General features: G+C 33.6%; 5 protein-coding genes across 5 annotated transcripts; 3 read left to right on the top strand and 2 right to left on the bottom strand.

Annotated features, from left to right (window-relative positions):
- Window positions 1-1105: 1105 nt before the first annotated feature.
- Window positions 1106-2516, top strand: LOC131646669 (RING-H2 finger protein ATL51-like). The gene has a single exon (XM_058916652.1). The coding sequence runs from the start codon at window positions 1198-1200 to the stop codon at window positions 1726-1728; it is 531 nt and encodes a 176-aa protein (XP_058772635.1). The 5' UTR covers window positions 1106-1197; the 3' UTR covers window positions 1729-2516.
- A 32863-nt stretch (window positions 2517-35379) lies between these two features.
- On the top strand, window positions 35380-36626 carry LOC131646667 (RING-H2 finger protein ATL52-like). Its single transcript, XM_058916651.1, has one exon. The coding sequence runs from the start codon at window positions 35465-35467 to the stop codon at window positions 35999-36001; it is 537 nt and encodes a 178-aa protein (XP_058772634.1). The 5' UTR covers window positions 35380-35464; the 3' UTR covers window positions 36002-36626.
- Window positions 36627-43411: 6785 nt separating this feature from the next.
- Window positions 43412-44084, top strand: LOC131646666 (E3 ubiquitin-protein ligase ATL59-like). The gene has a single exon (XM_058916650.1). It carries the CDS (start codon window positions 43520-43522, stop codon window positions 44021-44023), a length of 504 nt encoding a protein of 167 aa, XP_058772633.1. The 5' UTR covers window positions 43412-43519; the 3' UTR covers window positions 44024-44084.
- Window positions 44085-49884: 5800 nt separating this feature from the next.
- LOC131646665 (acyl-CoA-binding protein-like) lies at window positions 49885-51276 on the bottom strand. Its single transcript, XM_058916649.1, has 4 exons — window positions 51118-51276; window positions 50438-50555; window positions 50236-50298; window positions 49885-50105 (listed from the first exon to the last, which is right to left on the bottom strand). Exons 1-4 carry the CDS (start codon window positions 51127-51129, stop codon window positions 50026-50028), a joined length of 273 nt encoding a protein of 90 aa, XP_058772632.1. The 5' UTR covers window positions 51130-51276; the 3' UTR covers window positions 49885-50025.
- Window positions 51277-54880: 3604 nt separating this feature from the next.
- On the bottom strand, window positions 54881-57009 carry LOC131651855 (large ribosomal subunit protein eL13z). Its single transcript, XM_058921571.1, has 5 exons — window positions 56886-57009; window positions 56529-56644; window positions 56281-56414; window positions 55406-55564; window positions 54881-55273 (listed from the first exon to the last, which is right to left on the bottom strand). Exons 2-5 carry the CDS (start codon window positions 56635-56637, stop codon window positions 55052-55054), a joined length of 624 nt encoding a protein of 207 aa, XP_058777554.1. The 5' UTR covers window positions 56638-56644; window positions 56886-57009; the 3' UTR covers window positions 54881-55051.
- Between the last annotated feature and the right edge of the window lie 15080 nt (window positions 57010-72089).

Below are 72089 nucleotides of genomic sequence, written 5' to 3'. Positions count from 1 at the left end.
TTGTAATGTTTGGACTGTATGACCGTATTTGTAATGTTGTTTCTGCATTTCTCGTATTTGTAATGTTTGGAATGAATGACATCTGGTGTTTCATTATTTATTTAATTGTTAAAACAATTTTCAAAAAATCAAAAAAACAAAATATAATTTATTTATTTATGTTAAAACAATTTTATTAATAAATAACAAAAAAAATTAAAAAAAAATAGTATATATATATTTTAAATACTTTAAAATAAAAACAATTTTATTAATAAATAACAAAAAAAAATTAAAAAAAAAAATAGTATAGAAACAATTAAAAAAAAAAAAGGGAATGCACATAGGCGCCACCCTAGGTGCCTAGGTGGCTTGAAAGAGCAAAATGGACATTGAAGCCACCCTGGGTGGCGCATAGGTTCAAGGCAAATGGGCATTGGCGCCACCTGAGGTGGCTCCTATGTGGAGACCACCTCTGAAACTTGATCATATGCGTAATTTTGCCGAAAACATGGTTTTTGGTGTAAATTATTTATTAAACTTAGTTATTTGGATTTTTTTTTCTCACACTCATGGTTGTTAAATAATTATTCTTCGGAAGTGCTTTCAAGTACACCCTCATTAAGATTTAACATACGTAATGATATAAAAAAAAACATTATATTAAATTTTGTCGTCATCACTACCATCATCATCAACATTTGAAGATAAAGATCAAAATCAATATTACTCCATTAATTAAAAATTTCATTCTGTTACTTAAGTCAACTAAAAGAAACTTTTAATACAAGTAATTTAACTTACAACTTAATTGTATATTTCATTAGCATTTTCATAGAAGTAAAATATTCACAGAAGATGGAACCGTTATTTTTAAATACTCTATTAGAGAGAAGAATATTATCATCATCCTTATCCTTATTGCGTATTTGCTTCTTTTTTAATCCTCGTTTATTTTTTATTTCAAGTAATTAAGTCAATAATGTGATGAATTTCCAACCAATCGTAATCAATTAAGCAACAAGTAATCACATTTTTGTCTTTACTGTGAAAAATTAAAATCAAGAAAAACAAGTTGATAATTTTGTATTCACATTAACCGTCACTATATAGGTAGAATAATCAGTAGTTAATTAAGCCTTTGGCCGGCTTTGTCACTTCTTGTAAAGTTTAATTAACATCATAACCATTTCTTTGTTTCTAGCAATGCATTGATTTATGGAAAATGATAAGAGTGATTCTTCTTTTGGTCACAACAAGGTTATTTTCCAAATTATTATCTTAGTTTCAGCTGCATTTATTGTTTCTTCAGTGTACCATCTCATAGCCATTTGTTTGTGTCACCGACGACGAACCACAACAGATCAAAATCAACTACAACCACCAAATCAAGCTGCGATGCCTAGCCTCGCCGAAAGGACTTCCTCATCAGTACCTGTAGTACACCGAATTCCAACACACAAGTATCACAAAAGAGATAAAGTTGATGCTGTTTCGGACGATGAAGGCGGCACATGTGCCGTGTGTTTGGGAGATTTTGAGGAGGGTGAGGAGTTGAGGACCATGCCGGAGTGCTTGCATTCTTATCATGTAGATTGTATTGACATGTGGCTCCATTCGCATTCGAGTTGCCCTATTTGTCGTGCTGGTGCTGCTCCTTCGCAGGCAGTGAGATCAAATCATCACAGCATAGATATGAATATGGCTCCACTTGGTACTGTCATGCAAAGTGGATTGGCGCGATGGTGAGATTTTGATTATGGTGATTTTCAAGAGTCATACTGGCAAAGTACATATACACCACTAATTTAGCTTATCGCGATTCAGTTTTAATATATCCTTTGTATAAACTTTTCAGCAATCATAATATCACTTGTAAGTTATATATTTTGATCACCTTTTTAAAATTTACTATTTTCGAATCACATCTAATCCATTTAATTTCATAAGTATTGATTCGAATTAGACCAAACTCAATCCAACAACAAAACAAGAGCACATCACTACTCCAACACCATTAGCTTAAACACGTCTTAGAGACACATTTAAATATTTAAATTGAAGGTACCGATGTCGACATTAGTCTTTTATCTTGGTCTTCTTGTCCACGAAGATTGTTTTATTGAACTCACAGCAAAAATCCTGAATTTGAGTCACACACTTTTTATCACTTTCTTAAAAAAAAAACAATAGTCTTCCAATGCCATTCACCATGGGTATTGTCAAAAATGATTGTTTTACCAACAATGTGAAAAACATGGTTTGCAAGAGTACATGATTCATTTAGGCTTTGTTTGCGAATTTGGAGAGGAATGGAAGGAAGAACTTTGAAAAAATAGAAAAATTGAGTGAAAAGAATAGAAGAATTTTGATTGAAGAGTTTAGTTATTAGTCATAACACAAAATTTCTCTGATTTGGAGAACTAAAAATATTGTATTGGAGTAGGATTTTGAGGGCTTAGACAAAAGATTAAATTCTAAACCAAGTAACTTACTAATTTGGGCTTGGGTTTGGGTTACACAATTTGGAATATACTTTCAACATACTCCCTTATAATCCAAGTTACTAAGCATTAGCTAATCATAATCGATATGAACTGTTCCTAATTTCTTTCTCAAAGTTAGGAATCTGTCGATCTTCAATCCTTTGGTAAAAATGTCGGCCAACTGTGCTTCACTTGAGCAATGTCTCACTTCAAGTTCACTTTGATTTACCTTATCCCTTAAGAAGTGAAATCTAGCTTCAATGTGCTTACTCCTTCTATGCAGAACTGAATTCTTTGCGAGATTTATGGCTTACTTGTTGTGGATTTGTAGCACCAGGCGTTTGTTTACTTTAATCTCTATGTCTTCTAGCATAGATCTGATCAAAATCGTTTGACACACAACATAGGATCCTGCTAAATATTCATCCTTACATGATAATAATGCCACCACAAGTTGCTTTCTCGAGCACCTTGAGGTTGGGGCACCAAATACTTGAAAGTAATAACTAGTTTTTCTTCTTCGATCTTCCTTATCTCCACACTAATCAGTATCTGAATATTAAGTAATCATAGCTTCTTTGCTTATAGAGTCTCGCGGAAACAAAATTCCACAATTTATTGATCCTTTTAAGTATCTCAGGTTCTTCTTGCAGCTTTGATGTGTAACACCCTTGGTTCACTCACGTATCTACTCCTTAATCCAATTGATAAGTTTATATCAGTTCGACTATTGCACACATATCTCGGATATTTGACAATTTTTTTGAACAGAGTTACATCGAGTTTGTCCTCCTCTCCATGCTTCTCTAGTTTCAAATTTGGTTCGACAGGCGAAGATTCAGGATTCGAATCATCTATCGTGAATTTCTTAAGTATCTCTTTGACATACTTCCTTTGATGCAGCCTCATAGCTTCCTTGGTAATTTGAAATTCCATGCCTAGGAAATACGTCAAGTTTCCCAGATCCAACATTTCAAATTCCCTCATCGCCAGCTCTTTGAATTCTGACAAGTTCTCCAAGCTATTTCCAGTTACCAGCAATTCATTGATATATAATCAAATAATTGTTATATCTTGTGCCACAACCTGAACATAGACACCATACTCAGACTTGCATTTGGCGAATCTCAATTCGACTAAGTATGAGTCGATTTTCATGTGACATGCCTTATGTGTTTGTTTGAGACCATAAAGGGATTTGTGCAACTTGTAGACTTTCCTTGTATCCTCAAATATCACAAACCCATGAGGTTGTGTGACATAAACCTCTTCATCTAAATGACCATTAAAAATTTATGATTTCATTTCTAAGTGAAATATCGACCAACCTTTTTAGAAGTCTGGTCTGACCTGAAAGCTTATTTAAAAGCCTATTTCTGATTAATATTTTTAATTAATCCATATTACATAAGAAGCCTTATAGGTCGGCCTAAATATGCATATATAGACCGACCTATTTAGAATTTCTGTAATATATTTGCATATATAGGCCAACCTATTTAGCCTTTTTTCCCTAATATATATGCATATATATACCATCCTATTTAGACTATTTTTAATATATATGAAAATATAGGCCAGTCTATAAGGCTTCATAGGCTTTTTTAATAGCCTAAGCCTGACCTATTTAATTAAACAGGCTTTTAAAAAAGCCTAAGCCTGACCTTTTTATTAAATAGGTCTGGTCTGACCTGACCTTAAATAGGCTAGGCTATAGGCCTCTGTAGGTCGGCCTGGCTTATTCCCATCCCTACTCACAGTCTCCAATGTTGCAACGAGGGCATGTATTTCGTAGTAATCGAGACTTTCTCTTTGAAGAAATCCCCGAGCTACTAATCTTGCCTTATGTATTTCTATCTATCCATCAACATTGTGCTTCAACTTGAACACCCATTTCACTTCGATAACTTTGGTGTTGTTGAATGCAGTACAGGGCAAGCAACAACAAAAGATTTGGAAATATTGATCCGGGAATTATCGTCCTCAGAGATGGAGAGATGCCATTCAACAGTTTCTACGGTTTCGAGCTTGGGTTTGAATGAGCAAAAAGTAAACAAAGATATAGACAGGAAAAGAATAAACACATTCTTAGAAGAGAAAGAACTTATCAGGAATGTAAATATATTCACTCTTCACAAACATACACTTACCAACCCGTTATACTCAACCTACGATACTCATCTATGTCATCACGTATCTCTCACATAAGCGTCCATCTCTGGAGCACAAACGAGATCATCTCACAACTAAGGTTATCTCTAACGCAAAGTCACGAGAACATCCGTATTCTCGCGTCGGCGATCTCTCGCGCGCCGCTCAAACACGAAAGCATTAAGTATAGATACCCACAGTGAATGCTAGCTCTAAATCTATCTCTAGAGTTCAGAACCAACAGATTATCATCCTAGATAAGGATTCAAGCAGTTTATCTCTAAAGCAACTCAAATCCCCAGCATAGAGCAAAAATCCAGGATAACAATCAACATAGATTTGTAAAGAAAGTTAAATATAACTTTATAATCGGTAAATCGGTAAATATACATAAGATTCAAGTACATATACAAACAAACCCAACACAAAAGAAATACACAAAGAATAGAAGAGATAAACCAAACATCTCGCGGGTTGTCAGCTCCGGTTGATGAGAAATCCACCTCCGATCTTCCAAGTGCATGACCCGGTGTTGTTTTCTAAGCTAATCCTACTCTAAGAATGAAAATGATGGAGTTGGAACCAAAAACTCTCCAAAACCATCACCTAGAAATGTACAAATGAAGAGAATATAAACACAAATCTGCACAGGTCCGCTCAGCGGACCCCCTCCGCTCAGCGGCCTTCACTTATTCCCCAAAATATCTACAACAGTATACGTAGCTCCGCTGAGCGGGCTACCTCCGCTGAGCGGACCCAAAAATGCTTCAAATCTCTGCCAAGCTCCGCTTGAACTCCGCTGAGCGGACCTTCTGCTACAAAACTTCCTTATTCAGTTCCAAAATTGCGCAATCGGAGCCGTGCCTTCGACACTTTATTCCCCGAGGCTCCAATAAGCATGAATACCTATAAAAACAAAGAAAAAAACTATTAAACGGTATATAAAACATATGAAAACTAAATAATGTGAATATATACACAAAAGTGGGGATTTTATTACAAAAACGGAATGAATCGAATCAATAAGTGCCACAATTATATACTCAAAATAACAACATTTTGGCACTTATCAAACTCTCCCCAACTTGAAACTTTGTTTGTCCTCAAACAATGTCAAATAAATCAAAGAATAAAAAGTAATAAACCAAAGAATCGTGAATCAACAAGTTTTGAAAACCAAAAACAAATGTATGGCTCAACACAAAAACGTATAAACAAAGTAAATACTTACCACTATACTACAACGACAACATGTAAACGAAACAAATCCTAAGTGCAAAAAGCATACTAAACATTCTAAAGCAATACATGCTCACATCATGAATCACACCTAGCAAAAATTCATCAATGGATGACGAACACACAAAAATGAGGACTTTTAACACTCATCCAACAATCTTGCAAACAAAAGATTAAATTATGCATTCATCCAAAAATCACATTGAAGATATAAAAGCAAGAATCACAAGGACTTTTCAAGGTTGTAATGTGGCTTGGTTAACAAACAAGGGATATGTCCTAAGGCTAATCGAAACAAAAACTTGCCTAAACCTAAGGGAGTGATCAATCCACAAAGTTCCAAGCAATAAAATCTCGATTAAACTTCTTCCTTAACCACAAGTTTCTCAAACCAATCACAATTCTTATTAGCACAATTATTCGCTTCTCTTTTCTTTTTGTTTTTCAAAACTTTTTCTCTTTTTTATTTTCTTTCCTTTTCTTTTCTTTTCACATTTTTTTCTTTTCTTTTCAACCTCATAGCAACAACCAAATAAGTGCACAATCATTTTTCTCCCCAACTTGAATTCAACCACACCATCACATGAATACCCCCTACTTTCTAGGCAAGGTAAAAATTCATACCAAAAATCATGGTTGAGGGTTCAAGAAAACAAAGAATCAATCATCCATGCAAAAATGAGAACTAAACACTCAAAGATAAGCATTTAGCAAAAACAACATGGACATTGACAAAAAGGCTCAAAAGGGTTAACAAATGATCACACACTCACAAGGTGAATTGACTATTTGGTTTTTGTAGTTGTGCTCAAAATGAAACAAAATGCCTTGATCCTTTTCATGCTTTCATAAAATCAACATAAACAAAAGATTAAGCATAATAAAATCCAGTTAAAACAAAGATTGTGGCCTCCAGCATATGTGAATAATGGAAAGCTTCCTCACATTTATGGTTTGGGAACTAAAGTGATTCAATCAACAAGCATGTAATGCAAGAGAATGAATTGTATGGTAATTGTACAAATGAAAAGTTTCCTAAACATGTTATGCTATAGAAAGCGATAAATGAGTACCTTGAATGATACAACTTCAAAAACAATATCCTACCATACATCCGCAAGTTGAAACACTAAAGCTTTGGAAAATCACCTCAAAAATCTTCGAATCACCGAACAAAATTTGAGTACAAACAACCAACAAAAGAATTAGAAAAACAAAACTAATATATACTATTAATTAGCCTTGGTGAGAGTGGGAAAAAGGAGTGAACCAAGTGGAATAGGAACCCCACTGGTACAGAGCAGAAAAACAAAATTCTGCTATGCCCGCTCAGCGAGCTCTGCTCCGCTCAGCGGATGACAGAAAAACCAGAAAAATCAGAACTGCACCAGCTGTTCCAATCACTCACCACTTCACCTAAATACCTCATAAATAGAAATATAAACAATATTTACAACCGTTGGGGTGCCTCCCAACAAGCGCTTGTTTTACGTCGTTAGCTCGACGCCTTTATTGTTTAGGTGTTTGGAAAGTAGCTTCCTCCCGTCATGCCATGGTGACGTCTCACCGCACAAGCCTAAAGAAAGTGTCCTAACCAACCACTCAACAAACGTTACGGGTACAAATATATACAACAACTATACGAACATAAAAGAAAACGCAAGTATATAAGTATGTACACAAACCAACACATATGCACAAGTATGGAACACAAACAACTATTATCATACAAAAAGGGAAAATTGGTGGATATAAACAAGTAAACATATACAAGTGAAACTATAAAAATATATATGTTATATACAAAAGTATAAGTATATGTAATTATAAACAAGTAAGCTAAATTGGTGAACATAAACAAGTAAACATGTACAAGTGGAAATATACAAGTAAACATATACAATATATACGTTATATACAAAGCTCAAAACCACGAAAACTATTGCGATGCAATCACAACCATCCCCGGCAACGGCGCCATTTTGTTGAATGCAGTACAGGGCAAGCAACAACAAAAGATTTGGAAATATTGATCCGGGAATTATCGTCCTCAGAGATGGAGAGATGCCATTCAACAGTTTCTACGGTTTCGAGCTTGGGTTTGAATGAGCAAAAAGTAAACAAAGATATAGACAGGAAAAGAATAAACACATTCTTAGAAGAGAAAGAACTTATCAGGAATGTAAATATATTCACTCTTCACAAACATACACTTACCAACCCGTTATACTCAACCTACGATACTCATCTATGTCATCACGTATCTCTCACATAAGCGTCCATCTCTGGAGCACAAACGAGATCATCTCACAACTAAGGTTATCTCTAACGCAAAGTCACGAGAACATCCGTATTCTCGCGTCGGCGATCTCTCGCGCGCCGCTCAAACACGAAAGCATTAAGTATAGATACCCACAGTGAATGCTAGCTCTAAATCTATCTCTAGAGTTCAGAACCAACAGATTATCATCCTAGATAAGGATTCAAGCAGTTTATCTCTAAAGCAACTCAAATCCCCAGCATAGAGCAAAAATCCAGGATAACAATCAACATAGATTTGTAAAGAAAGTTAAATATAACTTTATAATCGGTAAATCGGTAAATATACATAAGATTCAAGTACATATACAAACAAACCCAACACAAAAGAAATACACAAAGAATAGAAGAGATAAACCAAACATCTCGCGGGTTGTCAGCTCCGGTTGATGAGAAATCCACCTCCGATCTTCCAAGTGCATGACCCGGTGTTGTTTTCTAAGCTAATCCTACTCTAAGAATGAAAATGATGGAGTTGGAACCAAAAACTCTCCAAAACCATCACCTAGAAATGTACAAATGAAGAGAATATAAACACAAATCTGCACAGGTCCGCTCAGCGGACCCCCTCCGCTCAGCGGCCTTCACTTATTCCCCAAAATATCTACAACAGTATACGTAGCTCCGCTGAGCGGGCTACCTCCGCTGAGCGGACCCAAAAATGCTTCAAATCTCTGCCAAGCTCCGCTTGAACTCCGCTGAGCGGACCTTCTGCTACAAAACTTCCTTATTCAGTTCCAAAATTGCGCAATCGGAGCCGTGCCTTCGACACTTTATTCCCCGAGGCTCCAATAAGCATGAATACCTATAAAAACAAAGAAAAAAACTATTAAACGGTATATAAAACATATGAAAACTAAATAATGTGAATATATACACAAAAGTGGGGATTTTATTACAAAAACGGAATGAATCGAATCAATAAGTGCCACAATTATATACTCAAAATAACAACATTTTGGCACTTATCAAACTCTCCCCAACTTGAAACTTTGTTTGTCCTCAAACAATGTCAAATAAATCAAAGAATAAAAAGTAATAAACCAAAGAATCGTGAATCAACAAGTTTTGAAAACCAAAAACAAATGTATGGCTCAACACAAAAACGTATAAACAAAGTAAATACTTACCACTATACTACAACGACAACATGTAAACGAAACAAATCCTAAGTGCAAAAAGCATACTAAACATTCTAAAGCAATACATGCTCACATCATGAATCACACCTAGCAAAAATTCATCAATGGATGACGAACACACAAAAATGAGGACTTTTAACACTCATCCAACAATCTTGCAAACAAAAGATTAAATTATGCATTCATCCAAAAATCACATTGAAGATATAAAAGCAAGAATCACAAGGACTTTTCAAGGTTGTAATGTGGCTTGGTTAACAAACAAGGGATATGTCCTAAGGCTAATCGAAACAAAAACTTGCCTAAACCTAAGGGAGTGATCAATCCACAAAGTTCCAAGCAATAAAATCTCGATTAAACTTCTTCCTTAACCACAAGTTTCTCAAACCAATCACAATTCTTATTAGCACAATTATTCGCTTCTCTTTTCTTTTTGTTTTTCAAAACTTTTTCTCTTTTTTATTTTCTTTCCTTTTCTTTTCTTTTCACATTTTTTTCTTTTCTTTTCAACCTCATAGCAACAACCAAATAAGTGCACAATCATTTTTCTCCCCAACTTGAATTCAACCACACCATCACATGAATACCCCCTACTTTCTAGGCAAGGTAAAAATTCATACCAAAAATCATGGTTGAGGGTTCAAGAAAACAAAGAATCAATCATCCATGCAAAAATGAGAACTAAACACTCAAAGATAAGCATTTAGCAAAAACAACATGGACATTGACAAAAAGGCTCAAAAGGGTTAACAAATGATCACACACTCACAAGGTGAATTGACTATTTGGTTTTTGTAGTTGTGCTCAAAATGAAACAAAATGCCTTGATCCTTTTCATGCTTTCATAAAATCAACATAAACAAAAGATTAAGCATAATAAAATCCAGTTAAAACAAAGATTGTGGCCTCCAGCATATGTGAATAATGGAAAGCTTCCTCACATTTATGGTTTGGGAACTAAAGTGATTCAATCAACAAGCATGTAATGCAAGAGAATGAATTGTATGGTAATTGTACAAATGAAAAGTTTCCTAAACATGTTATGCTATAGAAAGCGATAAATGAGTACCTTGAATGATACAACTTCAAAAACAATATCCTACCATACATCCGCAAGTTGAAACACTAAAGCTTTGGAAAATCACCTCAAAAATCTTCGAATCACCGAACAAAATTTGAGTACAAACAACCAACAAAAGAATTAGAAAAACAAAACTAATATATACTATTAATTAGCCTTGGTGAGAGTGGGAAAAAGGAGTGAACCAAGTGGAATAGGAACCCCACTGGTACAGAGCAGAAAAACAAAATTCTGCTATGCCCGCTCAGCGAGCTCTGCTCCGCTCAGCGGATGACAGAAAAACCAGAAAAATCAGAACTGCACCAGCTGTTCCAATCACTCACCACTTCACCTAAATACCTCATAAATAGAAATATAAACAATATTTACAACCGTTGGGGTGCCTCCCAACAAGCGCTTGTTTTACGTCGTTAGCTCGACGCCTTTATTGTTTAGGTGTTTGGAAAGTAGCTTCCTCCCGTCATGCCATGGTGACGTCTCACCGCACAAGCCTAAAGAAAGTGTCCTAACCAACCACTCAACAAACGTTACGGGTACAAATATATACAACAACTATACGAACATAAAAGAAAACGCAAGTATATAAGTATGTACACAAACCAACACATATGCACAAGTATGGAACACAAACAACTATTATCATACAAAAAGGGAAAATTGGTGGATATAAACAAGTAAACATATACAAGTGAAACTATAAAAATATATATGTTATATACAAATGTATAAGTATATGTAATTATAAACAAGTAAGCTAAATTGGTGAACATAAACAAGTAAACATGTACAAGTGGAAATATACAAGTAAACATATACAATATATACGTTATATACAAAGCTCAAAACCACGAAAACTATTGCGATGCAATCACAACCATCCCCGGCAACGGCGCCATTTTGTTGAATGCAGTACAGGGCAAGCAACAACAAAAGATTTGGAAATATTGATCCGGGAATTATCGTCCTCAGAGATGGAGAGATGCCATTCAACAGTTTCTACGGTTTCGAGCTTGGGTTTGAATGAGCAAAAAGTAAACAAAGATATAGACAGGAAAAGAATAAACACATTCTTAGAAGAGAAAGAACTTATCAGGAATGTAAATATATTCACTCTTCACAAACATACACTTACCAACCCGTTATACTCAACCTACGATACTCATCTATGTCATCACGTATCTCTCACATAAGCGTCCATCTCTGGAGCACAAACGAGATCATCTCACAACTAAGGTTATCTCTAACGCAAAGTCACGAGAACATCCGTATTCTCGCGTCGGCGATCTCTCGCGCGCCGCTCAAACACGAAAGCATTAAGTATAGATACCCACAGTGAATGCTAGCTCTAAATCTATCTCTAGAGTTCAGAACCAACAGATTATCATCCTAGATAAGGATTCAAGCAGTTTATCTCTAAAGCAACTCAAATCCCCAGCATAGAGCAAAAATCCAGGATAACAATCAACATAGATTTGTAAAGAAAGTTAAATATAACTTTATAATCGGTAAATCGGTAAATATACATAAGATTCAAGTACATATACAAACAAACCCAACACAAAAGAAATACACAAAGAATAGAAGAGATAAACCAAACATCTCGCGGGTTGTCAGCTCCGGTTGATGAGAAATCCACCTCCGATCTTCCAAGTGCATGACCCGGTGTTGTTTTCTAAGCTAATCCTACTCTAAGAATGAAAATGATGGAGTTGGAACCAAAAACTCTCCAAAACCATCACCTAGAAATGTACAAATGAAGAGAATATAAACACAAATCTGCACAGGTCCGCTCAGCGGACCCCCTCCGCTCAGCGGCCTTCACTTATTCCCCAAAATATCTACAACAGTATACGTAGCTCCGCTGAGCGGGCTACCTCCGCTGAGCGGACCCAAAAATGCTTCAAATCTCTGCCAAGCTCCGCTTGAACTCCGCTGAGCGGACCTTCTGCTACAAAACTTCCTTATTCAGTTCCAAAATTGCGCAATCGGAGCCGTGCCTTCGACACTTTATTCCCCGAGGCTCCAATAAGCATGAATACCTATAAAAACAAAGAAAAAAACTATTAAACGGTATATAAAACATATGAAAACTAAATAATGTGAATATATACACAAAAGTGGGGATTTTATTACAAAAACGGAATGAATCGAATCAATAAGTGCCACAATTATATACTCAAAATAACAACATTTTGGCACTTATCAAACTCTCCCCAACTTGAAACTTTGTTTGTCCTCAAACAATGTCAAATAAATCAAAGAATAAAAAGTAATAAACCAAAGAATCGTGAATCAACAAGTTTTGAAAACCAAAAACAAATGTATGGCTCAACACAAAAACGTATAAACAAAGTAAATACTTACCACTATACTACAACGACAACATGTAAACGAAACAAATCCTAAGTGCAAAAAGCATACTAAACATTCTAAAGCAATACATGCTCACATCATGAATCACACCTAGCAAAAATTCATCAATGGATGACGAACACACAAAAATGAGGACTTTTAACACTCATCCAACAATCTTGCAAACAAAAGATTAAATTATGCATTCATCCAAAAATCACATTGAAGATATAAAAGCAAGAATCACAAGGACTTTTCAAGGTTGTAATGTGGCTTGGTTAACAAACAAGGGATATGTCCTAAGGCTAATCGAAACAAAAACTTGCCTAAACCTAAGGGAGTGATCAATCCACAAAGTTCCAAGCAATAAAATCTCGATTAAACTTCTTCCTTAACCACAAGTTTCTCAAACCAATCACAATTCTTATTAGCACAATTATTCGCTTCTCTTTTCTTTTTGTTTTTCAAAACTTTTTCTCTTTTTTATTTTCTTTCCTTTTCTTTTCTTTTCACATTTTTTTCTTTTCTTTTCAACCTCATAGCAACAACCAAATAAGTGCACAATCATTTTTCTCCCCAACTTGAATTCAACCACACCATCACATGAATACCCCCTACTTTCTAGGCAAGGTAAAAATTCATACCAAAAATCATGGTTGAGGGTTCAAGAAAACAAAGAATCAATCATCCATGCAAAAATGAGAACTAAACACTCAAAGATAAGCATTTAGCAAAAACAACATGGACATTGACAAAAAGGCTCAAAAGGGTTAACAAATGATCACACACTCACAAGGTGAATTGACTATTTGGTTTTTGTAGTTGTGCTCAAAATGAAACAAAATGCCTTGATCCTTTTCATGCTTTCATAAAATCAACATAAACAAAAGATTAAGCATAATAAAATCCAGTTAAAACAAAGATTGTGGCCTCCAGCATATGTGAATAATGGAAAGCTTCCTCACATTTATGGTTTGGGAACTAAAGTGATTCAATCAACAAGCATGTAATGCAAGAGAATGAATTGTATGGTAATTGTACAAATGAAAAGTTTCCTAAACATGTTATGCTATAGAAAGCGATAAATGAGTACCTTGAATGATACAACTTCAAAAACAATATCCTACCATACATCCGCAAGTTGAAACACTAAAGCTTTGGAAAATCACCTCAAAAATCTTCGAATCACCGAACAAAATTTGAGTACAAACAACCAACAAAAGAATTAGAAAAACAAAACTAATATATACTATTAATTAGCCTTGGTGAGAGTGGGAAAAAGGAGTGAACCAAGTGGAATAGGAACCCCACTGGTACAGAGCAGAAAAACAAAATTCTGCTATGCCCGCTCAGCGAGCTCTGCTCCGCTCAGCGGATGACAGAAAAACCAGAAAAATCAGAACTGCACCAGCTGTTCCAATCACTCACCACTTCACCTAAATACCTCATAAATAGAAATATAAACAATATTTACAACCGTTGGGGTTGTTGAATGCAGTACAGGGCAAGCAACAACAAAAGATTTGGAAATATTGATCCGGGAATTATCGTCCTCAGAGATGGAGAGATGCCATTCAACAGTTTCTACGGTTTCGAGCTTGGGTTTGAATGAGCAAAAAGTAAACAAAGATATAGACAGGAAAAGAATAAACACATTCTTAGAAGAGAAAGAACTTATCAGGAATGTAAATATATTCACTCTTCACAAACATACACTTACCAACCCGTTATACTCAACCTACGATACTCATCTATGTCATCACGTATCTCTCACATAAGCGTCCATCTCTGGAGCACAAACGAGATCATCTCACAACTAAGGTTATCTCTAACGCGAAGTCGCGAGAACATTCGTATTCCCGCGCCGGCGATCTCTCGCGCGCCGCTCAAACACAAAAGCATTAAGAACAGATACCCACAGTGAATGCTAGCTCTAAATCTATCTCTAGAGTTCAGAACCAACAGATAATCATCCTAGATAAGGATTCAAGAAGTTTATCTCTAAAGCACCCTAAATCCCCAGCATAGACCAAAAATCCAGGATAACATCAACACAGATTCGTAAAGCAAGTTAAATATAACATTATAATCGGTAAATATACATAAGATTCAAGTAAATATACAAACAAAACCCAACCAAAGAGAAATACACAAAGAAGAAGAGAAATGAACCGAAGATCTCCCGGTTTGTCAGCTCCGTTCGACGCTCAATCCACCCCCGATCATCCTAATGCAACCTCCGAAGTTGTTTTCTAAGCCAATTCTACTCTAAGAATGGAAATGATGGTGTTGGGACTCAAAAATACCCAACCCATGACCTTAAAATGTGATTTTGGCCCCTTTTAACGAGCTGCTGTCTTAGCAGATCCGCTTAGCGGACCCCCTCCGCTCAGCGGACTCAAAAATGCATTCAGACGCTGAGTTGCTCCGCTGGAGCTCCGCTCAGCGGACCCCCCTCCGCTTAGCGGAGTCTGCTAAAAATCAGATTTTGTTTTTGCCATAACTCGAGAACCGTAACTCCGAATTGCGCCCGGTTCAAAGCGTTGGAAAGCTTATTCAATGCTCTATCCAATAATGAATGAATGGAAACCAAAATGATGATTTTGGTCATCCTTATTTTGAGTCTTTGGAAGTCCGCTTGACGGTGGCTAAGCGGGCTTTCACCAAAATTACGAAATCGAAGCTGTGCCTTTGACAGTTTATTCCTCAAGGCTCCAATAAGCATGAATACCTATAAAAACAAAGGAAAAACTATCAAATGGTATAAAAGTATATGAAAATACAACTATTCACAAAGTATACGTATTTATACATAAAACGGGGAATTATTCAAACGGTATTAACAAAAGTATCGATAAGTGCCACTATTTACATACTCAAAACATCGACATTTTGGCACTTATCAAACTCTCCCCAACCTGAAACTTTGTTTGTCCTCAAACAATGTCAAATAAATCAAAGAATCAAAAGTAATAAACCAAAGAATTGTGAATCAACAAGTTTTGAAAACCAAAAACAAATGTATGGCTTAATACAAAAACATATAAACAAAGTAAATACTTACCACTATACTACAACGACAACATGTAAACGAAACAAATCCTAAATGCAAAAAGCATACTAAACATTCTAAAGCAATACATGCTCACATCATGAATCACACCTAGCAAAAATTCATCAATGGATGACGAACACACAAAAATGAGGACTTTTAACACTCATCCAACAATCTTGCAAACAAAAGATTAAATTATGCATTCATCCAAAAATCACATTGAAGATATAAAAGCAAGAATCACAAGGACTTTTCAAGGTTGTAATGTGGCTTGGTTAACAAACAAGGGATATGTCCTAAGGCTAATCGAAACAAAAACTTGCCTAAACCTAAGGGAGTGATCAATCCACAAAGTTCCAAGCAATAAAATCTCGATTAAACTTCTTCCTTAACCACAAGTTTCTCAAACCAATCACAATACTTATTAGCACAATTATTCGCTTCTCTTTTCTTTTTGTTTTTCAAAACTTTTTCTCTTTTTTATTTTCTTTCCTTTTCTTTTCTTTTCACATTTTTTTCTTTTCTTTTCAACCTCATAGCAACAACCAAATAAGTGCACAATCATTTTTCTCCCCAACTTGAATTCAACCACACCATCACATGAATACCCCTACTTTCTAAGGTAAGGTAAAGATTCATACCAAAAATCATGGTTGAGGGTTCAAGAAAACAAAGAATCAATCATCCATGCAAAAATGAGAACTAAACACTCAAAGATAAGCATTTAGAAAAAACAACATGGACATTGACAAAAAAAAAAGCTCAAAAGGGTTAACAAATGATCACACACTCACAAGGTGAATTGACTATTTGGTTATGGTGGTTGTGCTCAAAATGAAACAAAATGCCTTGATCCTTTTCATGCTTTCATAAAATCAACATAAACAAAAGATTAAGCATAATAAAATCCAGTTAAAACAAAGATTGTGGCCTCCAGCATATGTAAACAATGGAAAGCTTCCTCACATTTATGGTTTGGGAACTAAAGTGATTCAATTGACAAGCAAGTAAGGCAAAAGAATGAATCGTATGGTAATTGTACAAATGAAAAGTTTCTTAAACATGTTATGCTATAGAAAGCGATAAATGAGTACCTTGAATGATACAACTTCAAAAACAATATCCTACCATACATCCGCAAGTTGAAACACTAAAGCTTTGGAAAATCACCTCAAAAATCTTCGAATCACCGAACAAAATTTGAGTACAAACAACCAACAAAAGAATTAGAAAAACAAAACTAATATATACTATTAATTAGCCTTGGTGAGAGTGGGAAAAAGGAGTGAACCAAGTGGAATAGGAACCCCACTGGTACAGAGCAGAAAAACAAAATTCTGCTATGCCCGCTCAGCGAGCTCTGCTCCGCTCAGCGGATGACAGAAAAACCAGAAAAATCAGAACTGCACCAGCTGTTCCAATCACTCACCACTTCACCTAAATACCTCATAAATAGAAATATAAACAATATTTACAACCGTTGGGGTGCCTCCCAACAAGCGCTTGTTTTACGTCGTTAGCTCGACGCCTTTATTGTTTAGGTGTTTGGAAAGTAGCTTCCTCCCGTCATGCCATGGTGACGTCTCACCGCACAAGCCTAAAGAAAGTGTCCTAACCAACCACTCAACAAACGTTACGGGTACAAATATATACAACAACTATACGAACATAAAAGAAAACGCAAGTATATAAGTATGTACACAAACCAACACATATGCACAAGTATGGAACACAAACAACTATTATCATACAAAAAGGGAAAATTGGTGGATATAAACAAGTAAACATATACAAGTGAAACTATAAAAATATATATGTTATATACAAAAGTATAAGTATATGTAATTATAAACAAGTAAGCTAAATTGGTGAACATAAACAAGTAAACATGTACAAGTGGAAATATACAAGTAAACATATACAATATATACGTTATATACAAAGCTCAAAACCACGAAAACTATTGCGATGCAATCACAACCATCCCCGGCAACGGCGCCATTTTGTTGAATGCAGTACAGGGCAAGCAACAACAAAAGATTTGGAAATATTGATCCGGGAATTATCGTCCTCAGAGATGGAGAGATGCCATTCAACAGTTTCTACGGTTTCGAGCTTGGGTTTGAATGAGCAAAAAGTAAACAAAGATATAGACAGGAAAAGAATAAACACATTCTTAGAAGAGAAAGAACTTATCAGGAATGTAAATATATTCACTCTTCACAAACATACACTTACCAACCCGTTATACTCAACCTACGATACTCATCTATGTCATCACGTATCTCTCACATAAGCGTCCATCTCTGGAGCACAAACGAGATCATCTCACAACTAAGGTTATCTCTAACGCGAAGTCGCGAGAACATTCGTATTCCCGCGCCGGCGATCTCTCGCGCGCCGCTCAAACACAAAAGCATTAAGAACAGATACCCACAGTGAATGCTAGCTCTAAATCTATCTCTAGAGTTCAGAACCAACAGATAATCATCCTAGATAAGGATTCAAGAAGTTTATCTCTAAAGCACCCTAAATCCCCAGCATAGACCAAAAATCCAGGATAACATCAACACAGATTCGTAAAGCAAGTTAAATATAACATTATAATCGGTAAATATACATAAGATTCAAGTAAATATACAAACAAAACCCAACCAAAGAGAAATACACAAAGAAGAAGAGAAATGAACCGAAGATCTCCCGGTTTGTCAGCTCCGTTCGACGCTCAATCCACCCCCGATCATCCTAATGCAACCTCCGAAGTTGTTTTCTAAGCCAATTCTACTCTAAGAATGGAAATGATGGTGTTGGGACTCAAAAATACCCAACCCATGACCTTAAAATGTGATTTTGGCCCCTTTTAACGAGCTGCTGTCTTAGCAGATCCGCTTAGCGGACCCCCTCCGCTCAGCGGACTCAAAAATGCATTCAGACGCTGAGTTGCTCCGCTGGAGCTCCGCTCAGCGGACCCCCCTCCGCTTAGCGGAGTCTGCTAAAAATCAGATTTTGTTTTTGCCATAACTCGAGAACCGTAACTCCGAATTGCGCCCGGTTCAAAGCGTTGGAAAGCTTATTCAATGCTCTATCCAATAATGAATGAATGGAAACCAAAATGATGATTTTGGTCATCCTTATTTTGAGTCTTTGGAAGTCCGCTTGACGGTGGCTAAGCGGGCTTTCACCAAAATTACGAAATCGAAGCTGTGCCTTTGACAGTTTATTCCTCAAGGCTCCAATCAGCATGAATACCTATAAAAACAAAGGAAAAACTATCAAATGGTATAAAAGTATATGAAAATACAACTATTCACAAAGTATACGTATTTATACATAAAACGGGGAATTATTCAAACGGTATTAACAAAAGTATCGATAAGTGCCACTATTTACATACTCAAAACATCGACATTTTGGCACTTATATCAAAATTAACTTAGAAAACAACTTCGGAGGTTGCATAAGGATGATTGGGGGTGGATTGAGCGTCGAACGGAGCTGACAAACCGGGAGATTTTCGGTTCATTTCTCTTCTTCTTTGTGTATTTCTCTTTGGTTGGGTTTGTTTGTATATTTACTTGAATCTTATGTATATTTACCGATTATAAATAGTTATATTTAACTTGCTTTACGAATCTGTGTTGATATTATTCTGGATTTTTGCTCTATGCTGGGGATTTGGGGTGCTTTAGAGATAAACTTCTTGAATCCTTATCTAGGATGATAATCTGTTGGTTCTGAACTCTAGAGATAGATTTAGAGCTAGCATTCACTGTGGGTATCTGTACTTAATGCTTTCGTGTTTGAGCGGCGTGCGAGAGATCGCCGACGCGAGAATACGGATGTTCTCGTGACTTCGCGTTAGAGATAACCTTAGTTGTGAGATGATCTCGTTTGTGCTCCAGAGATGGACGCTTATGTGAGAGATACGTGATAACATAGATGAGTATCGTAGGTTGAGTATAATGGGTTGGTAAGTGTATGTTTGTGAAGAGTGGGGTATATTTACATTCCTGATAAGTTATTTCTCTTCTAAGAATGTGTTTATTATTTTCCTGTCTATATCTTTGTTTACTTTTTGCTCATTCAAACCCAAGCTCGAAACCGTAGAAACTGTTGAATGGCATCTCTCCATCTCTGAGGACGATAAATCCCGGATCAATATTTCCAAATCTTTTTTGTTGCTTGCCCTATACTGATTCAACAAAATGGCGCCGTTGCCGGGGATGGTTGTGATTGCATCGCAATAGTTTATGTGGTTTTGAGCTTTGTATATATCGTATATATTGTATAGTTTCACTTGTATATATACTTACTTGTACATGTTTACTTGTTTATGTTCACCATATAGTTTTACTTGTATATGTTACATACAAGTATACTTTTGTTGGTGAATGTTGGTAAACATGTTGATCTTGGATTAGCTCTTTAATTACAAATCTTCACTTTTCAACTTGTGAATCCAACATTCACTAACTTTCCCTTTGTGTATGTTAATAGTTATATGTGTTTCATGTTTGTATATATGTGTTTGTTCATGTACATATTTGTATACTTGTGTTTTCCTTTATGTTCGTTTAATCATTGTATATATTTGTACCCGTAACGTTTGTTGAGTGGTTGGTTAGGACACTTTCTTTAGGCTTGTGCGGTGAGACGTCACCATGGCATGACGGGAGGAAGCTACTTTCCAAACACCTAAACAATAAAGGCGTCGAGCTAACGACGTAAAACAAGCGCTTGTTGGGAGGCACCCCAACGGTTGTAAATATTGTTTATATTTCTATTTATGAGGTATTTAGGTGAAGTGGTGAGTGATTAGAACAGCTGGTGCAGTTCTGATTTTTCTGGTTTTTCTGTCATCCGCTGAGCGGAGCAGAGCTCGCTGAGCGGGCATAGCAGAATTTTGTTTTTCTGCTCTGTATCAGTGGGATTCCTATTCCACTTGGTTCACTCCTTTTTCCCACTCTCACCAAGGCTAATTAATAGTATATATTAGTTTTGTTTTTCTAATTCTTTTGTTGGTTGTTTGTACTCAAATTTTGTTCGGTGACTCGAAGATTTTTTAGGTGATTTTCCAAAGCTTGAGTGTTTCAACTTGCGGATGTATGGTAGGATATTGTTTTTGAAGTGTATAATTCAAGGTACTCATTTATCGCTTTCTATAGCATAGCATGTTTATGAAACTTTTCATTTGTACAATTACCATACAATTCATTCTTTTGCATTACTTGCTTATTGATTGAAGCACTTTAGTTCCCAAACCATAAATGTGAGGAAGCTTTCCATTGTTCATATATGCTGGAGGCCACAATCTTTGTTTTAACTGGATTTTATTATGCATTCATCCAAAAATCACATTGAAGATACAAAAGCAAGAATCACAAGGACTTTTCAAGGTTGTAATGTGGCTTGGTTAACAAACAAGGGATAAGTCCTAAGGCTAATCGAAACAAAAACTTGCCTAAACCTAAGGGAGTGATCAATCCACCAAAGATTCAAACAACACAATTTCGATCAAACTTCTTCCATAATCACAAGTTTCTCAAACCAATCACTATACTTATTAGCACAATTATTCGCTTCTCTTTTCTTTTTGTTTTTCAAAACTTTTTCACTTTTTTTCTTTCTTTTTCTTTTCACATTTTTTTTTCTTTTTCTTTCTTTTCAACCTCATAGCAACAACCAAATAAGTACACAACCATTTCTCTCCCCAACTTGAATTCAACCACACCATCATATGAATACTCCCTACTTTCTAAGGCAAGGTAAAAATTCATACCAAAAATCATGGTTGAGGGTTCAAGAAAACAAAGAATCAATCATCCATGCAAAAATGAGAACTAAACACTCAAAGATAAGCATTTAGCAAATACAACATGGACATTGACAAAAAGGCTCAAAAGGGTTAACAAATGATCACACACTCACAAGGTGAATTGACTATTTGGTTATGGTGGTTGTGCTCAAAATGAAACAAAATGCCTTGATCCTTTTCATGCTTTCATAAAATCAACATAAACAAAATGTTGTTATTTTGAGTATATAATTGTGGCACTTATTGATTCGATTCATTCCGTTTTTGTAATAAAATCCCCACTTTTGTGTATATATTCACATTATTTAGTTTTCATATGTTTTATATACCGTTTAATAGTTTTTTTCTTTGTTTTTATAGGTATTCATGCTTATTGGAGCTTCGAGGAATAAAGTGTCGAAGGCACGGCTCCGATTGCGCAATTTTGGAACTGAATAAGGAAGTTTTGTAGCAGAAGGTCCGCTCAGCGGAGTTCAAGCGGAGCTTGGCAGAGATTTGAAGCATTTTTGGGTCCGCTCAGCGGAGGTAGCCCGCTCAGCGGAGCTACGTATACTGTTGTAGATATTTTGGGGAATAAGTGAAGGCCGCTGAGCGGAGGGGGTCCGCTGAGCGGACCTGTGCAGATTTGTGTTTATATTCTCTTCATTTGTACATTTATAGGTTATGGTTTTGGAGAGTTTTTGGTTCCAACTCCATCATTTTCATTCATTTTGTTGAATGCAGTATAGGGCAAGCAACAAACAAGATTTGGAAATATTGATCCGGGATTTATCGTCCTCAGAGATGGAGAGATGCCATTCAACAGTTTCTACGGTTTCGAGCTTGGGTTTGAATGAGCAAAAAGTAAACAAAGATATAGACAGGAAAATAATAAACACATTCTTAGAAGAGAAAGAACTTATCAGGAATGTAAATATATTCACTCTTCACAAACATACACTTACCAACCCGTTATACTCAACCTACGATACTCATCTATGTCATCACGTATCTCTCACATAAGCGTCCATCTCTGGAGCACAAACGAGATCATCTCACAACTAAGGTTATCTCTAACGCAAAGTCACGAGAACATCCGTATTCTCGCGTCGGCGATCTCTCGCGCGCCGCTCAAACACGAAAGCATTAAGTATAGATACCCACAGTGAATGCTAGCTCTAAATCTATCTCTAGAGTTCAGAACCAACAGATTATCATCCTAGATAAGGATTCAAGAAGTTTATCTCTAAAGCACCCCAAATCCCCAGCATAGAGCAAAAATCCAGGATAACATCAACACAGATTCGTAAAGCAAGTTAAATATAACATTATAATCGGTAAATATACATAAGATTCAAGTAAATATACAAACAAACCCAACCAAAGAGAAATACACAAAGAAGAAGAGAAATGAACCGAAAATCTCCCGGTTTGTCAGCTCCGTTCGACGCTCAATCCACCCCCGATCATCCTTATGCAACCTCCGAAGTTGTTTTCTAAGCAATTTTGATCTAAGAATGAAGTTGATGGTGTTGGGACTCAAAAATACCCAACCCATCAACTTCATTCTTAGATCAAAATTGCTTAGAAAACAACTTCGGAGGTTGCATAAGGATGATCGGGGGTGGATTGAGCGTCGAACGGAGCTGACAAACCGGGAGATTTTCGGTTCATTTCTCTTCTTCTTTGTGTATTTCTCTTTGGTTGGGTTTGTTTGTATATTTACTTGAATCTTATGTATATTTACCGATTATAATGTTATATTTAACTTGCTTTACGAATCTGTGTTGATGTTATCCTGGATTTTTGCTCTATGCTGGGGATTTGGGGTGCTTTAGAGATAAACTTCTTGAATCCTTATCTAGGATGATAATCTGTTGGTTCTGAACTCTAGAGATAGATTTAGAGCTAGCATTCATTGTGGGTATCTATACTTAATGCTTTCGTGTTTGAGCGGCGCGCGAGAGATCGCCGACGCGAGAATACGGATGTTCTCGTGACTTTGCGTTAGAGATAACCTTAGTTGTGAGATGATCTCGTTTGTGCTCCAGAGATGGACGCTTATGTGAGAGATACGTGATGACATAGATGAGTATCGTAGGTTGAGTATAACGGGTTGGTAAGTGTATGTTTGTGAAGAGTGAATATATTTACATTCCTGATAAGTTCTTTCTCTTCTAAGAATGTGTTTATTATTTTCCTGTCTATATCTTTGTTTACTTTTTGCTCATTCAAACCCAAGCTCGAAACCGTAGAAACTGTTGAATGGCATCTCTCCATCTCTGAGGACGATAAATCCCGGATCAATATTTCCAAATCTTGTTTGTTGCTTGCCCTATACTGCATTCAACAAAATGGCGCCGTTGCCGGGGATGGTTGTGATTGCATCGCAATAGTTTTCGTGGTTTTGAGCTTTGTATATAACGTATATATTGTATATGTTTACTTGTATATTTCCACTTGTACATGTTTACTTGTTTATGTTCACCAATTTAGCTTACTTGTTTATAATTACATATACTTATACTTTTGTATATAACATATATATTTTTATAGTTTCACTTGTATATGTTTACTTGTTTATATCCACCAATTTTCCCTTTTTGTATGATAATAGTTGTTTGTGTTCCATACTTGTGCATATGTGTTGGTTTGTGTACATACTTATATACTTGCGTTTTCTTTTATGTTCGTATAGTTGTTGTATATATTTGTACCCGTAACGTTTGTTGAGTGGTTGGTTAGGACACTTTCTTTAGGCTTGTGCGGTGAGACGTCACCATGGCATGACGGGAGGAAGCTACTTTCCAAACACCTAAACAATAAAGGCGTCGAGCTAACGACGTAAAACAAGCGCTTGTTGGGAGGCACCCCAACGGTTGTAAATATTGTTTATATTTCTATTTATGAGGTATTTAGGTGAAGTGGTGAGTGATTGGAACAGCTGGTGCAGTTCTGATTTTTCTGGTTTTTCTGTCATCGACTAAATCTCCCGGTTTGAGTTGCTTTAGAGATAAACTGCTTGAATCCTTATCTAGGATGATAATCTGTTGGTTCTGAACTCTAGAGATAGATTTAGAGCTAGCATTCACTGTGGGTATCTATACTTAATGCTTTCGTGTTTGAGCGGCGCGCGAGAGATCGCCGACGCGAGAATACGGATGTTCTCGTGACTTTGCGTTAGAGATAACCTTAGTTGTGAGATGATCTCGTTTGTGCTCCAGAGATGGACGCTTATGTGAGAGATACGTGATGACATAGATGAGTATCGTAGGTTGAGTATAACGGGTTGGTAAGTGTATGTTTGTGAAGAGTGAATATATTTACATTCCTGATAAGTTCTTTCTCTTCTAAGAATGTGTTTATTCTTTTCCTGTCTATATCTTTGTTTACTTTTTGCTCATTCAAACCCAAGCTCGAAACCGTAGAAACTGTTGAATGGCATCTCTCCATCTCTGAGGACGATAATTCCCGGATCAATATTTCCAAATCTTTTGTTGTTGCTTGCCCTGTACTGCATTCAACAAAATGGCGCCGTTGCCGGGGATGGTTGTGATTGCATCGCAATAGTTTATGTGGTTTTGAGCTTTGTATATATCGTATATATTGTATAGTTTCACTTGTATATATACTTACTTGTACATGTTTACTTGTTTATGTTCACCATATAGTTTTACTTGTATATGTTACATACAAGTATACTTTTGTTGGTGAATGTTGGTAAACATGTTGATCTTGGATTAGCTCTTTAATTACAAATCTTCACTTTTCAACTTGTGAATCCAACATTCACTAACTTTCCCTTTGTGTATGTTAATAGTTATATGTGTTTCATGTTTGTATATATGTGTTTGTTCATGTACATATTTGTATACTTGTGTTTTCCTTTATGTTCGTTTAATCATTGTATATATTTGTACCCGTAACGTTTGTTGAGTGGTTGGTTAGGACACTTTCTTTAGGCTTGTGCGGTGAGACGTCACCATGGCATGACGGGAGGAAGCTACTTTCCAAACACCTAAACAATAAAGGCGTCGAGCTAACGACGTAAAACAAGCGCTTGTTGGGAGGCACCCCAACGGTTGTAAATATTGTTTATATTTCTATTTATGAGGTATTTAGGTGAAGTGGTGAGTGATTGGAACAGCTGGTGCAGTTCTGATTTTTCTGGTTTTTCTGTCATCCGCTGAGCGGAGCAGAGCTCGCTGAGCGGGCATAGCAGAATTTTGTTTTTCTGCTCTGTACCAGTGGGGTTCCTATTCCACTTGGTTCACTCCTTTTTCCCACTCTCACCAAGGCTAATTAATAGTATATATTAGTTTTGTTTTTCTAATTCTTTTGTTGGTTGTTTGTACTCAAATTTTGTTCGGTGATTCGAAGATTTTTGAGGTGATTTTCCAAAGCTTTAGTGTTTCAACTTGCGGATGTATGGTAGGATATTGTTTTTGAAGTTGTATCATTCAAGGTACTCATTTATCGCTTTCTATAGCATAACATGTTTAAGAAACTTTTCATTTGTACAATTACCATACGATTCATTCTTTTGCCTTACTTGCTTGTCAATTGAATCACTTTAGTTCCCAAACCATAAATGTGAGGAAGCTTTCCATTGTTTACATATGCTGGAGGCCACAATCTTTGTTTTAACTGGATTTTATTATGCTTAATCTTTTGTTTATGTTGATTTTATGAAAGCATGAAAAGGATCAAGGCATTTTGTTTCATTTTGAGCACAACCACCATAACCAAATAGTCAATTCACCTTGTGAGTGTGTGATCATTTGTTAACCCTTTTGAGCTTTTTTTTTTTGTCAATGTCCATGTTGTTTTTTCTAAATGCTTATCTTTGAGTGTTTAGTTCTCATTTTTGCATGGATGATTGATTCTTTGTTTTCTTGAACCCTCAACCATGATTTTTGGTATGAATTTTTACCTTGCCTTAGAAAGTAGGGAGTATTCATATGATGGTGTGGTTGAATTCAAGTTGGGGAGAGAAATGGTTGTGTACTTATTTGGTTGTTGCTATGAGGTTGAAAAGAAAGAAAAAGAAAAAAAAATGTGAAAAGAAAAAGAAAGAAAAAAAGTGAAAAAGTTTTGAAAAACAAAAAGAAAAGAGAAGCGAATAATTGTGCTAATAAGAATTGTGATTGGTTTGAGAAACTTGTGGTTAAGGAAGAAGTTTAATCGAGATTTTATTGCTTGGAACTTTGTGGATTGATCACTCCCTTAGGTTTAGGCAAGTTTTTGTTTCGATTAGCCTTAGGACATATCCCTTGTTTGTTAACCAAGCCACATTACAACCTTGAAAAGTCCTTGTGATTCTTGCTTTTATATCTTCAATGTGATTTTTGGATGAATGCATAATTTAATCTTTTGTTTGCAAGATTGTTGGATGAGTGTTAAAAGTCCTCATTTTTGTGTGTTCGTCATCCATTGATGAATTTTTGCTAGGTGTGATTCATGATGTGAGCATGTATTGCTTTAGAATGTTTAGTATGCTTTTTGCACTTAGGATTTGTTTCGTTTACATGTTGTCGTTGTAGTATAGTGGTAAGTATTCCCGCCTGTCACGCGGGTGACCCGGGTTCGTTCCCCGGCAACGGCGCCATTTTGTTGAATGCAGTACAGGGCAAGCAACAACAAAAGATTTGGAAATATTGATCCGGGAATTATCGTCCTCAGAGATGGAGAGATGCCATTCAACAGTTTCTACGGTTTCGAGCTTGGGTTTGAATGAGCAAAAAGTAAACAAAGATATAGACAGGAAAAGAATAAACACATTCTTAGAAGAGAAAGAACTTATCAGGAATGTAAATATATTCACTCTTCACAAACATACACTTACCAACCCGTTATACTCAACCTACGATACTCATCTATGTCATCACGTATCTCTCACATAAGCGTCCATCTCTGGAGCACAAACGAGATCATCTCACAACTAAGGTTATCTCTAACGCAAAGTCACGAGAACATCCGTATTCTCGCGTCGGCGATCTCTCGCGCGCCGCTCAAACACGAAAGCATTAAGTATAGATACCCACAGTGAATGCTAGCTCTAAATCTATCTCTAGAGTTCAGAACCAACAGATTATCATCCTAGATAAGGATTCAAGCAGTTTATCTCTAAAGCAACTCAAATCCCCAGCATAGAGCAAAAATCCAGGATAACAATCAACATAGATTTGTAAAGAAAGTTAAATATAACTTTATAATCGGTAAATCGGTAAATATACATAAGATTCAAGTACATATACAAACAAACCCAACACAAAAGTAATACACAAAGAATAGAAGAGATAAACCAAACATCTCGCGGGTTGTCAGCTCCGGTTGATGAGAAATCCACCTCCGATCTTCCAAGTGCATGACCCGGTGTTGTTTTCTAAGCTAATCCTACTCTAAGAATGAAAATGATGGTTTTGGAGAGTTTTTGGTTCCAACTCCATCATTTTCATTCTTAGAGTAGGATTAGCTTAGAAAACAACACCGGGTCATGCACTTGGAAGATCGGAGGTGGATTTCTCATCAACCGGAGCTGACAACCCGCGAGATGTTTGGTTTATCTCTTCTATTCTTTGTGTATTACTTTTGTGTTGGGTTTGTTTGTATATGTACTTGAATCTTATGTATATTTACCGATTTACCGATTATAAAGTTATATTTAACTTTCTTTACAAATCTATGTTGATTGTTATCCTGGATTTTTGCTCTATGCTGGGGATTTGAGTTGCTTTAGAGATAAACTGCTTGAATCCTTATCTAGGATGATAATCTGTTGGTTCTGAACTCTAGAGATAGATTTAGAGCTAGCATTCACTGTGGGTATCTATACTTAATGCTTTCGTGTTTGAGCGGCGCGCGAGAGATCGCCGACGCGAGAATACGGATGTTCTCGTGACTTTGCGTTAGAGATAACCTTAGTTGTGAGATGATCTCGTTTGTGCTCCAGAGATGGACGCTTATGTGAGAGATACGTGATGACATAGATGAGTATCGTAGGTTGAGTATAACGGGTTGGTAAGTGTATGTTTGTGAAGAGTGAATATATTTACATTCCTGATAAGTTCTTTCTCTTCTAAGAATGTGTTTATTCTTTTCCTGTCTATATCTTTGTTTACTTTTTGCTCATTCAAACCCAAGCTCGAAACCGTAGAAACTGTTGAATGGCATCTCTCCATCTCTGAGGACGATAATTCCCGGATCAATATTTCCAAATCTTTTGTTGTTGCTTGCCCTGTACTGCATTCAACAAAATAACTCTCCCCAACTTGAAACTTTGTTTGTCCTCAAACAATGTCAAATAAATCAAAGAATAAAAAGTAATAAACCAAAGAATCGTGAATCAACAAGTTTTGAAAACCAAAAACAAATGTATGGCTCAACACAAAAACGTATAAACAAAGTAAATACTTACCACTATACTACAACGACAACATGTAAACGAAACAAATCCTAAGTGCAAAAAGCATACTAAACATTCTAAAGCAATACATGCTCACATCATGAATCACACCTAGCAAAAATTCATCAATGGATGACGAACACACAAAAATGAGGACTTTTAACACTCATCCAACAATCTTGCAAACAAAAGATTAAATTATGCATTCATCCAAAAATCACATTGAAGATATAAAAGCAAGAATCACAAGGACTTTTCAAGGTTGTAATGTGGCTTGGTTAACAAACAAGGGATATGTCCTAAGGCTAATCGAAACAAAAACTTGCCTAAACCTAAGGGAGTGATCAATCCACAAAGTTCCAAGCAATAAAATCTCGATTAAACTTCTTCCTTAACCACAAGTTTCTCAAACCAATCACAATTCTTATTAGCACAATTATTCGCTTCTCTTTTCTTTTTGTTTTTCAAAACTTTTTCTCTTTTTTATTTTCTTTCCTTTTCTTTTCTTTTCACATTTTTTTCTTTTCTTTTCAACCTCATAGCAACAACCAAATAAGTGCACAATCATTTTTCTCCCCAACTTGAATTCAACCACACCATCACATGAATACCCCCTACTTTCTAGGCAAGGTAAAAATTCATACCAAAAATCATGGTTGAGGGTTCAAGAAAACAAAGAATCAATCATCCATGCAAAAATGAGAACTAAACACTCAAAGATAAGCATTTAGCAAAAACAACATGGACATTGACAAAAAGGCTCAAAAGGGTTAACAAATGATCACACACTCACAAGGTGAATTGACTATTTGGTTTTTGTAGTTGTGCTCAAAATGAAACAAAATGCCTTGATCCTTTTCATGCTTTCATAAAATCAACATAAACAAAAGATTAAGCATAATAAAATCCAGTTAAAACAAAGATTGTGGCCTCCAGCATATGTGAATAATGGAAAGCTTCCTCACATTTATGGTTTGGGAACTAAAGTGATTCAATCAACAAGCATGTAATGCAAGAGAATGAATTGTATGGTAATTGTACAAATGAAAAGTTTCCTAAACATGTTATGCTATAGAAAGCGATAAATGAGTACCTTGAATGATACAACTTCAAAAACAATATCCTACCATACATCCGCAAGTTGAAACACTAAAGCTTTGGAAAATCACCTCAAAAATCTTCGAATCACCGAACAAAATTTGAGTACAAACAACCAACAAAAGAATTAGAAAAACAAAACTAATATATACTATTAATTAGCCTTGGTGAGAGTGGGAAAAAGGAGTGAACCAAGTGGAATAGGAACCCCACTGGTACAGAGCAGAAAAACAAAATTCTGCTATGCCCGCTCAGCGAGCTCTGCTCCGCTCAGCGGATGACAGAAAAACCAGAAAAATCAGAACTGCACCAGCTGTTCCAATCACTCACCACTTCACCTAAATACCTCATAAATAGAAATATAAACAATATTTACAACCGTTGGGGTGCCTCCCAACAAGCGCTTGTTTTACGTCGTTAGCTCGACGCCTTTATTGTTTAGGTGTTTGGAAAGTAGCTTCCTCCCGTCATGCCATGGTGACGTCTCACCGCACAAGCCTAAAGAAAGTGTCCTAACCAACCACTCAACAAACGTTACGGGTACAAATATATACAACAACTATACGAACATAAAAGAAAACGCAAGTATATAAGTATGTACACAAACCAACACATATGCACAAGTATGGAACACAAACAACTATTATCATACAAAAAGGGAAAATTGGTGGATATAAACAAGTAAACATATACAAGTGAAACTATAAAAATATATATGTTATATACAAAAGTATAAGTATATGTAATTATAAACAAGTAAGCTAAATTGGTGAACATAAACAAGTAAACATGTACAAGTGGAAATATACAAGTAAACATATACAATATATACGTTATATACAAAGCTCAAAACCACGAAAACTATTGCGATGCAATCACAACCATCCCCGGCAACGGCGCCATTTTGTTGAATGCAGTACAGGGCAAGCAACAACAAAAGATTTGGAAATATTGATCCGGGAATTATCGTCCTCAGAGATGGAGAGATGCCATTCAACAGTTTCTACGGTTTCGAGCTTGGGTTTGAATGAGCAAAAAGTAAACAAAGATATAGACAGGAAAAGAATAAACACATTCTTAGAAGAGAAAGAACTTATCAGGAATGTAAATATATTCACTCTTCACAAACATACACTTACCAACCCGTTATACTCAACCTACGATACTCATCTATGTCATCACGTATCTCTCACATAAGCGTCCATCTCTGGAGCACAAACGAGATCATCTCACAACTAAGGTTATCTCTAACGCAAAGTCACGAGAACATCCGTATTCTCGCGTCGGCGATCTCTCGCGCGCCGCTCAAACACGAAAGCATTAAGTATAGATACCCACAGTGAATGCTAGCTCTAAATCTATCTCTAGAGTTCAGAACCAACAGATTATCATCCTAGATAAGGATTCAAGCAGTTTATCTCTAAAGCAACTCAAATCCCCAGCATAGAGCAAAAATCCAGGATAACAATCAACATAGATTTGTAAAGAAAGTTAAATATAACTTTATAATCGGTAAATCGGTAAATATACATAAGATTCAAGTACATATACAAACAAACCCAACACAAAAGAAATACACAAAGAATAGAAGAGATAAACCAAACATCTCGCGGGTTGTCAGCTCCGGTTGATGAGAAATCCACCTCCGATCTTCCAAGTGCATGACCCGGTGTTGTTTTCTAAGCTAATCCTACTCTAAGAATGAAAATGATGGAGTTGGAACCAAAAACTCTCCAAAACCATCACCTAGAAATGTACAAATGAAGAGAATATAAACACAAATCTGCACAGGTCCGCTCAGCGGACCCCCTCCGCTCAGCGGCCTTCACTTATTCCCCAAAATATCTACAACAGTATACGTAGCTCCGCTGAGCGGGCTACCTCCGCTGAGCGGACCCAAAAATGCTTCAAATCTCTGCCAAGCTCCGCTTGAACTCCGCTGAGCGGACCTTCTGCTACAAAACTTCCTTATTCAGTTCCAAAATTGCGCAATCGGAGCCGTGCCTTCGACACTTTATTCCCCGAGGCTCCAATAAGCATGAATACCTATAAAAACAAAGAAAAAAACTATTAAACGGTATATAAAACATATGAAAACTAAATAATGTGAATATATACACAAAAGTGGGGATTTTATTACAAAAACGGAATGAATCGAATCAATAAGTGCCACAATTATATACTCAAAATAACAACATTTTGGCACTTATCAGGTGTGTGCTAGAAGTTCGACTAACTCCTATGTGTTCTTTCTTTTGATCACTTGTAACTCTTCGACCATAGATGACTTCCACTGTTTATTCTTTAAAGCCTGGCTATAATTGATTGCTTCAACATCTGTAAGTAAACCGAAATGAACTAATTCTCCATCTGGTGTCATTTCATCATCACCAACCATTTCATAGTCTTGAAGTCTTGTTGAAAGAACTCTAGTTCTTTGAGGTCTTTGGCTTGTGCTAGCCACAACCTCTCGATTACATGTTTCGACTTTGACTTCGACAGGAATATCGACAATTACTTTGACTTCAACCTCATTACTTGCTTCGTTGAAACCATAGCTCATCAATGGATTGTCTATTGCATTACCAGAATTCCAATCCCAAGGCATAATTTCCATCAAACACAATATCTCGACTCATCACGATCTTCTCATTAATTAGATTGAATAGCCTTCATGCATTAGTTTTATGATATCCTACCAGAATCATAGGTTCACTATTGTCATCAAGCTTCATTCTTCTTGCATCAGGAACATGCTTGTAACAAATAGAGCAAACATCTTCAAATGACTCACAGAAGGTCATTTTACACTCCAAACTTATTCAGAAATCTTTTTCTTCAGTTTCTTTGTAGGACATCTGTTTAGTATATAGACAGCATTGGTGATTGCTCCACCCCATAAAGATTTTGGCAGATTCTTCTTCTTCAGCATGCATCTCGCCATATTCAATATGGTCCAGTTTCTTCTTTTTGTTATTCCATTATTTTGAGGCGTCTAAGGAGTTGTTACCTCATGATCAATACCATGTTTTGCACAGAATTCCTCAAATATCTTGGACGTGTATTCACCACCTCTATTTGTTCGCAGAACCTTGATCTTTTTTTCATTTTGATTTTCGAGAAGCATTTTGAATCTTTTAAAGATTTCAAATACTTCATCTTTGTGCATGATCACATAGATCCAAAGCTTTCGACAATACTCATCGACAAACAAAACAAAATACCTATTTCCATCAATGATATGCTCCTCGAACGAGCCACATACATCTGAATGTACAACTGTGAGTATGCAGGAGGATCTCATTAGTATAGCCAAACAAAAGACTTTCTGGGTTTCTTCCCTACTAAGCATCCTTCACAGAGTTTGCCGGGTATCAAAAGACTTGGTATACAAGTTACTATATCTTGAGTAATCAATTGATTGAGTGATCTAAAATTCAGATGTCCAAACCTGAAATGACATAGCCAACTATTCTCGTGGTCGATAACTGTATTTAAGCATTGTACCTCAGTCGAATTACTCATGGTTTTAAATATCCTATTCTTCGGAAGAGAAGATTTTAAGACCAGATTATTTTGAGTGCGAACAGTTCCAAAGCTCCAGTTTCCATAATCACTAAGAAACCTTTTTCGACCAGTTGTCCAACACTTGGCAAATTTCACTTTATTCCAGATACATAGAGTATATATTTGATCATATCTTTTGCTCATTTGAAACTGCAACCATAACCACCATATCTTCATAATCATCTGCCTTTTGTCGCTCCCTTGTATTTCCTATACCAATAATTCTTGGCCAAGTGACCCCACTTTTCACAGTTATTGCATTGCACACATTTTTCTCTTCTTAGTATTTCTGATAGGAGTTTCCTTCTCCTCTTTTCGAGGATTCAGAAGTCATATCATCGATCTTGTGCTTTTGAGGGATTGACCAAGACTTCTTTCTATGAGTCTTGTCTCCTTTGTCTTTGAACTTGTTAGAACCACCATGCTTCTTCCATGTTTGAGCCTATAGTGCTTGTATCGAGTCTTGAACCATTTCCTTTTGACGATCCTCATCTCATGTGCCTCCAACGAACCAACCAAATCTTCCAGTTTTAGGGTTTCAAGATTGTTGGATTCTTAAATAGCTACGATAATGTGATCAAAGTGAGAAGTCAACATACACATTAACTTCTAAACTATCATCTTATCAGTTAAGGTTTCACCATAACCTTTCATGAGATAGACAAGATTCTTCACCTTCGAGACATAGCCTATAATCTTGTCTTCTTCTCCAATCTGCAGTAATTCATACTGCCTTCGCAGTGTCTGCAACTTGACAGTTTTAACCTTCTGACTTCCTTCATGATACTTGACAAGAATATCCCATGTCTCCTCCGTTGATTCAGCATGAGAAATCCAATCAAAATTTTTTGCATCTACCGTTGACTGAATATAAAATGCAGTCTTGCAATCTTTCTTCTTGGCATCCTTGTGATTGACTCTCTGAGCATCAGTTGCGTTGTCAGCAAGTTCTGGAACGTCATTGATGACAACTTCAAGAGTTTCATGGAAACCGAATAAGGATTTCATCTTCTTGCTCCATCAGATCCAATTTTTGTCGTCTAGAATTGGAAATACTTAGCCACCATTCATCTCTACAACAAAACCGATTCACGATCCTTGGAAACAAGACCACCAACGTGCAGTTATTGAAAACACGATCAAGAAACTAACCAGAAGTTCTAGATACCAATTTGTTAGTGCGTGAGACACTTCTAGTGAGGAGAGAAAGAGAAGAGAATGAAGAATAAGGATTGATGTATTAGTATTGTTATATCAAACGGAATTACAATCTTAAGTTACACAACTTAAATTATACTCTAACATTTTCAAATACACACCATAACCGGACACAATATATCAAGAAACATTAATAATACATCAATTAACAATAAAGATCGAAATCAATATTATTAATTAAAAAGTCTCAAATAAAAGTTTTGTTTAGTTATTAATGTCAACAAAAAGAAACTTTTAATGCAAGTAATTTAATTAACTAATCATAAAAGTACTCTATTAAATAGAAGAATGTCATCGTCATCCTTACCCTTTATGCTTATCTGGTTTTTTCTTATAAATTTTTTATTCATTCACTGTCATGAATTTCCTACCAATTCTAATATACTAATCAGTAGTAACATCACATTTTTGTTTCTATTGTTCCCAAATCAAGAAAACGGTGGAAAAACGTTGATAATGAATGGTACATATAGTAATATATTTAAGATAAATTTCGTTCTCTTTGGCTGGCTTAACCTCTGAATAATAAAGTCGATATTGTCATTTCTTTCTTTCTTGTTTCACATGATCGTTGAGTTATGGCAGATGGTGACCATCCTTCCTATCAAAACGTTATTGTCATAATTATTGCCATTGGTTCAGCTGCATTAGTTGTTGTCTCAATGTATCGTGTCATGAGCATTTGGTTTTCTCGCCACCAAAGCACCACCGCAGATCAAACTCAAAGTCAAAGCCCTCCACAACCACCACAGTTTTCCGCAACTTTGAGCCTCGGCGAAAGTGCATCCTCATCAATAGTACACCTAATTCCAACACACAAGTATCATAAACGAAATAAAGTTGATGTGGTTTCGGACGGTGATGAAGGCGGCGGCACCGCGTGTGCCGTGTGTTTGGGAGATTTTGAAGAGGGAGAGGAATTGAAGACTATGCCTGAGTGTTTGCACTCTTTTCATGTACTGTGTATTGACATGTGGCTTCATTCGCATTCGAGTTGTCCCGTTTGCCGCGCCATTGCCGCCCCTTCGCCTGCAGTGAATGAAGACCTTCACAGAATAGATATGAGTCATACAGTTCCACTTGCTATCATGCAGAGTGGATTGGTGAGATTTTGAGGAATCACACATGAAAAGTACATACACAACTATTTAGCACTATCAAAACATAACATGCATGGTTATTGCAATATATATACTCCTAGAGTGCTAATTTTTTCATGTATATACTAGTATTTAGCAATCATAGTATCCTTTTTAAGTTATTTTTAACGAATAATTTTATGCAATTTTTCAAATTGTTATATTAACCTCATCCATTTAATTTCATATGTTTTTTACCAGTCACATAAAAAAAGAAAGATAAGATATTTTCCGTTACAAAGTTGCAAGAAACAAGTCTTGGAGTTGTAAAAGACACAAGCTTGTGTGAGCTCAATCTCCTAGTTTTTTTTTTTGGAAAGCCAAAGAAAATATATCATTAAGACACCACAGCATAAGTAATGCTGAGAGGAGGAAATAGAATCAGAGTTACACCAGTACAGAAGTTAAAACAACAAATCACCCCTCAAAAATCAGCACAGCATCCCCACACTAAAACACGCTAAATCAGCTCCAAAAAACCCCACACCAACATTCAGAAAGTAAAACGGCAAATATGTAATAAGCAAAATACAATTAACTGCAAAACATAAATGTGGTACATGAATATCAGAAACTATTGAAATTTTGAGCGCGAATACTTATGAAGGAAATTTAAAGAAAATTTTGATTCAATTGAAGAGAAAAATTCATGAAATCAATTCAACTGTTATGAATAATAGTAAATAGATGTGGATGTTCATTTTCCCCAATCTTTGTGTATTCCTTGAGTTAATGGTTGTTATTGGTCATGTACTATAAATATGGATCATATTGCAATGTAAATGGTACTTTTGGAAGAAGATAATACAATATTGCTTTCTCTCTTCTCTTTCTCTCCTTCATATATCATTCATCTCTATATTGATTTGGTGAATTTCATAACACGTTATCAGCACGATACTCTACAACGCGAGTAATGATATAGCCAGGTTCTACGTTATTTTTCTAATCTTAATATATTTGAACCAATATAATATAATTCATGATTTTGTTACTATTTTTTTTTCTTCATATAAATGTTTATTTTTTATATATTTTGTAGAGAAATTTATTTACCTTGTACAATAATATTAGATTTCTTTGATCATTCTTGTTAAATTCCGGAAGAATTTAACATTAAAGCATTTCTATATGTTAGTCCGGAATTGAATTTTAACACATAAAAGTGTTAATTTAATATTCAAGCATCCCTGAAGGATTGCACAAAGAATAATTTTTCTTGACCGTTGTTTATGGAAATAGTTTGTGATGTGATATTTGTAGAACAAAAGATTATTATTAAACTATCTCCAAATTATTGTTCAAAGATTGAGTTTAATCGAGTATTGTGTTTATCAATAATTGATGAATTCCATAAGAATTCAACGTTCAATCACCTTTAAAAGGTCGCATCTATAATATTATTGAATCCCAGAAGGATTTCATAAAAAAGAATTGTTGTATCGATCTAAAAATTCATAATTTGTAATATGTTCATTAAAAGATTGTCATTCTAGAAAAATGACACAAATAATTTTAACGCATCCCAGAAGGATGGTTATATATTTTATTTATTTTTTAGATTATTGTTTATAACAAATTATTTATATAGTTCCTGAAGAACTTATCAAGCATCGCTGAAGGATAGTAAATCAAATTAATTATATGACGATATAATTTTAGTGATATAATATTGTATGATTAAATATGTTTAATTTTATAAGGGGTAATTGTTTGATAATTATATGATAATATGTTCATATGAATGTGTTTGATTAAAGTGTTTAATAATGAGATACTATTATATTGGTTTTGAATTATAATGGAGGTATCGAATATCTTTGTATTACACAACACAATTTGGACATAAAATGTGTAATAGAAAAGCTACCGTCTTTTTTCTCGGGTTTGTACTACACTTATATTAGTACAATTGAAGCACATGTCATTGTAAACCAGTAGTTTACAAATTACACTTAAATGTGTCGTTGGGAAAACTGGTTGGGTCATCTCGGATATAATATGATGCGAATAATTTGTATTGAAGAACCAGAAGTTTCTTCAATCCAGTCAATTTTTGTGTGTTTCTAAAGGAAAATAAAAATTTGAGAAATTGAGTTTTTATGACATTAATTGTTGCATCGACTAAAAGATCATGCATATGTCTCTACTCACAATCAGAAGTATGTGAAATCATTTTCTCAACTAATTAGAATAAGATCTTGTTTTCTGATTTTTTTTAGAAATTCCTTTATAAGTATCACATATATTATTAAAATTGATATTGAATATCATGTAATATATGTTCATAAAAAGAAAATGGACCCGAAGATCCATTCTTTAGACGTCTAAAGTTAATTATATGGTTGATACTTATGAGATCATCAATTCTAAATTATATATTTGAAACACCCAAAGTATGATATTAAGATATTTATTCGCATTAAGCCAATAAGATACTATATCTTAGTCCTCCCTAATTTATTCTAATATTTTTCATCTAAGTGAACATTTGGATGTGTTGTGTATATTCCAATTGCCCCAATATAATACATTAAGATGAGTCATGAAAGAATATTGGAAAAATATAATTAATATGAATCTCAATTTTGAGGATATAATTTGAGAAAATAATCAAATACTTGATTGCAGCCCAGTAGGCTGATTATCACTTGATAAATTAATTTTCCCAATATTAGGGGGAGGGAATAAGCAGCTGAAATCATGAACAAGAAGTTCAAATGAACAGATGAAATCATGAACAAGAAGTTCAAATGAACAATTTAAAATACATTGTTGTCTTGATCCTCGTACAAATCAATATGAACCAAAAGTTCAAAATATTATTCATTTGCAAAGTTTATGAAATAAATTATCAGCTGATAATACTCCACTCGAAGTGGATTCTCCTATTGAATAATATAATATTGCAAATGAGTTGTTGCTGCGCCTGAAGCGTAGTATGAAAGTCGGTTCCAATGTTAAAAGTCCTCTACTAAGAAAAGAAACTAAAGATGACCCAAGTGAGGATATGAAAATGCTAAGAGCACTTTGACCTAATTTAATTTTCAGTTCTAGAAGAACAAATCAAGTACTTGAAATATGAAATAAAGAGATCTCGATAAATTATGTCATGGATGAAATGGAATGGAACCGAAATTGAGATAACCAAATAAAGTCAACATTGACAATGTCTTTGTATGCAATATAGCGCTAAAAGTTATCAATGATAACGAGGATCATGAGTCAAAGTCTATTAAAGAGTGTAGACTAAGTGAGAATTGGCCAAAATAAATATATTCAATTGAAGAAGAACTAAACTCACTTTTGGACCTGTAGTCCGAACACTTCAAGGTGTGAAACTAATTGGATATAAACGAGTTTTTATGAAAAAGAAAAATAAGAATGTTATGACATCTTTTTTATATGGTTCACTTAATAGTGATATTTACGTGAAACTCCCTGAAGGGTTCAATATACCAGAGGCACGTAATTGTGGATCTCGAGAAAACTACTACATCAAATTGATCAAGTTTCTCTATGGGCTGAAAGAATTTTGACGCATGTAGTATAATCGCCTTAGTGAATATTTATTAAATGATGAATATACTAATAACTCAATTTTTCCTTGTATTTTCATAAAATGATGTGGAAAAGTATTTGCAATAATAGTTGTCTATGTGGATGACACAAGTATTATTGGAACTCCTGAAGAGCTTCCAAAAGCTATAAATTGCTTAAATAAAAAGTTTGAGATGAAGGACCTAGAAAAGACAAAATATGTCTAGGTTTGCAAATTGAGCATTTGGACAAAAGAATATTTGTACATCAAGAAGGCTATATAGGAAAGTGTTGAAATGATTCTATATGGACAAAGATCTTTAGATGAAAATGTTAGATCATTAGATGTGGAGAAAGATCTTTTTAGGCCTCAAGAAAATGATTACAAAAATTGTTTGGTCCTGAAGTACCATATCTTAGTGCAATTGGAGCACTAATGTACCTTGCTAATTATACACGTCTCGATATATCGTTTGTGGTCAATCTATTACCAAGATACAATTATTCGCCTACATGAAGACATTTGAACAGAGTCAAACATATACTTCGTTATCTTAAAGATGCTGGTTACTTGTCAGATTCTCACAATGGTAGATCAGAAAGAGGTTATTTGTTTACATGTGATGGTACAACCATTTCATGGAGATCTATGAAACAAATCATGGCAACAACTTCATAAATAACTACTAGCACTACATGAAGTCACTTCGAAGAAGACATTTTAAGTAACTACTACAAATAATATCGTCTCACATGTAAATGTCTGCATGAGGGGGAGAAATACATATGTTTTGCACTCTTTTTTCCTTCATTATGGTTTTGTCCCATTGGGTTTTCCTGGTAAGGTTTTTAACGAGGCAATTCACATTTAAAGGATATTGTACTCTTTTTCCTTCACTAGAATTTTTCCCACTGGGTTTTCTCTAGTAAAGTTTTAACGAGGCATATCCTCAATGAACATCCAAGGGGGAGTGTTATGAATAATAGTAAATAGATGTGGATGTTCATTTTCCCCAATCTTTCTATATTCCTTAACTCCTATAATTTAAGTTCTTAACCTTTGTGTATTCCTTGAGTTAATGGTTGTTATTGGTCATGTACTATAAATATGGATCATATTGCAATGTAAATGGTACTTTTGGAAGAAGATAATACAATATTGCTTTCTCTCTTCTCTTTCTCTCCTTCATGTATCATTCATCTCTATATTGATTTGGTGAATTTCATAACAACTAAATTTTTACGCATGAAATATTATTTATTGGTGCTACTTACAAGCACAATTAATTATCTCATAGAAAAGCTAGCTATGGTCTAATTAAAGTGTTTTTAGATTGGATCAAGGCCAAATCCACCAAATGTTGGGGCATCTAGATTTCTGGATATAAAGCAGGTCAAAAGATAGACATGCCTTAGGGTGTGTTTGGATTGGCGGTGAACATAACTGATTCTAATATAATTGAGTTTGGTAGAATTGATTTTAATTGAATTGAACTTATTAGTAGAATTAATTATTGTTTGGATACATTTATGTAAAAATAAGTTGAACAATAAATTTCAATGTAAAAATCACTCAGAATCAATTTTGAAGACAGAAGCTACAAATTCTAACTTTAAGTAGAATCAATTTTGTAGTTAGAATCAATTCTACTTTTGAAATACGAAACACCTCAATATTATCCAGAATCAATTCCACATCAATTTAGAATTGATTCAGAATCTTATAAAACTGTAATTGAACATACACATTATTATAAGCATAGAAAAATGGAGTTGGATGGTCTTTCACTATCCATTGGAAAAAGGAAAAACATGATCTTAGGATGTGGGACCAGGTTTCAGTGACTTTACAATAGTGTAACTTTGGTAACTTTAGGCAAAATAATTTCCATCACATTAATATAATATATATTAGTTATTTATTTATGTAACATATCAACTAAAGTTACAAAGTCATGGGTAACAGTAAAGTTACCCAAGCCATTCCCTAGGATGTGTGTCCTAGAAGGTTAAAAGCCTCGGGATCCTAAACTCTTACTATAAAGTGCAACGAATTTTTGAAACACATATGCACATTATTATAAATCAAACTCACATTAACGGTTTTTATTAACTTGGCCGTCAAAATGTGTCAAAAAAATTTGTCCGTTAAACTATTTTCAAGTATATATTCATCATCAAAAACATAAACGAAGATATGTCGTATCAGAGTTTTTCAGCAACATCACGAACAATACTTGGAAAAACAATCTTCCTAGATCATATGATGCTATCTGTGGAAATTTTCATTCAACTTCTACTTTACATTTGTTCCATATTCGGGACTCTTATAAAGTCGCGACCTAGATCGAATACTGTGTAAACAGGCATTTGAGTACCTAAGTCGTGGACTGTCCACAAGACATGCCAAGTACCCTAGTCGGCCAGTAGAGTATCATTGAGTACCAGCGTAGGCCGAGTACCAAAGGCACATGGAGGGTCACGGTACAGCCCAGAAGTAACGCCTAGTTGTTACGTACAAGTCGGCTGTAACTGATGATTGAATGTGTCATCAATAAATCTCGCATTAAAGACAAAGTCAACGTCTGTAACGACGAAAGGCCAAAAGACACCTCTTTAATGAGGTTCTGAAGGCCAAAATAAGCTATAAAATGGGGCTCCCGTGGAGGGATAAGCAAGACACTCCTCTTGGAACAAAGTGTATAGTACACTGCTTCCAAATCCCCAAAGCTACGCACAAACATCATCTTATTTCCAGCTTCCCTTACTTCTAAGGGCAAGCCCCACCTATACTAAGTTTTTACACAAGAACAACATCTAATTTGATTATGAACCCAAATTATACGCTAAACAAAAATTCATCAAATGTTCAAGATATCGACTATTTTAGTAGGTAATTTTTCAGATTTAGCCTTAACTTTATCCTGTTTTAATCTCCAAATCATATCTCAATTGTGATTGTCCGAATGAAACTCTTGATCATGATTTGAAAGCTAAGAAGCATACTTACAATTACTAAGTTAAACCCAAAGCCCATCTCAGACTCTATAATGGTCAAATAAGCAAATCACTATAAACGTAAATTTGAACGTGAATTTTAACTATTTAATCTAGCAATGAGTCGATTAACATCCAATATGCCTAACACTTATTTAGAATGTAAAACCATAATGAGGTTTATATTCTAGTATTACAAATTCTACTGAGCCTCTGAGTTATCTTTTACCATGTTGTTTTCTTATTTCTTGCAACTTCGTGATGGAAGATTAAAAATCCTAAATGAAACGATAGGTTTATGGTGTTGGTATTAGACTCAAACCATGAGTAATTCCTTATCACTACTCGATGACAATGATAAAAAACAAGAAAGAAACTTTCTAGACAAAACTGGTTGAATATACAAATTTTTATAGACAAATTCTTATCTATTATTAAATGACATTAAGTGATTGGTTGAAAATACATTATTCAATTTTTATTAATTGTCACCATTTTTATATTCAAGTGAATTACGTTTATCTGTATATACTTAATAATGTAACTTAAAAGTCAAGAAAGAGAAATTTTCCCGGCAAGTGATTGAACCTATAACTAAATACTTCGTTGGCAAGGAAAGTGGAAATATAATTTTCAAGTATAATCTGTTAGATAAAAGAATATTAACATCCTTAATTATCTTGATTATCTGCTTTTGTTTTATATGTTTGTCTGTCTTATCATTCAAAGTCATGAATTTCCTACACAAATCCAAAAATTAATTAATTAATCAATTAACAATCACATTTTTGTTTCTATTGTACCACCAAATCAAGAAGAAAACGGGTCAAAAACGTTGATAATGAAAGCTCTTGCATTCACCGTCTTTGGCCTGCTTTTGTCACTTCTTATAAGGCTTAACTAAGATCACTATCACCATTTCTTTCTTTCTATCGATCATCATATAGCCATTGATTTATGGGAGTTGATAATGGTGATAATCCTCTATCTGACAAAGTTGTTATCCTCCTTATTGCCATGGGTTCAGCATTATTTGTTGTCTCATTGTACCATGTTATATCCATTTGTTTTTGCAGCCAACAACGAACCACCGCAAACCAAAACTCGCCACAGCTCGACCGCAACAACGAAAGCACATTGGTGTCAGTAGCAAACATCATTCCAACGCACAAGTACCTCAAGACAAGCAAAGCTGGTGTTTCTGATGACGAAGGCGGCGACACATGTGCAGTGTGTTTGGGAGATTTTGAGGAGGGTGAAGAGTTGAGGACTATGCCTGAGTGCTTGCACTCCTTTCATGTAGAGTGTATTGACATGTGGCTCCATTCGCATTCGAGTTGCCCCATTTGCCGTGCCAGCGCCGCTCCTTCGCCGGCCGTGAATGAACAACATCGTAGCATAGATATTAGTCATAATACGGCTCCACTTGCTATCATGCAACATGGATTGGTGCGATGGTGAAGTTGTTAGCCTTGTTTTTATATATAGGAGATTTTGATTCTTATGGTTTTTGAGGAGTCACGCCTGGGAATATAGATTTTATTACAATTTACAATTCAATTTTCGGTAGATCATAACATTCTTTGAAGGTTACTAGTTTGCTTTAGTTTTTTTTCTTTTTCAAACATGATCCATTTCGAAGGATCTCTTGATTGTAATGTTCAATTCAAACTATATTTCACAAAAATATTGTTTAAGTTGAGTGTAGTTATAGTCGAACCAACTTAATCTAGTAAACATTGACACAAGCTGAGCTTAATCTACTAGTCTACTAATACATACATGTTCTGAATTCAATGTCAAGAACAAAGTATAATACAAGAGAAGAATTAAGGATAAGGAAGAAGAAAAACACAAAAATTGGTTATAACTGCTATTCTTTTACTTTCTTTTAGAAAACGAAATTACAAGTTTACAAGAATAACAAATAATTTCTCTCACCCTAAATTAAGATTTGTTGTGTGTAATGATGAGAGACTAATATGCTATTTATAATAAAACATAACATACTAACTAATGGGCTTTTTTCACAAGGCTCATTACATAAGTCAACTTAAGAAACAATCTAACTTAACAAATTAGGGTTTAAACACTAAAACCTAATTAAACATGCTAACAACTCTAGCATCTTCGACACCTGCATGCTAGACCCATCTTCGACTACAGCATACACACTTCGACACCTGCATGTGAACAACCTTCGACTTCATGCTCAACTCTGTCGAACTGTCAAACCAAGAAGCTACCCATCGACCATACTAGAGTTCGATCCAATATCTCACAATACATATGAGAGACTATTAAGCAACTTTGAAATCTATGTGCTAGCAATACACTCAGTTATAACATGAGATATGAGACAGTTGGATTGCGATACGACGGACTGATTTTTAAGATCAGTAGTGTTTAAATTTGGACCATTCAATCTCGATTCAACTATCAGATATGTTGTCGTTGCATGTATATGAAAAATTAATGATAATAGGAAATTTCGTTTGGTGTCCCATATATATTTTTTGGGATCTATTAAATCAAAGTTGATTTGAAGAACTGTAATGTAACGAGTCGAATAGATTACATATTTAGTAATAAATTATATGGTCACCTGATTTGTGGTATAATGTTTATATACGCATGTAACAAATGTTGATATGTATCTTTCTCTAGAATAAATAGACATGTTGTATTCTTTCAAAAAAGGAGAGTTAGAGAGAATAAGAGTGTAGAGAATTCGTGTTTTGTTATTTATTATATTTTTTCTCAATAATAGAAATGTTTATTTCGTCAAATATGATTTATCATGATAAACTGATAAATTGGTATTGCATTTTATGTCATATGCAAAGTTTGACGTGATAAAATTTTAGTGAAAAAAATAACTTCAATCTGTGGCAGGTGAAGATACTTGCTTTCCTCGCGCATTAAGAATGTGACGTGGCGTTAGAGAGCGAAGCTAAGTTGTCAAGTGAAATAACATGTGATAATGAAAAAGGCATATAGCATCTAAATTATCATCGCTAGGTGATCAAATTTAGGGAGAAGTATCTGGAGAAAAGACTGTCGAAAAGGTTTGGGCAAAGCTTGAAATTCGGTACATGACAATGTCTCTTCATAAACTTATTTGCATGATGAAATAATTATACACTGTGCAAATGCATGAAGGTATGTCTATTCACAAACATATTAATAATTTTCAACCAAATTGTTCTTAGTTTAAAGAATAATGATGTTGATGTTGATAATGAGGAACAAGTTATTCTTCTTAGTTCTTTGCCACGAGCTTCGAACGATCTTGTAGATACCATAATTTTTTGTAGAAGTTCACTATTCAAATAGGAAGAAAAAATGTCCTTGCAGTCTAAGGTACTAAAAAGACAAATGGACAATTCACATGGGGTCACTAGCTCAAGTAAGGGTCTAATGATAAGAGGAATAATAGCGAAAAGGAAGAAAAACTTCCAAAGAAGGCGATCAAACTCATGCAACATAAATAAGAACAATAATATTGTCATATTGTTAAAGAGAATGGCATTGGAAGAGAAATTGTCCAAAACTCAAGAAAGACAAAGCAAGTACTTCAGAGTTTGGTGAAATAGTCATTGCCTCAATAGAATCAGATGGAGAAATGTTATAATTATCTAATATAATGTTAATAAAGATTATTGGATTCTTGGTTCAATATATACTTTTCATATGATGCCTAATAGGGATTGACTTGCCACATGCTTAGCAGATGTGAGTTTTGTCCACGTGACATCAAAATAAGGAAGGCTATGTGTTCATAATCTCCCACAATCTCAGTCGAAGCACAATGATCTTCGATGAATGTATTGTACACAATTTTATCAAAGACAAATTCGAGTTTGTTCTTGGTAGGTGTTGAAGGCTCAAAAGCCTCTTCAGTTGGTCAAAGATGAACAATAGAAGTGATGTTGAAGAATGTGTGAGTTACCATCCCACAAGGCAACTGGAAAGTGATGGTGGTGGTTTCCCAAAAGCATATGGCAGCAAGAAGCGTGTGTGGGTTGTACCAGGGGTCAAATCTTGAAAGTGGTACTAGGTCAAAGATACATTGGTCTTGCCATATAAACTTTTTTTCTGTGGAACCCTATCTAGCCACTTGATATATGCATGGTCATTGCCAGTGGAAGGGGATGACCTAAAAAATCATGTTCTTTAAGAAGATAGAGTTAAAGGGTTGGTCATGGAAAACCAAGGGTTCGCATCCTGGGTAGCTGGGAAAGAAATATTTCAGATGGTAGGTTTTTTAACACGCCTAGGAAGAGGGCCCATAAAAGCATAATTATTACCTGAAATGGAGTACGGTATCAGTACGTCAGAATACCAAATTTTCTCCTCTAATCTTCCATGGAAAACTCTGGGATATAAGTGTGACCATTCACCAGAAAAGGTTCTTCAATGCAAAAGGCAAAGGAGTATGTGGAGCGTTTCTAGTTGTGCTCTTGGGAGCCATTGTTGATTCTCATAAGTTGTTTGGTGAGGAAAGAGAAATTTATGATATCTTGCTAGAATGCTTCCAGCTCGATGTCCTACATGCGTAAGAGCTGAGGTACACACACTTTTCATGTTTCACTCTATCCCGTTTTTTATTTCATTCATATATTTGAGTGTTAGGGTATTAAACTTATAGATCCGGTCATGTGTTACACCACTCCATATACTTACAAATACCGCATCAAGAATCCATCATCATAATTCTCACATAATTCTCGTTTCAATCATCAACACAAATTTTTATAAAAGACACTTTAAGAATACACTTAGTGCAAGTTTGATTTGACTTTTGGAAAGACCGAAAGCAATTCTAGAGGTGTGGAATTGATTTTGTATGATTTTAAGATGTTTGGTTAGACAAAAGTAGAATTGATTTTGTCTCCAAAATTAATTCTACTTGAAGCTATAAATGTATCCAAACATAAATTAATTCTGTCAAACTCAATTCTAATAAAATCAATTCTACCAAACTCAATTCTGCTAGAATCAATTATGTCCACCGTCAATTCAAACGCACCCTTAATCTTATGAGTTGATAAAATTTGTTATATTTAACTAAAATTCTTTAAAATATGAAATTCATTTTCATTTTCTTATTATTAAGACAGTATGAAGTATCTACTTGCATGTGACAATTGAGGGAAGTTATTATTGTTATCATGCTAAGCCATGTGATGCTGGATCTGTTGCATGAGAAATGCATGTGTATGTCAGTGTCAGAACGTCTGTCTTTCCATTTATAACAACAAAACCGGATCCGAGCTAGCAAATTATGCAATCCAATTATAGAAATAACTAATTGTAATTAGATTGCCTTCATAGTTAGAGATAAAAATATGTTAGTACTTAGACAATAACCATATAGGTTTATGTTAGATCAGATTCTCTTCATAGTGGATAAATAAAAGGAAAAAGCACCTAAAATAATCCATTTTCCATGATTTCATTTTTTAAAGTAGAAGTTCCGGAAGCATGGGACCACAGCAAGCAATAAACATTGGTATTGACAGATACTGGTTTCATTTAAGATAATGTTCATATCTTCTTCAAATAAAAGACAGAAGGACGAGGTATATATCATTTTTATGAGGCCCGCAAACACAAATAGAGAGTCCATAACGTAGCACACCCTCTAATTTAGACTAAAATTTATGACACTTCAATGAGGTGCCAAATTAGTTTGGTGATAGGAAGGAGTTAGGGATGGGCAATGAGTAGGGTTTAGACAGGTATTATAGTACATGTTTATAGTACATGTTTATATATCCAAGTTCATGTCCGCGTAATATTTGAACTCGTACTCGTATTTTTTGAGTATCTAAGTACTCATACCCATAATTATTTATCCGTATTTTTAATAAAAAAATAATATATCAAATATAATTTATCATGTCATTTTAAGTTTTTAACACTTTTAAAAAAATTTAAGAATCACATTGTCGAGTTAAGAAATAAACAAATATTCATATTAAAATGCGTACAAGTTAATTTAAGTGTATTTAATAAAATTAATAAATTAACATGTATACATAATAATAAAAATAAAAAATATATAAATAGATATTATGCGGGTATTGAGCGGGTTGGGTACTAAGATACTCATACCCGCTTATTTTCGTGAGTAATTGCACATGTCTGTGTCTATTTTGCGAATTCTTACTCTATCCATTGTAGGTAATTTTTGCGGGTGCTCACTAGATATGAGTCCAATTGTCACCCTTAGAAGGAGTTACGGAAGAGCCATAAGAAGAAACGGGAGGGTGTGATTTTGGATCGCCCGATTGGAGTTTGAATCTCTCGACCCGAATTCATGTTTATTATTAGTCCATCTCTTCACTACTTGGCAAGTGAGGTATCCTGGAAAGGAATGGTTTGATCAAACCTATAAAAGAGTAAAGCGCTCATTCAGTCTAGGAGGAAGAATTGTCCCCTTATTCCCATGTATCAATTTGGGAGATGAGGGAAGGTTGTCTCCTTCCCATGATCCCAATCTCTAGAATTGAGAGATCATTCTCTAACTTATAAACTTTCTTGTTCTCGAATTCGTAATAGAAAATTTTCAAGTCCCACAATGGTTGGCCATAGAATCTCTAATAAGTTTATTCGTAATAGAAAATTTTCAAGTCCCACAATGTTGGCCATAGAATCTCTAATAAGTTTATATAGAATGACACTCCTCTTGTTACCGGTTTTATAAAGATGAGTTAAATCAGACTCATCTTATCTAACTTTGAAGTATGAAATTATAATCAAAAGGCAGATTTTTAGAATGGTATGAATTGGATTTGAATCCTCTACGTTTGGAATTCAATGACAGGTTATGTTGGTACCCTCATCATCAAAATAACTAGTTTGAGAAACTCTATCCAAATCCATATGAAAACTTTGTCTTGTATCCTTCTATGCTAGTTTTAATGCTATAAATCTAAATTCCAACCCAACTTGATGCAGACTTATTGGCGTGACACATTTAAGCAACAAGGTTGAACTCTTCAAATTCCAATTTTCAGAAGGCATTTTAACTAACCAATACAAAAACCATACTATAATTAAAAATGCACTATTTGCGAGTTCGGCAGAACAAGAAAGTTGTTTGTTTTGTTCTAATACAAGGACACCTTGTGCCATGTCCATAGCTAACTAAGATGAGGCTTCTGATGAAATTCAAGATCAAGCAATTAAGGTCCAAAGTAGAAATAGTTTTAAGTAAACCACATGGAACATTTCAAGTTTCTAGCCACTGCAACTGTCTACAGACATTATAAGTAGTAGTGATAAATTTAACTAAACTCATTGTAACACATATGTAACTCAATACTTAGAAACATGAAACATTAAGATCATATATTAAAGTTTTCGATCAAACATCAAACACTGCAACTGTTTTATTTTCCAAAGTACTTAGAAACTTTTAGCATAGAACTAGAAAGCTAGACATGACAATGTTGTTAAGCAGTAAGACCAGCTTCTTCCAGCAGCTGTTTCACCTTAGTGATGTAATCACTCATTGCTTCATCCTTGGATTTGCCTGCAAAATAAATAAATATAATTTTGACATCCATAAGAAAAACACAAAAAAAAACTATGTAGCATTGAAACCTCAGATTGAAGATTGTAAGTGTCTGTGTTAAAAGCTTCCCATTTTAACTTTTTTTTACCTTCAACAGCCTTCCATGCATCCCATTTAGCCCTTTCCTTCTGGTTGAAAATTCCAGGACGGCCTGTAAATCAGACACAAAATCATGATCAATCATAATTCATAAGCCTTTATGCCTAGGACCTTTAACACTCCACCCCCTTAGGGTTCAAAAGTTGAAAATATCAATGTGAAAATGATTTCTTAAATACAAGAACACTCACTGGTGGTAACAGGTCCAACAGTGGCTTGCTTGTACAATCCATAAAGGATAAGCAAGTTCTCATTTGATGGACTCTCTTTTAGAGTCTTGACTTTCGCAGCATGCTCGTCAAAATCCTCCTGCATCACATTAACCAAATGTGTAATGCTTCAAGTAATCACTTACTTTTACTTATAAGCACAATTTCAAGCACGTGCAAAATTAAAATTTTGATACAGATTATATTTCTATGAAAATGAAAAGATAGATTACATGTTCTGTTCACTACAGAGATCAGATTTAACATTCCTCCAACCAGTTTGAATCACATCATTTGAATAACAGGGTTTTTCATAATATCATTAAACAAATTACCAAATTTTGAATATAACAACAAATAATAACATCGGTAATAATTCACAAAAGAACAATAAACACCGATACCGACAGACATGAATAAATCAAAGGTTATTACTTAATATCAATGGAACACCCATCAATTAAAACAAAAACAAAAAAAACCTTTTTTTTACCGAAAATCCATCACCACATTAAAGAAAATAATAGCAACATACAGTGTAACGGATCTAAAAATCGGCGCTGAAAGAAATAAACTAGAGAAAGATTGATGGAGAACAAATATTGAAATTGAAACATTATAAAGAAAGAAGCGAGTGGAATAGATAGATTAAGGAGAGATACCTGCAAACCCATGATGTTTGTGTTTTGGTTGGGAGATTGGAAAGAGAGTTGAGTGAGAGATATTAAGTATGATGAGCGTTACTTTCGAAGTTGGGAGTTATAAAAGAATAGGAAATATGGGCCGTGGGATCAGAACAATTTCCCCACTCACGTGCGTATTATTAACGCTAGCATATTCTTTCCCATCGCCGTTTCTAAATAATGTCATACATTTTTTACCCTCACACCCTAAAGTGGCCCTGGTTTCGCTTAATAAGGATACTGTACATAAGTAGTAGATTGGTAAATTGGTGGGTTTATTTTTGGTATAATCACTCAATCAATTTTTTTTTATATTATCTCTGATTCTTAATATAAAAAATATATATTTAACTTTAGTGAGAGTATTTATTTTCTTTATTTAGAATGAAAGTGTCTTATAAATACACACCATCCTCTCCTCTTATGTTTGGATAAGGAGTGTATAAAAAGGAGACAATGAGATCAGAGTTTTGGACTAACAAATCACAATTAATTACGCGAAGGTTACATCATATATTCAAGTGATGCACTTTATAGTTCACTTAAGAGTATTGGTGTTAATTGTTGGGCTCGACAAAAAAATATCTAGACCTTATGATTCAACCGTCATGGTGGATACTAGAAGTCGGATTCCACCAGAAGCATTGCAAGGAAAACCAATTTAATGAGAACTACAACTCTTACAATGGTGGAATCGTGCATATTAACTCAACATATAAGAGTTAGGATGATAAAGGCAAAGGTCTTACGAATTGGCGTTCTCGATCACCAAGGAGAAATTAAGTAGAGGGATTCATGTGATATGACACATTGAAACCCAGGAAACATGGACACTACAAGCATGTGCTTAAGAATATCATGGATGCAATGGAAGCCCGAATCATATGGCATTAAAGAAAGTAGCGTTAATCGAAAAGGGACGAAATGGCTTCCTTGAGAGGAGGATACTATGAAAAATTTGTCAGGTTAGAATTAGGAAATGAAGCATTTTTCCTATGTGTACCAAGTAGAAAAAGACCAAAGGAGAATGCGCCGCCCTTCCATTAATGAAATAAACATGGAGGCATTAGCAAAATGGTTCCATTGTGGGGGGATACAGCTAGAAGATTGACTTGCGTGAGCATTTAAACTCCTTCAATGTCATGATGAAACTTCGACAAACATTTAACTCTTTAAAGTAAATCATTTTCCTATGTACCCTGAAGAGACTTGCCCTATTATAGGTCTCACATCTCCCAAACAAACTTGTTAAGTTATGAAAGCAACTAACTAAGATGATCTTATCCAGTTTCTCCATATATCAGATAACACTTCAAGTTAAACTTTTCATGTTTACACAAACAGACCCAATCCCTATGTCGTATGAGCATGAAACAACAGCATTACCATGTGTTTGAGATTTGAAATGTGATAAGGACTGAGATGCTTTTACATATAATGAATATCTAAATAAGTGTGTTCTTTCAACAAAGTGATACATAAAAAGAATGGATCACAAAATATGGATGAGGTTAAGAAGATGAAGAAGAAAGGTGTCACAACCAATTAGGAATCGTCATAATGGTAAGTAATTCAGTGATAAAATTCAATTACGATTCTAATCCAAGAATAAAAAGAAGATCTAGCTCACTCACCATTCTCATAAGAGAGAAAACTTAATTCATTTCAAACTTTTCCAAAAAAAAAAAAAGTTTAAAAAATGCTTACCTATACTAGGAGTTCTCATAATTCTGAATGGGTTGTAATCACCACTTTTTAGGCTCATATTGAGGTTATATTTTATTTTCCTAAAATAAATTAAAGGAAGCAAACATTAACTATACTCAAATACATGAAAACAATGTTCATGTGAAAGATTAAGGGAATCATTGACATTTGTGAAATTTATTCTAGTTTCCCCCGCTACATTGTACAAAAAAATCTTCCTATGTGTTCCATATCCTATTTTTCATTTTCCCTTAAAAAAGTAGCAAAATCTAGAGTTTTATAACTGCCATATAGGGACTCCAATCTTCACACTCACAAGATAAAATTTCATATACATAGGTTTAGCTATGGATCTGATGGGTCTGAGTTGTATCTCAAAATATATATTGATTGTTTAGGAGATTTTTCCTGTCTGCAATTGACTTAAATCACATATTCTCTAGGAGATTCTAGAAATCTTATTGGAATTTAACCTGAAGTGGAGGATTCCCCCATGGCAGCTCTTGATTTAACACTACGTTATTTTTCATAAACATTTAGGATACCCCAGAAGCATCATATGTTAAGTAGATTAAAAATCTATTGGTGTTCACCAATATAAGAATCATTTGGCCTTGGTATGATTGAACCCATAGACTTGGAATTGGTTCATCAAATCTTGGCAAGTATATTGTTGTATTAGCCGAGTCATATGGGTAATAACATTAGTTTTTAGTAGAATAATCCAAATTTAGCCTTTGTGTTCTTGTTATTGACCAAAGATTTGTCCTCTAGTGTTCTAGTGTTTGATGTGTTGTTCATCTTTAGAGTATTGTCAATAAGGCAAAAATTGCGGCATGTCAATTTTTCCACTACTTGGAGAAGCCTTGTTGTCATATATACTTGTCCAATTTAGAGATTAGTCTATTCAAACATATTTTTTACTCGGTGTCCTCCAAGATTAGTCGTGATAAAATTGTCACCATAGTTAGATTGTTTAACTTCTAACTCAATGGTTCTTTGAACCTCGTTGTGAAACATGAGTTCAATGTCAAGGAATTGTAAAGAGACTTAATATTTGATTTTATGTATCATCGTGGCTATATATTGCCTAATGTTAGACGTTATGACATAAAGATTAAAAGATTAATAAAATGCATTAAATACTTTATCTTATTGACTATAATGTATGTTAAATAAATTATAAATTTAATACAACACGAGTCCTACTCTTAAAACAACGTGCTATGTAAAAATTAGTTTGTAAAAATTAGTCTGCCTCAACTATTTACATGCCTCAACTATTTACATGATTGATGTTGAGATTTTTCCCTATCCAGAGGATATGGCGCACACCAAGTTCGACACCTTTCTCCCATTTCTTTCTTTTTATTTTCCATTTCTTTCTTTTTATTTTCCACTTTTCCCTTAGAGCGTGGCTCCTTGCTACTATATTTTTTTTTATTAGTGTTGTTTAATTATCAAGCCCTATTGTGTAGTATTGACTAATTCTAACAATCTCGTACGACCTTTGTAAAAATGACTTCTTAGCATTCGATTGTACTAGCCTAACATCCTATTATTCAAGAGAATGTTATTTACTGTAAAAATTGTATATCTCCTAGCAAAACATCTTGTTTAAGCGAATGTTATCTAATAGAAAAATCGTTTATCTGCGTTAACATATTTATCGAAGATAACGTAGCTCATGTTGAAAGTCCTATCGAACTGAAATGGCTAGTTAACACGTAAAACACAAATATGAAGTGATAAACATGTATCGGAGAAAAGAAGTCAAAATACAAACTGAGATTCACCTTGATCTAACTTAAGAAAATTGTGTTCAGATCAAAAGAAGAAGAAAAAGGAAGCAAAAATCGCAAGAAAAAGATAAAAATATGTGATCTGCAAAAAAACACTGATACTAATATGCAATGAATATTTAGTTATTTCTAATTGTATGAAAACACCAAGTCTTGATTTTCAAAAGATTTTTGTTAGCAGGAAAAGGACTAGTAGCTCTCAGAAAAATAAAACAAATGCTAATCAGACCAGATTTTGCTAGTTAAACCAAAAACTTTTAATAACCAAAGTTCATAAAATAACAATAGCCAAGCCAATCCATGTCTTAGACTAAGCAATTTCTTAAAAAAGAGAATCTCAAGCAAAAATTGTCTAACAAAAATTATCATGAGGATAGATTAGGAAGTAAGACTTCCTGAAGTTTTCACTTCTTCTCTTCTTTCTCTGCCTCAGCAGCCCTTTTCAGTCTGGCACCAAGATGGCGTTTGTTTGTTCTTTCAAGGCGAAGCTTGTAATAAGCTTTAAATGCCTTCATTTCATCTGTAATCTTGACAAGTTCAACAGCTGGCTTCTCTCTCACAATGGGCAAGTATGAACCTTGAACCTGTGTGGCATTTGCAAGCTCCTCAGGAGTAGAATCACCAGCCTGCAAATATAAGAGGGCCATAAGAAATTAAGAATAATGTACAACTTATCTCTTTTCCATATTTAACAGCAATGGTATCAAAATTAAGAAAAGGCAAATATAATTTAAGCATATAAATGCTGCGTATATTACCTTGACCTTGCGTGCACGTCTTGGGAAGACGACCAACTTAGCCTTGTATGTCTTCAGCCTCTGCACATTGGCTTGCAGACCCTCCAAGGAACGGTTCCTACGGCGATGATCAACAGAAATGCCGATGGTTCGGGCAAGCTTCTTGGGAACGCCAGCAGCCTACAATGTAATACATAAGATATACACAATCAAATAGATATATAACTAAAGAAGAACATCAAAGTTACAATACATAGTTATATTATATACTACATGCATATCCAACAAACTACAATGTAACATATAAGAAACATATGACCAAATAGATAGATAAAGTAAAAGAAGATTATCAAAGTTACAATACACAGTTATATTCTGTACTGCATGCAAAACAAATCATGGATAGTATACCAGTCCCAACCCTTGATGGTCAAAGTTTCCACAATCCAATTCCGGTTTAAGACTTAAAAGAAAAACTCAAAACTAAGTTAGTTAGCCAACCCTACGGGTAAAGCTGATCCATATGGCCAGATTGGTACATTTGACAACCATTCTGTACTGAAATTAACAGAGTATCTGGCAAATAAAATTCAATGTATTGATCCCAGAAGCAGAAATAAAACAGAAAATATAGACATTTATTCATTTTGTAGGAAATGAAATTAAAAAGAAAAACAAAAATGAACACCAGATACTTTGTAGAGACACCACTAATAAGATCATGAAAATGCCTAGACATGGTAGACATAAGTTTTACCCAATACTATTTGCTTATATAAATAAAATTAAATAAATAAATTATAACATTATCAGATAGAGATCCTATAACTTCACATAATCACATCATAAGAAAAACTACACAAGTTAATGACATAAGATACTCATGGCCACTATACCTTCAACTCCTCAAGAGAAAATCCTTTACCAGCCCTAAGTTTCATGTTATATTTCTGAGTTTGTCCATGAACAATAGGCCTGAGAGGTCCAGCAGTAGGCCTGGGGAAAATCTTAACAGCTTTCTTCTGACGAGCTGAACAATACACCATCCACAACAAATCAGTGAATTCCAGTAACATCAAAACTAATCCAAAACTATCATTTTTTTTCAATTTTCAATACATAAAACTATGAGAAATTTAATTACCCAATCTTCTTCTTGTCTTCCTTGCTGGTTGATTAAACCATGTCTTCACATAGTTTTGCCAGTGCTTACGGAAGTGCTCGTTAGGGATAACATTGTTATGCTTCACCATTGCTTACCTGCAAACATCAACCAAAATCACAAAGATATCATAAAACGTGAATATGATTCCTATACTCATCTAACCTAACAAATCTTAATTCGTTCTAAAATATTCATAAACAAAATTGCAATAAACAGTGTATCGGAAAATTCACAGCGAAATTAGTGTACAAAGTTAAGATCTGGAACGAGAACAGCGTGAAGAACTGTGACTGAAACGTTAGAGAAGATGGAAAGAGGCTGTGAGGCAAGAGGTACCTGAGGCTGGTTCACGAGCAGGAACGACTGAAGAAGATGGTGGCAGAAAATGGAGTATAAGATTAGGGTTTTTCAGATAAATGTATGGTTAAAATGTTGGGCCCAAAGGTAAGGCCCGAGATTGGAGTTAGTGTTTTTTTTTTCACTTTGTTTGAGCCTGTTTGTACATATTGAGAGAATTTCTTAATACACCCTTATGGGGTGAACCACGCCTCTAAAAACCGCAAATTATTCTTCAGAGATGCATCTCCAAACTAATTATAATGAATTTTAGAAAAAAGTGATTCGGATATGTATCTCCAAAAATACTCAAAGACATTTCGGAAATGCATATCTGAAAACATGGTTGAGCAAAAACATAATTGTTTTTGACTTTTTTTAAAAAGAATAAATGTTTGTTTGATGCGTAATTTGGTCAAACATTTAATAAACACACAAATAGAAAACGATACAATAAACATAATGAAGATAGGTAATATTGTTCTGATATAGCGAAAATAATGCAAATGTTGTTCAAAAAGTACGAAATGTAAAATTAATACATCAACAAATAAAAATAGAAGTGCATAGTCTACTGTGTATGCCTTATCCTAACCCCTAACCACTCTTTTGTCTCCTGTATCTCGCAGAACTCGATTTCTCCCTAATCATTCTTTCTACGATAGCCACCGCTTCATGACCGCCTCTCTCAATAACTTCTAAGTCATAAGCTTTTTGGCTAATCAAATGTATACGGTGACAAATCGGCAAAACAATGGTGGCATGGTCATCCTGGACCTGCTGGTTCTCCAAGATCTCCTCATGAGTTGGCTTAGGTGGACGTCCATGAGTGTTCAGTATCATGATAGGGTGTGACACAATGTAGAACCATGTCATATATCCCACCATACAATATCAATTGCTCGATAACAGCATCATTCGATACTCCTTTAGCACCATATGATGCCCCAATTCCTGAAAGATGCCATCGAGATCCCAGTGGACAATAGTGTCAAAAGCATCCTAAAAGGGAGATATGGGGATGATGATGTGCACATAGCCAAATTGTCGCATGCATCACGTAGGAAGATATCTGACCATAATGTTACTCCCACATGTCAGCCACCCTGAGTATAGTAACATGGGATCAAATGGGACCATCTCCATTTGACCCTCGTAAGGCATCAAATTGATGTCATCGTGAACGGTTCCGTCAAGATACACCTAAAACGGCGGCATAACATTATTCCCTCTTCGCAAGAGGTACATAGCAGCATGCGGTAACTCTTTTCGATACTCCTCGTCAATATAGAAACCACGGATGTGGTGGAAGTGAGAAATGATCCATCCCTGAAAAACGAATAAGAGCTATGTAAGAACAAAATATTAAAATCAAATTAAAATTAATAGTTGGGATGAAAATTACTGTCAATAGTGTGCAAGAGCCCATCAACTGCCTTATCCTCTAGTTAGAAGCTTCATTCAGCTTTAGATATAGGTATACCAAACAAGCGGTCCCCCCAGTTCCACTCGCTAAATGAATCAAAATCAAAATGGAGGTATGCAACATCCACCTAGGTTGCACCTTTTGTCCACAAAAATGGAAGTGTCAACCAAGAACATGAAGTAACATAACAACACACAAGCATGGTGGTACTGAACAAAACATCATTTCCTTCACTCGTGGATGTTTCTTCTGAATTCAGGTGCTCTTCAAATATTCCCCCAGGAAGGAGGACATTGCATGAGCTCCATTAGTTAAGGCACATTGGTCAAAAGCATGTTTTGGTTGAGCTCCCAGATACTCGACCATCCATTCAATCGTATCATTATGACTGATCTAGGAGTGGTTAAGTAACCTCCTTCTAATAGGAAGGTGTAGCAGACATGCAACGTCATCAAGTGTGATTGTCATCTCCCTAACAGGAAAGTGGAAAGATGAGGTTTCCTTGTGCCATCTCTCACAAAATACCCCCTACATGTTGTGGTTGATATTCCTATAACCGGAACAACAAATTCTGGCAAGTCTTGAGCCAAGGATGGCCTCCTTAAACCAATCCTCCAATGGCTAAACAAGATCAAACATTTTTCGTGCGTGGTTCAGGGACTTTAAGGCCTGTTTTTCTAGTAAAAACAAAAATTAATATCAACATTAGTCGTTAACATATTTGTGTGTGAAACATTGGATGAAAATTTGTAAACAAAAATACATATTTTGTCCAAACATGTGGAGCGACATGGGTGTCATAATATATTAAAAGGGAGGTGTAATAGGGCCCTCCTGGATACTCCTAGGCAGACCTCTCGGCATCATGCCTCATTGTTGCATGTAGCTATATAGCCTGTGTATCAGGAGAAACATGTGTATCAGGAGGAGCCTTTGCATCAAAAGTAGTCTTTGCTTGAACATGTTCCTCCTCAGATTCCTACTCATTATCTCCATGATCTCGAGACGAGGACGCATGATCCAAGCGACTCCTCGAAGCAGAAACAAATGCTCATTGTGACCTTCTAGATTGCTTAGCTCCCTCACGTCAAGCGGATGTTGTCTGGTTTGGCCTTCCAAGTCTCAATATAGGATTCTCAACCATAATCCTGAAAAAATAACATTAATTAAAAAACACCAAGGCAGTGAAACAATGAAACAAATATGAAACAAAACACTCAGGCAACATTTCAGATTGACATATCCGAAAATTCCTTAAAGGGGATTTCAGATATGCACATCCGCACACCCCTACAAACAGTCATTTAAACTTTGGATAATAACCAAAACAACAACCACATTTTCTAAATTAAACTTTTATCTAATGCTTTTAAATGATAATAAACTACATATTACATACATACAATGTACAACAAAGGATTCGGAGAAACTTACTCAAATTCAGAGCTTTTTGGAAACTTGTTGAAATAAGGAGAAGAAACACTTGCTTCGGTAACACTTACTTCTTAAAAGTCTCAGAAACACTTGCTTCGGTAACTTGCTCAAAAAGGGGATATGAAGATTTGGGTGTTTGAATTAATGGAATAGAAAGAGTACAAAGATGATGAAGTATGAATGATTATGTCTACACCAAATATATACTTAAAAAATGTAGGATATGTATCTCTAAAAACCCCTTGAACTTAAATTATGGAGTTGATTCGAATATGCATATGCGAAATTCCCCTGATTTTGAAAAAAAAAATTGTTTTAGAGATTCATATCCGAAAACCTCTCTAAATATATGTGATGTGATGAGTTCAGATATGCATATCCGAATTCTAGGGGTATTTTGGAGATTTCGCCAATGGCCTCTAGGAAGTCATAAAGGTGCTTTTAGAAATTGTCTATTTTGATTACTACTTAGTGTAGCAAATGCTCTTTCCACTTTTATATGAGCATACCACGCCTTTGAAAATTTGACTCTGCCCTTTAAGTATCAAAAATGCATCTTTAAATGCATCCAAAACCACGTCAATCCTCTCTTTTCTCAGTTTTATCCTAGTTTTAAAAAAAATAGTTCGGAGATGCATCTCCATATACTATTTAGTTGTATCCGAAGATGCATCTTCAAAATACCCTCTGCACTCATTTTATAGGATTTTGTTATTTACGTAACTAACTTTAAAAATAATTCAGTGATATTTTTATGGAGATGCATTTACGGAAATATCCAACGTAAAGGTTGCTTAAATACCACCTTACATAAGCTTCGTCTTCATGCTAAATCAAACAACCGAAAAAACCTTGAAAAAAATCTCTCATTCTCAATCATCTTTTCAATACCAAAACATCATTCTTGTATTTCATCACATCAAATGGAGCAAAACAAGCTGAAGTTTCAGGTATATATCATTCTTTTCATCCCTCATTTGGTGCATTAATCCATTTTAAGCTGAAAAATGAACGTTGAATCCCCAGATGCATCTCCTGACAAATTTATAGGTGGTCCAGAAGTGCATGTGTGAATTGTTGTGATAGTCTGAATTTTCACACAATTTTTCTATTTTTGGTCGTAATAGATATGGCGCACTCAAATATGTTTCCCAAAGCTATTGTGAGTATGGATGTTAAACCGGTTGAAATGAAGCATGATGTTAAATCAGATAAAGTGAATGATGACGTTCAATCGGAAGAAGTAAACAATTATGTTAAATAAGATGCTCAGTCGATCGTTGAAGAGGTACATGTTCATGCCCAATTTACAAATAAATAAGTTTTTTTGTTCGTGAACATATGCTATAATTTGTCTGTAGGGAGGCCGCAAATTTGTGTTTGGTGTTGTAATTGGAATGCTCAACAATGACTCTGAAAGAAGACAAGCAATTGTAACAATGGCATATAAAAAAAGAGACACGTACCAATCAAAGATTAGGAAGTTGAAACGAGATGACACGGGAACGAGGAAATGTGAGTGTATTTTTAAATTGTATGAATATCGTATGGCGGATGAGACATGGAAATTTAATGTGATTTATGATATGCACACTACTACAAAACGCGTATATAACAACACCATGGTCACCATGGTTCTTCACTACACTGTGGTGACATCTCTAAACTAAGGCGCTACCATATTATTTTTGTTTTTTGATTAAAAATTAATTTTATACAACAACGGTTGAGCAACCAACTGTGGTAAAACCATAAAGCTTTCACGGGTTTGAACCTCAGCGATATCATATATATTATTCCTTTAATGTTAATGCGCGTCTTTTCTATTTTATTTATTTTTATATAAAAAACTTAAAGGGATATGACTATGGTTGGTACGTTTCACTTTTGTGATATATTTATAATAAATAAATAATTATCAATACGATTGGTAGATAATTATTGTGAAATAATTCACCCATATATAAGCTATTTAACTCTCACTTATTGACAGTAGCACCATTTCCTTCACAATGAAAACCTAACACCCATTTGTTCTCTTCTTCTTCACCATTAGCCGTGAATCTTGTGCTTCATCCACCTTGTACTTCTTCTTCATAGCTTCACAAACAAGATGTTTTTCATACTCTTTTGACAAATAAGTTTGCGTTTTCACATGTTGATAACTTTAATAGTTATTGTAGGACTCAACAAGAACAACACATTTTAGTTAATGAAGAAACAACAGCGGCAACAAAATTCATCTAGTTTGAGATACAATGAGAAGAAATATAAGAAGTATGAAGTTGTTGCGTAAGCTTCTTCCTCCTTATATTTCTTTTTCTTTGCTTCACAAACTAGATGAACTTCATAATTGATTTTTGTTCCACGATTAGTTTCAATAAAAGGTGTATTATATAAATTTATAATATATCTTTTTCATTGCTCACAAATTTATAATATTTGGTTATGTTGTATAATGTTGTTTGAGTTTATTATATTCTATGTAGATTGTTTGTTCCTATAAAAGGTGTGTTCTAAAATGTATATTTTTATGTTGTTGGATGTATTTGTTATGTTTTTGTTGACAAATGTCCTGGTCAAAACAAGAATAAGACATTGCTAAGTCACGAGAAAGAGGCTTCTTGTGAATTACCAATGTTTTGGTCTTTAAATTCTTATAAAAGTTGACAGTATATGAAGTATAGTTTATTATATATTTTTATTGAAAAATAGTAAAAATTATTGAGGTTTGGTTGAAAATATATATGTTGAAGAAGTTCCGATCGCTTATTTTTATGAAGGAAAAGGGAGTCCAATGCTATATAAAGGATTAAAATTCTTCGTTACAAGATGCACCAATCAAAATCACTTTAAGTTTGTATTTGACTTTCTTTGTTCTCTTATGCTCTTGCATTAGATGTTGTGAAATGTAGTTAAATATTTGTTTTGGAGGGTGTGAGTGTACTGGGAGTCTCGGGTATTTGAGGGTATATTATGTGTTGTAACAATTTTCACATAGTGTTATTATCTGGTTGTTTATTGACAACGATCGTGGTTTTTCTTCGGTTTTGAAGTTTCTACGTTAATCTCTCGTGTTGTTATTTTGTTCCTCTTTTTTCTCTATGCTTTTTATTTTCACAACAGCTGGTATTAGAGCCTTTGGTTCGATCCAGGATAAGTGTTCTTAGTATGCTCTATGTTTGCAGCTTTGTTTGATCGTCCACATCATAAAAGAAGGGCAATGTTATGAAAGTTGTTGAGTTGTAGTCATAAGTTCCACTGTGTAGTTTGGGTTGGAGAAAATTGATGGAAGAATTATTTTTTACTTGTGGAAAGTTCAAAGATGCGTTGATAAAATCAAAATTACACAAGGTGCAAGATTATGCCAGTGGTTGAAGAGCTTCGTGCCAACAAGGAAGTTACACCATAAAGATTCAACCTGGTTTTTGGCATGTGAATATTCTTGGAGTGGTTTAGCTTCAAGTGAAATTTATTTTTCATGATAAAGTATATTATTGTTGGTGATGACAATGTGAAATTCTTGAAGTGATTTATCTTCAAGTGAAATATATTTTTCATGACAGAGTATGATAGTTTTTAAAACTATGATTGTCGGCGAAGATAATCTGAAAATTCTTGGAGTGGTGTAGCTTCAAGTGACTATATTCTTTATGGTAGAGTATGATTGTCGGTGAAGACAATGAAAGTTGATGTATTATTTTCAATCGAGGTGGAGATTCATGAGATTGATTGAAAATATACATGTTGATACTCTTTATGAAGGAGTATGATTATCGGTGAAGACAATGAAAGTTTATGTATTATTTTCAATCAAGGTAGAGATTGTTGGGGTTTGGTTGAAAATATATATATGTTGAAAAAGTCTCACATCGCTTATTTTTTTTTTGTGAAGAAAGATGGTGTCCAAGGCTATATAAAGGATTCAAGTTCTTCGTTACAAGATGCATCAGTCAAAAACACTTTAAGCTTGTATTTGACTTGAACTTTCTCTTCATTCACAAAAATAAGAGATGTGAGAATTCTTCAACATATATATTTTCAACCAAACCCCAACAATATCCACCTTGATTAAAAATAATACATAAACTTTTATTGTCTTCGACAATCATACTCCTCCATAAAGAGTATCAACATGTAATTTCTTTTTATTTGTAATCTCTAAATAGCATTTAAATACACTTGTCATATTTTTATTGAAAAATAGTAAAACCCACACCTAAGACCATCTCCAGTGGACAACGGTTGTCTAGTTGCTTTTATCGCCAACTGGAATGAAAATTTATTAATTATTTTATGTTTGACCCCACCAATTATCAAGATTAATATTATTTAATGCCAAACAACCTATTTTTTGGATTGTTTCATGATGTAACTTACACAAATATTTAAGCAATGAGAACGCTACATGTATCTACTCCAATGATAAAAATGCTAAATTTTATAACTTATGAATCCTAGTGTACATTAAGCAACCTCCATTGAAGATGTATCTAATTTTTTCTTTTTATTATTTTGTACTAGTATTTGATAAAAAAATATTTTATTTTTTTTCTCTTCACGTTTATAAAATTAAACTAAAATGTCTAAGTTTTTTATTATATATATATATATATATATATATATATATATATATATAAAATTATTTTTAAAAGCAATTTTATAAAATTAGATAACTATACATGTCATTGTGATATAATTTTAAAAATAATTTTTAAAAACTAAGTCAAAACATCCCTAAATATCTAAGATGATTTTTAAAATAAAAATAAAAATATATTGTACCTACAATACAATGTACGGGATGAACAATTACTAAAGTCGTCATAATAATTTCTCTTTGCTAGCAAAAGGACCGACAATGTATTGGTGCGTGGGCTAATGCCCCACAAGACTTTAAATTGTGTTTACATATGATAATATATAAAGGAGAATAAAATTAATATGGCTAACTAAAAAAAATATTTTAAATTTTATTGTCAAATAAAATTTTGCTAAAAAATGATATATATATATATATATATATATATATATATATATATATATATATATATATATATATATATATATATATATATATATATATATATATATATATATATATATATAGGGAGCGTATCCGGTGAGAACTAATATTTATGTGAGAAACGAGAACTATTAATATCAATTGTTGGATTTCATTAACGATTAAGATTTAAAATTTTTAATATGAAGATCACCTCACTGAATTTTATCTCTTATGCTCAATATTTAAACTTTCCATATGAAGAGATTCTTACTGAAAATAATTCTACCTGATGAATTAATCATTATTAAAATAATTTTTATAAATATACTTAATTTTAGGATATAAATATAAAATATAATTTAAATATATTTATTATTTTTATTTGAAATTAAAATTATTTAAAACTATAAATATTTTTCAAGACCAAAAACATAATCCCAAAATAATTTTTTTAAAATAATCATAAACATAAACTTTATACTCATCTTACTAGTATTAAAATTATTTTTAAATAAATATGTCATAAAATTCTTTAAAAGTATTAACTCTTAAAAATTAATTAAATTAAAAAAATTATTTTAAAGCTATATCTTGCATATTATAAAATTATATTTTTATAATTTATTTTGATAAATTAATTGTTGTAGACTTATTTTGAAAACCAAATAAGCCTCCCAATGTTTTAATAACAATTTAATCATCGTAAGAAAATTTACTAAAATTTCTTTTACAATAATCACTTAGCTCATTCCTGAAATTATTCCAAAAGAAAAAATCTAAAACAAAAAATTAGTTTTAAAATAATCAAAAACATAAATTGTTTACTTATCTTACTAGTATTTAAATTAGTTTTAAATAAAACTATGTCATATAAATTTCTTTTAAAATATTAACTCTTTAAAATTAGTTTAATTTAAAAAAATAAAAAATTATATAGTGCATATTATAGAATTTTACTTTAATAATATATTTTGATAAATTAATTTCTTACTTCATAATATTTATTAAATTTTATACGATGATTAAATTGGTATTAAAATATTGGAGACTTGTTTGGTTTTCAAAGTAAGTCTACAACAATTAATTTATGAAAATAAATTATAAAAATATAATTTTATAACATGCAATATACAACTTTAAAATAATTTTTTTAATTTAATTAAATTTTAAGAGTTAAGATTTTTAAAGAAATTTATGACATATTTATTTAAAAATAATTTTAATACTAGTAAGACGAGCATACCGTTTATGTTTATGATTATTTTAAAAATAATTTTGTTTTAAAAAAATTTATTTTGGAATTATGGTTTTAGTCTTGAAAAATATTTATAGTTTTAGATAATTTTAATTTAAAAAAATACTAAATATATTTAAATTATATTTTTTATTTATATCCTAAAATTATGTATATTTATAAAAATTATTTTAATAATGATTAATTCATCAAGTAGAATTATTTTCAGAATCTCTTCATATGGAAAGTTTAAATATTGAGCATAAGAGATAAAGTTCAGTGAGGTGATCTTCATATTAACAACTTTAAATCTTAATCGTTAATAAAATCCAACAATTGATATTAATAGTTCTCGTTTCTCACATAAATATTAGTTCTCACCGGATACGCTCCCTATATATATATATATATATATATATATATATATATATATATATATATATATATATATATATATATATATATATATATATATATATATATATATTTTACTAATAAATTAATAAATCATTTGACTTTTTTTTTGGTATTTTATTTATTAGTCAATTCTATTTTCAAATAATATCAACTTATGATTTTCGGACTAACTATAATATTTTATAAATATAGTAAATTAATAAATATATTTTATATATAGAGAAAACTTATCTACAATTTTTTTTATATGTTTATACTATTTTCTAATAAAAATATGACAAGTGTATTTAAATATCATTTAAAGAATGAAAATAGAAGAAAAAAAATTACAATGCATAACAAAAACTATACACTTATCATATTTTTATTGAAAAATAATATGAATCATAAATAAGAAATTACATCTAAATTTTTTCCATATATAAACTAAATCTATTCATTTACTATATTTATAAAATATTCTAGTTAGTCCGAAAATCATAAGTTGATATTATTTGAATGAGATTATAACCAATTTTAAATTTAGTGCGTAGGAATTTACATTGATTATTATTGTTATTTTATTTAAAAACAAAAAAAAAATTATTAGTTTATTATTTTATTTATTTAAATATATGTTAATTATTATTAATTTACTTTTTAGCAAACATTCTAAACACATTTGTCTATTAACTTTTTCAATAATCTTTACATAATAATCTATATTAATTTTTCATATATTTAAAATGATTATTACGAATAACTATAATATAGATATATAGATATGATGTTATATTGAAATTTATGTTAAAAATTAAAATATAGTTTAATTTTATATATATATATATATATATATATATATATATATATATATATATATATATATATATATATATATATATATATATATATATATATATATATATATATATATATATATATATATATATATATATATATAGGGCATATCATATGAGAATGCCTTTTTTATATGAGAATGTGAGAATGAATCTGAACCATTGAATTTAAAAATAAATGGTGGAGATTATGTGTGAATCTTTTTTTCTCTCTCCTCCATCATTAAAATAAAAGATTGAAGAGAGATAAAAAAAAGATTCACACATAATCTCCACCATTTATTTTAAAATCCAATGGTTCAGATTCATTCTCACATTCTCATATAAAAAAGTCATTCTCATAAGATATGCCCTATATATATATATATATATATATATATATATATATATATATATATATATATATATATATATATATATATATATATATATATATATATATATATATATATATATATATATATATATATATAACTTAGAAGAAACTAAGTATGTAGGTTTTTCGCTTGTTATTAGTAAATTTATATTATGGCAACAAGTTGTAAGAGTTTTTTCAAAACTGAAAATGTTTTTTAGTGTTTTCTTATATTCATCGTTTTTTCCCAGGAAAGGGAGTGTTAAGATGATTTTAAAAAGAAATTTTTGCTGAAAAACATTGGACATCTTTGATTTGGGAGAAATCCTTCTATCCCTTCGGGTTGATAGTTAAACAATGTTTTTGTTTGCAAAGATGACTTATCATTTGTTGCCTAGATATATTTGTACTAAGAACAAGAGTTATATTTACCTACTTAGTTTTACCTAAGGTATCTAATCGTCCACAACATCCTTAGCCAGCCATATTTATGGATTCAGATGATGATAATCATCAAAATAATTTGATTAAACATGAAGAACTTGTGGAATATCCAAAAAATTTGGATAAACTTAATAAATGGACAATTCCATCAGTACCTTCAAATCAAATTTATAAATTTGGCAAAATAGATATATTATCTCGTTTTGCTGTAAAAAGTTTAGAACAAACTATTCAAATTTCTGAAAGTACTCAGACAATCAAACTTTTAACAAAAAAGGATTTACTTCCTTTTAAAAATTATAATTATATCCATGTTGGTTTAATACAAGTTGCTGTTAAACCTTTGACCTTGCTAGGATTAAATACTAGCATCCTAGGATATATTAGGGACGGTAGATGTAAAGATTTTAAACAATCTTTAGCTGCTTTAATTGAAACAAGTCTGTGTCATGGACCAGTCTATTTTGATGTCTCTCCCAACATAAGCTTATCCATGTCTGATAAAAATCTATTAGACGCTCTCCAATTAACTATTCATACTAATGGTTACAATTTCAAACCTGGTAGTGAAATTATGGCTATATGTTATAGGGTTTATTACAAAGTCCTTACCACATTAAACCCTAAAGCTAAACAAATATCGTTTCCTGGAACTACTACTTTAGTTCAAACAAATTTGCTTACCTCTAATGTTGCAACTAATAGGTTGCTTAAATGGGATGAAATTAATTTTCCAGAAACCTGGAACCTCCCTCAGGCCATTGAACCGGAACCTATCCTTAATAAGGATGTTGATCAAATAATCCAATCAAGTGATGGAGATCTAGAGATAAATTTTAACTCTAAAAGAATGATTAGAATACCTAGATCCATGTCTGGAAGACATTCTGTGAATTCTATAAATGAATTTTATTCTACTCCCTCAGATATGGACTTCCCGTTATAATGTTAGATTATTCTCCAGGTAGTAATCTAAGAAACCTTGTCAATGACGAGTTTCAGCATACTAGATACACCCAATTTAGAGAATGGTTTTTTAAAACTTTTTCGGCTCCTATGTTAGCAAATTTTAAAGAAGAGTACTATACTCAAATGTCTATAAACCAAGATTTCATTCCCTTTGTCAAATGGTTTATTAGTTACTATATAACCAAACAAAAAGAAGAATTGGTTTTTATGAAAAAAAACGAACTTTTAGTTCTTCAAAAACCTTGGGAAAGTATCCAAGGAGAAAAAATGGAATCTCCTTTTCCCCCAGAACAAACAATAAGTTTGGGTTCTCATACTGAAGCTACACCTTATCTTACCCTTCAATTACAAAGGGTTGAACAAAATCAGATTACTCTAAAAGAGTTAAATTCCATAATTAGATCCAACAATTATACTAATGCCTACCTTGTTTGTCTTGGAGAACAATTTATTTCTCTAGAAAAAGAGCTTTTATCTATTAAAGACCTTTTAAATAAACAAATAGCACGTCAAAAAATTATTATTGACCTTATTAATAAACCTAATACTCCAGAACAAGCTTCTACATCTACAATATTAGATGTCCCTATAATTCAACCTCCTATTCCAATAGAAGGATTTAAAATGGAAACAAATGGTAATGAGTTTGTTCGCATTCTTGAGAAAAAGCTTAAAGATTTACATTTAACGGTTATGACTAACCAAGACTCTTCCAATGAAGAAGACATCAATGATTTAGCAAATATGTTTGCAGATTTAGACATTAATAATCAAGATACTAATGAGATAAACCCTGTTTATAGCTCTAAACCCTTAGAAAAATACTATTATAAACGTCCCTCTCCTCAAGACGTACTTTTTGAGGAACCTGAACCCTACCAGAATTCATATTCTGGAAAAGCCATTTATGAATGGAATATTGATGGTTTAAATGACAAGCAAATAGTTGATACAATACATAGAATAATTATGTATTCAACTGTTTGTAAACAGCACGGAAATTCTGACAGCGAAATTGCCTCTTTCATATCAACTGGATTTGTTGGTCAATTAAGAGGCTGGTGGGATAATTATATTACTGAAAGTCAGAAAAAAGATATTCTTAACCATAAGAAATTAGTTAAGTCTGAAAATCCTGGAACCGGAGCAAGTAGTATTGCCACCACAGGTGAAGAAGATGCGGTTTATACACTGTGTCTCTCTATCCTTCAACATTTTGTTGGAAACAATGTCCCTATTGGAGAGAAACTTCAAACTTTACTTCAAAATCTAAGATGTCCTTCTCTTACACATTTTAGATGGTATAAAGATACCTTTTTGTCTAGAGTTTACCAATTAAAAACTCCAAATTCCATTCACTAGAAAGCCAAATTTATTGATGGATTACCCCATTTCTTCTCTAAAAAGGTGAGAAATTCTTTAAGAAGTAAAAATGATGGGATAAATATTAATTACCATGATCTTACTTATGGTCAAATTATTAGCACTTGTGTTAATGAAGGATTAACCTTATGTAACGATATTAAGCTTAGAAATCAGCTTAAGAAACAGAAACTTTCTGAAAAACACCAAATGGGTGAATTTTGTGATCAATTTGCCTTTGATCTTGGAAAATCTTCAGAAAGTAAGAAAAGGAAAGGCAAAATATTCAGAAATAAATCTCATCAAAATAAGGATAGTTATAAAAATTCTTATAGAAAGAATAAGAGAAGGAGTCACTTTAATAAAAGTAGACCAAAAGATAAGCCTCTTAATCATAAAGGCAAAAGAAAAGCTAAGATGCTTGATGTATCTTGCCACAAATGTGGTAAAGCTGGTCATTATGCAAACCAATGTTGGACAAAAAAGGCTCTCAATGAAATTGAGGATGAGCAATTACGTTTTCAACTTGAGAAAGTTTGCTTAATTAAGTCTGAATCAGAGACTAATTCTTCTAATGAAGATATTAACATGATTTATGAATCATCATCAGATTATTCCTCTGATAATTCTGACAATAATAATTGTCAATGTAATCAAATTGATTACTGGAAGTCTATTGTGGACATGAATGGTCTTAATGTTCTTACTACAGAACAAGATGAAGCCATAAAAGCTATTGAATCTATCTCTGACCATAAGCTTAAAAGAAAAATGCTTGAAGTCTTAATTCAAGAAAATTCTAAAAAAGAATCTCCTATCATTATTGAAGCCCCTTACCAATTAAGTGAGGTTTTATCCAGATTCCACCAATCAAATGTTCGTGAAATTCCTGTTTCCCTCTCTGATTTACATAGAGAAATTAATCTTTTAAAATCTGAAATTACTCAGATAAAAAATGATAATCAAAGATTATCTCAAAGGGTTTCCTTACTTGAAACAGGTAACCTTAAAGTTGAAGAAATATCTTCTACTAGCAGTCCTACTACTAATGATAGGTTTCTTACTCTTATTGATAGAGTAATTTCTCAAAAATGGTTTGTTAAAATAACTTTAGTTATTAATAGAACATTTATTTTAGAAAATGAAGTTGCCCTTATTGATAGTGGCGCTGACCTTAATTGTCTTCAGGAAGGAATTGTTCCTACCAAATATTATACCAAAACCACTCAAACCCTTGCCCAAGCTAGTGGTGACAAATTAACGGTTAATTATAAATTACCAAATACATATGTCTGTAATCAAGATATTTGCTTACCTACCCATTTTATCCTAGTAAAAAATATGACTCATAGAGTTATTCTGGGAACTCCGTTTTTAAATAGTATTATGCCTTTAATTAATGTGGACACTAAAGGCATCACTACCATGATTAATGGTAAGACGGTCACTTTTGAATTTATTACTGACCCTCATATTAAAATGCTTAATGAAGTTAAAAGTATTCTTTTAAATAAAGAAAAACAATTAAGTTTTCTTAGAGAAGAAATTAGTTTATTAAATATTAATGAACAACTTAATAAAAATGAGATTAAAGAACAAATCAAATTGATTGAGCAACAGTTTAAAAATGAAGTGTGTAATGATTTACCAAATGCTTTTTGGGATAGAAAGAAACATGTCATTTCTTTACCTTATCTTGATGACTTTAACGAAAGTCAG

Source organism: Vicia villosa, linkage group LG2 (genome assembly GCF_029867415.1).
Source record: "Vicia villosa cultivar HV-30 ecotype Madison, WI linkage group LG2, Vvil1.0, whole genome shotgun sequence".
NCBI classification, from domain to species: Eukaryota; Viridiplantae; Streptophyta; class Magnoliopsida; order Fabales; family Fabaceae; genus Vicia; species Vicia villosa.
This window is presented reverse-complemented; position numbering and strand designations above follow the sequence as displayed.

Bases quoted from the DNA above. Each gene is read 5' to 3' on its own strand.
- LOC131646669 (XM_058916652.1), top strand. From the start codon at position 1,198: ATGGAAAATGATAAGAGTGATTCTTCTTTTGGTCACAACAAGGTTATT.
- LOC131646665 (XM_058916649.1), bottom strand. The intron at 50,299-50,437 runs GTGAGTGTTCTT...TCTGATTTACAG, and splicing joins TGTTGGACCTGTTACCACCA to GCCGTCCTGGAATTTTCAAC. The intron at 50,106-50,235 runs GTAAAAAAAAGT...TTTATTTTGCAG, and splicing joins TGCATGGAAGGCTGTTGAAG to GCAAATCCAAGGATGAAGCA.
- LOC131646666 (XM_058916650.1), top strand. From the start codon at position 43,520: ATGGGAGTTGATAATGGTGATAATCCTCTATCTGACAAAGTTGTTATC.
- LOC131651855 (XM_058921571.1), bottom strand. From the start codon at position 56,637: ATGGTGAAGCATAACAATGTTATCCCTAACGAGCACTTCCGTAAGCAC. The intron at 56,415-56,528 runs GTAATTAAATTT...TGTATTGTTCAG, and splicing joins GAAGACAAGAAGAAGATTGG to CTCGTCAGAAGAAAGCTGTT. The intron at 55,565-56,280 runs GTATAGTGGCCA...ATTACATTGTAG, and splicing joins TTTCTCTTGAGGAGTTGAAG to GCTGCTGGCGTTCCCAAGAA.
- LOC131646667 (XM_058916651.1), top strand. From the start codon at position 35,465: ATGGCAGATGGTGACCATCCTTCCTATCAAAACGTTATTGTCATAATT.